Source organism: Saccopteryx bilineata, chromosome 12 (genome assembly GCF_036850765.1).
Source record: "Saccopteryx bilineata isolate mSacBil1 chromosome 12, mSacBil1_pri_phased_curated, whole genome shotgun sequence".
NCBI classification, from domain to species: Eukaryota; Metazoa; Chordata; class Mammalia; order Chiroptera; family Emballonuridae; genus Saccopteryx; species Saccopteryx bilineata.
The window spans coordinates 41,670,415-41,742,503 of NC_089501.1; the positions used below are offsets into that span (position 1 = coordinate 41,670,415).

Sequence of the window (72,089 nt, forward strand, 5' to 3'; positions counted from 1 at the left end):
TTCCTCCTAAAAATAAAAGGTTTCTATGAAAGAGCGATCGGGTATAAAGGCCAACGTGATGTAAGTATTCGTATTTATTCAATAAAAAGGTGTCTAGGGGGCGGGGGACTAATGTAATGCCTTGAACCTCGCTTCCCGTGGGCTGAAGAGTTTCGGGGTACCTGGACAACGCCTTTTCAAATTCCCCTCTACGATCGCGAGGGGGCGCTGTGAGTCTGCTTTGGCCAGAGAGAGGCTGCGAGCTGCGCTGAGCGGAGAGGACTGGGTGCCTCCAGCGACCTGGCCCCGGGAGAAACGCCTATAGGACCGGCGATCCCGCCTCCGGTTCCCCAAGGGGGTGTCCTGGGCGACTAGGGGAGGGGAGAGCAGGGAGGGTACACGTTGTCCTACAGCTCTTTGCCCTCGTCCCCCTCCCTCCCCGTCCAGGTTCCTTCGCCAGCTGTTCTTAATTTGGGACCCTCAGGTCCTGGGGCTTGGGAACCCAGGCAGCCCCGCCCCCCTCCTGGCCACCGGAACTGTAGGGGATATTTTTTGGCGCGCCTATATCTGGTGGTGTCCTGGGCAAAAGAACAAGAGCTGTTTTCTGTTCTTGAAGGGGTCTGAGTCCCCAAAGGGGTTAGGCTACTCTGATTTAAGGAAAGAGGGACTCCCACAGCCGAAGGCCAAATGCGCAGGTCTGGAAAAGACTGAAATCATCATCTGTCCACCTTCAAGCTCAGGGCTGGCTGGCTGCTGGCACGCCCCACGCGGGCCCCTTCAGGAAAAGTCCAGTTCAGGTTCTGAAATAGCTCAGTTGCGAATTTGAACTGCCCTTCCGCGAAAACTGAACCTGCCCAACCGAGTTACCTGCGCCGACATTCTCTCAGCCTCAAGAAGAAGCGGTCAGATACTTAGGGAAATTTAAGCGAGGTTCTTACTGAGTCTGTTCCACCTGCCGCTTCTGTCCCCACCCCCGGGCGCTTGCTCAGATACTGGACACGAGGGGAAAACTCGGTTGATTTTGTTATTCCCTGGAGAGAAAGTGCCGCGGGCGGAGATGTCCGCGCGCCCCCTGTAGCGCGAGCTGGGTGGTGAGGTAGCCACGTCCACGCGCCCTAGGGGCAGGAGGAGAGAGATCTGCTCCCCAGACTCCACGACTAAACGCTTCGAAGTGTCCCTGGGGACAGTCACCCGGAGCGCTCGGGCAGGATCCAGGGTGGGGGGACCGGAGAGACAGCACAGCGGAGACGAGGGTAAGAAGACCGGGCAGGAAGTATGGTGGGGAGCCGTGCGGAATGCCAACCGAGGGGAAAGTACAACCCATTCCAAACTTTCGCAGATCCCGGGGCCTAGGCGGGGAGAGCCAGGAAGACACATCAGTCACTCCCGCCGTCGTCCTGTGTGCCCAGCCGCAGCGAGGAGGGGCCGCACGCAGCGCCGGCTGGACGCGGGCGGTCTCCGCGTCGCGCCCACCCGCGGGGCAAAGCGCCGTGACTCCGGGCACTGAGCTGCGGTCCACGGAAGCAGGCAGACCTCGGGGCTCCGGCCTGCGGGCTCCGAGCAAGAGGGAACCACCGCGGACTGGGAAAGGAGAAGGGAACTTCACAGCGTCGTCCAGCCAGGTGAGGCAGGCAGGACTTGCCCTTGGGCAGCCCGCGGGCGCGCAGGCTGGAGTCAGAGAGGCTCGGGGAGAAGTGAGCGCAGAGATTTCCACGGGCTAGAGAATCGGATTAAAAAGAAACATGAAAAGCAATCCAAGCAGCCACTAGAGCCCGGGAGTTTAGAAGACCCCCGCTCCCCCCTGGGAGGACAACAGTGACACGTCCTCGGGAAGACAAGGCGCTCCGAGACCGCCGCGGGTCTGCGCGGAGGAGCCTCCTACCCAGCGCGGGTCGTGCGTTCAGACGCCCACGGCGGCGGCCAGAAACCCAGATGCGCTGCGCAGCCCCGGGGCGGCCCGGGCTGGGGAAAGTCCGGGGCTGCGCCGCGCGCCGCTGACCCCGCGCGGGTTGGAGGGGTGTGCCCGGGCCCCGCCCGCCTCCGCCCCCTCCCGCGTCCGTCGCGCGCCCCTCCCCGCGGCGGCGGTGGCGGCGGCGGCGCATCCAGGGGCGGCGCGGAGCGGCTCGCCCAGCCGCCAGTGCTGCGAGCTCCAGGCTGCTCGGGGAATCCACTTCGCCGCTTTGACGCTTCTCCGTCCTCAAGATTATTCTGACGGCTTTCCTGTTTCTGGCAAAATCCTTCTTTTTAAAAGGAAAACTTTACTGCCATTTCTCTTTCCCGTTGGAGGAGAGGATTAAAAGTTCCCAGAACTGGTGCCATCCGGGCCGCCCGGGCTCTGGGACGGTGTTCGCGGGAGGGTTCTCGTCCCACCATGTGCACCAACATAGTTTACGAGTGGCTGAAAGCGCTGCAGCTCCCGCAGTACGCGGAGTCCTTCGTGGATAACGGCTACGATGACCTGGAGGTGTGCAAGCAGATCGGGGACCCGGACCTGGACGCCATCGGGGTGCTGGCGCCCGCGCACCGCCGCCGCGTCCTGGAGGCCGTCCGCCGGCTGCGGGAGCAGGACGCCGCCGCCGCCGGCCTCTACTTCACGCTGGAGCCCCAGCCGCCGCCCGCGCCACCCGCGCGGCCCGCGCTCTCCCTCTGCACCGGCCGCGGGAGGGAGCCGTGCGGCGGCCCGGGCCAGAGCACCCGCGGGGACCCCCGCAGCCAGGCGACCGCCCCCCAGAGCAGGGAGCTGGTGAGCTACCCCAAGCTGAAGCTGAAGATCATGATCAGGGATAAGCTGGTCCGCGACAGCATCCACCTGAGCAAGCCCCCGTACTCCCGCAAGGTAAGGGGCCGCCGCCGGGGTGGCGCAGGGCGCGCGGTGGGAGGGGACTCGGCCCGGCCGCTCGGCCCGGGCTGGGCAGCCCGTCCCAGGTGACTGTGGGGAGCCGAGGAGGCGGTGGGTGTTTGGGCTTCTCTTCTATGTTCGTTCTTTATTCCTTCCTTCCTGGTGTCACTAGCGGTTGGTAAGACAAGAACTGGGTCCAGATGTGAATAGTAAACTGAGACCGAGTCTCTGTGTGGTCTGCGGGGCTCACCTGTCAGGGACTCGGCTGCGGGCGCTTCTCCGGCGGCAGCAAAGGGCAATTCCTGATGCCCTCTGTGGCGGAGCTCGGGTCTGACGGGACCAGGAGAAGGGGTAATATCCACGTTATCTCCACCCTCCCTTTTCTCGTTCTTTTCCTCACCTTTTCTGAGAAGCTCCCAAGGCAAACTGACGAATTCTTTCTCTTTAAAGAGTGGGAGATCACGCTCTGTTGTTCTCAGTTCTGTAAAGTCAAATCCCAGCCCTGCTGCACATGTGAAAAGTGAACCAGTGACTGCAATATTGTGACGGGAAAGTGAACGGAACACAGGGGCAGTCCATTTGAGATAAGTTCCTTCAACTTAAGCATAGGGGGTAGTAGGCGCTGAAGGCTCCAGACAGGATGGGCCCACTGAGCGTGTGCTGCCAGGGTCTTGGCTGAGTCCCCTGTTTGGTTTAGTATTGATCCTGAAGAGGTGAAGTAGGTACAGCTGTGACTTGTAGAAAGTGTGAGCGGTTTTGCATTTGCCAGAGCAGGACACAGCACCAGGAAGTGAGGGATTCCCTGGGCAGGGAGCCTCAGGGAAGGAGCCAGAAGTTACAGCAGCTGCTCCGTGAGAAAGGCTGAAAGATGGACGTGGGTGTTGAATAATGAAGTCACAGAAAGTCTTCTTTCACACAAGAGTTCTGCCTCCAGCGGAATGTGTTCCGTGTGGGTTTCTCCAGCCCTCTAGGCACAGGGGCCTGACTGGAGAGGGAGGGAGAGGAGGAAGCACAGGGGACCCTGCGGGAGTGACCCCGGAAGAGGGCAGCTCAGCTGGAAAATCAAGACCTAGAGAAGCCCTGGGGGAAATGATGGTAACCATGGAGATGATGCTACAGCTGGAGGGGATCTCCAACAGCCCCCTACAAGGGAAAGGCTGGTTATCCAAACATGGGCGTGTCTTGGCCTCACGCTGTATAGTAATGTCTGCGTTTAAGTAATTTCAAGCAAAAACTCTGTAAAAAGTAGATAATAGTATCTAGGGTGGATTGGAATAAAGGGTTTAATATTATCCATATGTTATTTTGCAAGACAGATAGGCAGTTCAGATAATCTGCTTGAGTGCATTAGTTTTTTTTTTTTTTTTTTAAACTGTACAAAGAGGACAGGTTTGGAGGACAGGTCGCCTCAGATTAAACACATGTTCCAGTAACTCTGTGTTACTGATGTCTGGCCAAAACGGGAATGGAGAGGAGAGCATAACTTTGCCAGACTGATCAAGTTAGAGTTCTAAGTGTGGATAGAGGGACTGGACCTTCAGTGTAACAGCTCATTTCTGGAGTCAGCAGGTCCAAGGAGTTTCAGGGCAGGATTTGTGACTTATGTCTCAGGATGTGAGGTAGGCTTAAATTAAGAGAATCTGTGTACCGGGCACATGGTAAGTTCAAGTGCTGGCCAGAAGGGGAGGCAGAGAGCAAGGGCTGCCATTAGGGCTTGCTTATCTTCCAGGCAGAAAGCTGTGTTATGGGGCGGAGAAGGCAGAGGACCTCCTGAGGGGTGAGGGCCTGGCTGGAGCTGAGAGCGGGGACTGGAGGTCACTCATTGAGGTTCTTTATTCATTTTTTTTTTCAGAGAGGAGAGAGAGAGAGAGAGAGAAGGGGGAGGAGCAGGAAGTATGTGCCTTGACCAGGCAAGCCCAGGGTTTTGAACCGGTGACCTCAGTCCACTTTATCCCACTGCACCACCACAGGTCAGGCTCACTGAGGTTCTGATACTTAACAAGACGAGCCTAGATATCAACCTTAGAAGCTGAGGAAGATTCCCTAGCAGGAGGTTGTCTTCAATGTCTGAGCATAGGCTTTGGACTGTGGACTCCTGCCTAGATCAGTGATACGTTAATGCATTTGAGCGAGTACAGTTTATAGGAGAAAATTTCACCTTGCATGTTGATACCATTTACTTTCCACGTAAGTAATTCTTTCAGTCAACTTCTATATAAGTCCCATAATAATAACACCTGATAATAAAGATAGGCCCCCATTCACTTTCTGTACAAATTTAATGGGGACCAAAAAAATGGTGCTGACAAATTTGATCATAAAAAAATTATTATGTCATGTTTACATATTCGTTCCATGGAAAACAAACACTGAAATTGTAACTAAAATATGCTTAGTGTATCCCATGCTGAGCATACACGTGTGTGGTAGCCAGATCATATTGGCCATTCCGAATGTGCTCTATGGGTGATTTTTCTTAATTTGTGCATTTTCAATTACTTCAGAAGTTGTTCTCTGATGCAGCTTACTTATTTGCACACAGCGCTAGGGTTCTTTAAAATGTGATCTGTGTTATAATTGGTCCAGATTCCTTGGCTCTGTCATTGTCAGAATGTGCAGTATTTATTCTATGCATTTGGAATTCTGCTCATTAGAGTGGCCTTAATTTTCCTGTATTCCCTTTATAGTCATGTGGATTGTCAATCCCTGTGATCTGTGTGTGTGTTGTGTGTGTGTGTGTGTGTGTACTCTGATGAGAATATTATATGGCTTGAATGTGGACTACGCGAAGGGTGAACAAGGCAGGGATAGTGAATCTTGCAGAGGGAAGAAAGTTGAGAGATTTTTCCCAAGAGTTCCTGGGAGGACTGGAGGATTTAGGGTTTGCTACAGTAACAATGTTCCTGGGTACTGTGCTATAGTGTTGTGTTATTAAATCTTATCTCAATTGCCATTCTTCCCTCTAAAGAGAGTTAAAAGGTAAATTAAAAATAAGTTTCTCGGGTGACCGGAGGTGGCGCAGTGGATAAAGCATCGACCTGGAACGCTGAGGTTGCCTGTTCAAAACCCTGCACTTTCTGGTCAAGGCACATGTGGGAGTTGAAGCTTCCTGCTCCTTCTCTCTCTCTCTCTCCTTTCTAAAATGAATAAATAAATAAATAAATAAATAAAAAGTAAGTTTCTCTTTGCTTTACAAAGAAGGGCTGTAGCTTGGAGTGAGCCCCTGGGCTCCAGTCCCTCTCCTGCCTTGCATTTAGCTTCTTTCACTGCTGTGACTTCTACCTTAGTGAGATGAGGATCAAGTGGTTTCACAAGGTAGGGCTTACATCAAGTGTTCATACATCATTGCATTACCAGGCTTCTCTCTGCCGAAACCTTCTGCCCCGCTCCAGGTTGCTGTGGCTGGCTGGTTGCAGAAGCGCTGCCTTCAAGAAACTTGGAGTCTGGCAGGGAAGACATAAAATGAATGAAGGATTATGATTCTGTGTTATGATTGCTTTGATGGAGAGCACATGCTGCCATGGACAGGTGCATCCAGCCTAGTTTGCAGGGAGGTGAGGTCAAGGCAGGCTTTCCAGAACTGGTATTTAATCTGAGAACAGAAGGTTGGGAGGGTTTAGCCTGAACGAGAGTAGGGTCCTAGGGGCTGTGTGTTCCAGGCAGAGGAGACAGTGTGTGCAAAAGCCAGAAAGGGAGGAAGTCTGGCGTACAACAGCAATTTAAGGGAACTTAGCCTGTCTGGAGCACAGAGTGCTGGGAGGAAGTGGCAGAAGACCATGAGACAGGCAGTGGCTGGTCCTGGGTGGCCTTGAAGTCATATTTAGGAGTTTGGAGTGTATCTCAAGTGGGAGCTATCGATGGATCCTGGCCAGAGGCAGGGTAAACAATTGGGAGGTTTCTGCAGTGTCAGACGGAGAAGTTTGCACAGTGACATTGGGGGAAGAACAGTGGAGGTAACTGAGTGGTGGAATTAATAGATCTTGATGACTAAAGTTTAGATGACAGGGTGAAGGGGAGGGATGACATGCAGATTTCTGGTTCCAGATTGGAGTGCCATTTCCTGAGACAGGGCACTCAGGAGAAGAGCGTGTTTGGGGAGAAAGATGTTGCTTTCAGGTTTAGACATGGACTATGTGCCAGTGGAATATATGGACATAGTGGTCTACTTGGCAGTTGAAAATTTGACAGTGGGGCAGAGGAGGGATTCTGGGACAAAAGATCTAGATTTGGGAGTCAGAGTCACACTGTAGCTATGAATGTGAAGGAGCTGTAGAGGGAGAAGAGGGAAGACCAGGACAGGACGCTGGGGAGCAGCAGGACTTAGGAGAGGAGCAGAGGAAGAACTGAGGGAGGGGAAGGGGAGCAGGGAGGTAGAGGTCGGCAGCACGTGGTGTTCTGCACGGGGGTGGGTGGGGGAGCAACGAGGTGCGAGGAGGAGGGTCGGTCAGGAGAGCCATTGTGGTCAAGTCGGACAAGAGCCCAAGTATAGCCCTGAGGAGTAGAAGCCCTGCTGCTGGGGACTCCGAATGGCGGAGTTCAGTGATGGAACCAATGGGAGGAAGGGGGAACAGGGAACAGACAGCCTTTTCTGGTGTGTGTAAGACTCTTTGTTTAGAGCAGTTTTAGGTTCACAGCGACTTGAGAGGAAGGCACAGAGATGCCCCATGTACCCTCTGCCCTACACGTGCACCGCCTCCACCATTCCCGTCAGAGTGGTGCATTTGTGACAATGGGTCAGCCTATACTGAAAAATTATACTCCCCTAGAAAGCCCAGAGTTTACATTAGGGGCCCTCGGGGGGTTGTGCATTCTGTGGATTTGGGAAAATGGATAATAACATGTACCTCCCGTTGTGGGATCCCACAGAGCATTCCCTCTGCCCTAAACTCCCTCTTTGCTCTGGCCACGCCTCCCTCCGTCGCCCCTCCCCCGCAGGATGAAGATGTTACCCTCTCTGTAGCGTTACCTTTTTCAGCAGGTCCTCTATCGGGGCTCGTACAGCATGTAGCCTTTTCAGACTGGCTTCTTTCACTCAGAACTATGCATTTAAGTTACTTCCATGTCTTTCCATGCTTGATAGCTCATTTCTTTTATTTTTTTTATTTTTAGTTTTCTTTTCATACACAATTGAATAGCTCATTTCTTTTTAGCACTGGCTAATATTTCTTTTCCTGGATGCACCAGACAACTTTTTCACAGAACTGGACCGAGAACATAGAACTGAGGCTACAGCTAGAGGAAGAAAGGAGGCTTTGGCTCGAGGAAAGAGGTTTATGGATTTATTTTTTTTTTTAAGGATAAGAGAAACTGGAGAATGTCTATGTGTTGGTGGTGGAAACCAGAGCCCGCGAGGAGATGAGAGAAAGGACACAGCCTGAAGGTCAGGGTCCTGGAGCAGTTGTGAGGGGACTGTGCCCAGAGCACTGAAGGGAAAGGTGGACTCACCTGCCGTGGGAGAGGAGTGGCCCGCCGTGGTGGAGGGGGGAAGAGGAAGAATGGGTGTGGAGCTTGGGAACTTTGAGTGGGAGACATCAAAGCGCCCATTTTACTGACCTCTGACAGCAGCGGTGGGGAAGATGGAGGGATTAGAGGTTTATGGGTTAGGAGGTTGTGCTAATATATACAAATACGTAATAAGTATAATGATCTGGCGTTAATAGCTATGCCTAAATACAAACAGGGTAGAATAGTGTTATAGGGTATGCATGGCTATACATAGATAAAGGTACCCTCATCATTCAAAACCTTGTGCTGCAGGACACAGGCCGTGAGTACCATGTCCTTGAGTCCCATGAGGTTTGGCCGTCATTGTGAGGAGGTGGGGATGGTACGGGGGAAGGCATTCTGTTTTCTAGCAGGAGTGGAAAATTAGAAGGCAGATACTGGGGTGAAGAATGGATAGAGGAGTAGAATTCTCTACTTCTTCACCTAAAAAATATCTCCTTTGCACACAGAACCAATTAAAACTGTTTGAGTTAGCCCTGACTGGTTGGCTCAGTGATAGAGCGTTGGCCCGGTGTATGGACGTCCTGGGTTTAGTTCCCGGCCAGGGCACACAGGAGAAGCACCCATCTGCTTCTCCACCCTTCCCCCTCTCCTTCCTCTCTCTCTCTCTCTCTCTCTCTCTCTCTCTCTCTCTCTTACCTTCTTGCAGCCAAGGCTCCATTGGAGCCAAGTTGGCCTGGGCGCTGAGGATGGCTCCATGGCCTCCTTCTCGGGCGCTAGAATTGCTCGGCTTGTGTTGCAAAGGAGCAGTGGCCCAGATGGGCAGAGCATCGCCCCCTGGTGGGCATGCCAGGTGGATCCCAGTCAGGTGCGTGCAGGAGTCTGTCTTTTTGCCTCCTCACTTCTTACTTCACAAAAATAAAGAAATAAAAAAACAAAAACAAAACAAAAAAACCCTGTTTGAGTTAGTACAACTTTATTTAATAATGTTGTAAATGTGTTAAACTCCATTCATATTTAATTAAGTGGTAAGATTCTCAGGGGAATATGGCTATTAATGGCTATTTGGAGGAGATGGCTCAGGGTGAAGGAATTTGGAGAGACGGAGGTGGCAGACAGCTCTGTGCCTGGGACCAGGGAGGAGGATACAGAGGAAGTGTGTAAAAGGGAAAGAGAGAGGTTGGCAAGGATTGGCGGTGTCCTTCGGAGTTTTGTCTCGAATCCTGGCAGAAGCCCAAATGATAATAAATACTTCTCCCTCCCAAGAGTTCCTCTGACTTCATGAAGTTGTCAGGGACAGACTGGAAGCTGACAAAGTCCAGTTTCCCCAGCTCAGAGCCACATCCTCAGTTGCCCTCAGCCTGGGCCAGTGAAGGTCCTGCCAGGCTTCTCTGGGTTCGGTCCCTGATGGGAACACGGTAGGAAGAAGGGCAGGGGTGGGTAGGGGCTGGGTGGCCATGGCCTTAGCACTTTCTTCGTGCCCCTTGTGGTCCGCTGTCTGCAGTGTTCCCATACATGTAGACCATCGGCCAGATAGCCGTTCATCCATCTACCCGTCTATCTGTCCGTCTGCTTAACAGAGACTGACAGTGTGCCACGTGTCTGTGTTGGGTCGCACCCTTGGCAGTTCCCTGAATGAAACTGGAAACTGGCCCCTGTAAGTGGTGGGCAAGGAAAGGGCAAAGAAAGAGGCAGACCACCCAGACTGGCAGGTGGCAGGTTTAATAAGCAAGGGAACTCACATTCCGAGCTTGTCTTGGGTGGACCCCGGCCCACCAGAATCTTAAAGTTTATACAGAAGCCTTTACAGGGCTCGGTCACACGCACAGTCCGGATGGGCTCTGTAGCACATCGCCCCCTCTAGCCTGCATCCCTGAAGTGGCCCCCAGTGAGGGAACCGTGGGTGAAGTGTACGTTCTAAGGACAAGGGACGGGGATGGGGAAAGGAGCCTTTTCTTGGGTCCAGCTCTTGGGTCAGCTGGCAGCCATGTCCTTTTGATGACCTCCAAAAGCCCAGCGCTAGGTTCACAGCAGTGAACCAGACAGACATGGTCCCTGCTCACAGGTTAATGGACATGTCCACGGAGGGTCTACCTAACCCAGCGTCCGACTCGTAGTCGTCGTACCACATACCAATCTAATATTATTTCTACAGATGCCAAGGATTGAGGAATTTTGCAATTATGTTTATTTCAAATGTTAAAAGATCAACTTCAGTCAAAACTTGAGTAAAGATTATCGGTGATGAGATTTAAGATAAAAATGTGTTCATTAAGAATTATCAGAGGAGAACTGGGAACACAAATCCTAACTGACTCAATGGCTCCTACAGGAGCTTTAGAAGGAGACCTCTGCCCTAGGGCTGGGCTACCCTGGGGCGGGTGGGGCGCCAGGTGCAGAATTCCAAAGGGTGCTCTTCTGAGGGGTGGCCCAGTCTGGGCCCTCCTAGGAGACTGGCCTCCTTTAACAAAGAAATCACTTTTCATGATATATCTGGTGTTGGTGGGCATTGTAGGCAGCGCTCAAACCCTGACCTGGGCGGTCACCTGCTCCTCGGACGTGTCATCCCTGCCCTCAGAGTGTGAGAGCTGAGATGACCAAGCTCTCCAGTTAAGCCACGCGGATTCCGTGAGCTGCGGCAGCCGCGCGTTCATCCAGGTGGGAGAGGACTGTGCGTTCCTACGAGGCCCCTTTGCGGGGACACTGGGCCGCAGGGGTTAAGAGCACAGGTCAAGCCAGGCGGCGGAGTTCAAGTCCCGGCTTTGCTCCGTGTATGGTCACCTTCGGCCCCTCTGTAGAAAGCAGGCCACACCAGCGACTCCTTCAGAAGGTTCTGATGTTGATTCGATGAGCTAGTTCTTTGTGAACTCGTGAGGCCAAAGAGTTTATCGGTTTCCTGGGGCCGCCATAACAGAGTACTCACCCTGGGTGTCTGAAAGGTGATGCTTCTTCTCTCTCCTATTCTGGAGGCTGCAAGTCCAAAGTTAAGGTGTTTGTGGGGGTCCTGTGCCAGCATGCTCAGGGGTGGCACTGGGATTTGCCTGGAGGGGCCACCAGAGGCTCCAAACAGCCTCTGTCTGCTGCTCTCAGTTTGAGGCAGGGATCCCAGGGCTCTGCCTGATCCTGCGGCCCGAGACAGAGCAGCCGGAATGTAGCCAGACCTGCAGCAGCGCCTTCCCTTGTCCTGGGCCCAGCTCAACAGCAGCAGCTTTGCAGGTCTCTCGCAACATGCACCGCAGTACACACCCAGCCAGCCGAGGGCGGTGCTGCCGACACCCGGAGAGGCCCATGCGGCCTTGTCCTCTTTTGTGGATGTAGGAAGGGCCAGATGCAACAACTTATCCTCATTTCAGAAAGAATAGCTCTGTGTGCTGCAGGACCCCTGGGTATTTCACCGAAGTGGAAAGCCCCCGAACTGTGATGAATTTCCCACCTTCCTACATGTAGATGTCTTACCAGGAAGTTTACAGAGGTTGCTACTTCTTGCTCAGCAGGTCCAAGCAGCATCATGTTGTCACTGTAATGGACCAGTGTGGTGTCTTGTAGAAGGCAGAGGTGACCAAGATCCCTGTGAGCTCAGTTATGACATCAGGCTGGAGGGTTGATAGGCCCTTGAGGTAGGACAGTGAAGGTGTACCGCCACCTCGCCAGCCGAAAGTGAATTGCTTCCTGTGGATATTGACAGGTGTCGGGGAAAAAGCCTTGGCCACCGATTTGCCTGGCCGCTGGTGAGCGCCCCCCTCTCTTGGCTCTTGTTTCCCTGTCCCTAGCTTTGCTCGAACACGTCAGCCTCTGGTCATGTATCCTCTGTATACAGAAAAGCCGGTTGTCCCAGGTCTCATTTCTGATAATAAGGGTGTTTGGCAATTAATCAGTGGTAGATTTTTAGTACAAATGGTTTGCTGTGTGCCTGAGGACACCCTAATAATGAAAATGATTTTTAAAATATATGAATGCTTCAGAACCGAAATATTCCAAGTTGGGTGGTAGTCTTAAGCACAGTCACTGGGCCGCTGGCAGTGTTGCAGTGACTCAAGCAGCTCTGAAACTCTGGCCCCTGCAAAACAGCCCGTAGAGCAGGGGTCGGGAACCTTTTTGGCTGAGAGAGCCATGAACGCCACATATTTTAAAATGTAATTCCATGAGAGCCATACAACGACCCGTGTACGTTAGGCATTATCCAATAAGAACTTGGTGGTGTCCCGGAGGACAGCTGTGATTGGCTCCAGCCACCTGCAACCTTGAACATGAGTGGTAGGAAATGAATGGATTGTAATACATGAGAATGTTTTATATTTTTAATGTTATTATTATTTTTTATTAAAGATGTGTCTGCGAGCCAGATGCAGCCATCAAAAGAGCCACATCTGGCTCGTGAGCTATAGGTTCCCGACCCCTGCCATAGAGCATCCTCAGGGGCGGCAAGCCCTTCCTTCCTCTATGGTGGACCTGGTTTGGTGACTAGCTAATGTAACTAGAAATTCAATCAGATAACTGACAGTAATGACATTGAATGACATGTGAAGCGGAAAATAGAATCTGACAACAAAATGAGTACTTTTTTTCTTGCTATGACTTGTAAACTGGTTTTAGATTTTATGATATTTGTAATCATTTTCCTACTTTCGAGCCCTTAAAAATATGCTCTCAGTGTGTATCCATGTCACAAATATGGACATTGCTCAACAAGGTTTTTCAAAACAATAGGCAGTGCGCTCTGTTTTTGCAAAGACCAAGGCGTTAGTCGTGGACTCTTCAAATAAACAGTGTAAAGGTGCCTGTGGCCCTGGAGACAATGGATGGGATAAATTGTGCCCAGATGTTGGTAAGCTGCAGCATTCGATGGGTTAATCTGGATGGGGGGTCTCCTGGTGTCCTTACAGCTTTTCAGCGAGGCCCCTTAGAGAGTGCTCTTCCGACCCTGCTCGCTCATGTCTTACCGAAGTCAGTCACGCTCATTCTTCCTTCCTCACTTTGAGTGCAAAAAAAAAAAAAAAAAAAAAAAAAAAGCTAAAAACAGAGGTAGCAGTATTAAGGATGTCCTTAGCTATTAGATAGTTGTGTAAGGTGCACCATAAAAAATAAGAAAGAAATAAGAGAGAAGTTTTGATTAAAAATGCCTTATTTTTTAGATGATATAAATGCCAGATCCTGGTTGACCAGAACTATGTTCCGAAATGAACTTTTTGGAAGTAAGGTAACTCAGATGACATGGACTCGGCCAGGCTGGTCCCTGAAATAAATAAGGGGTGCCTTAAGGTATTTGGAAGAGCAAAGAAAGCACACCAGGAACTGTGATAGTCAGAGCTTCTCAAGGTCACGGCCGGTGTAGGGCTAGAAACAGCATCAAGTCCTTGCCTATAACCAAGGCTTATTATTACTACTACTAGCACTTGAGTTGAAAGGCTTTTAACAGCTGTTTTCTCAGTTTTATGGGAAAAATGCTGTTTCAGCTCAACCACTGATTTGTACTTGGGGAGGCCTGGGAGGAGAAGGAAGGGAGTCTGTGTTTCCGGTCAATATAAAAGCGATTAAGGGTAACTGTGGATCATGCCAAAAGGCATGAAGCATACAATCTCTCTTATGTAGAGACTAAGTGACATCTCATAGTTTAAAGAGTTTTTATTACTGCTTCTAATTGAAATAAATAGTCTAATGAGCTCTAAAAACCTGACTATTATGTTTCCATAAAATTGTAAATTTATTTTAAAAAGACCAAGTTCATTTGGGACATGTCAGAAAAATACGGAAAATAATTTATATATTTACCAAAATCATGATGAGCAGACTTTTTCAAATTATAAGGTGTTTCCCCAGAACATACCATAACTTTATAATAAAATCAGAAGTGTGTCTACTATAATGGACCCCCAGAGTGCATCTTATTTTTAACAGCCCACCTGTATCTGTACTTGACAAAATTATTTCAATAGTCCAAGAATAATGCACAATACTTGTTTTCTTGATATCCTCTTTAATTTTCAAGCAATTAACAATTAAAATGAAGATACGTTTCAATTTTAAAGTATGTAAATTTAGTAAAAACAGCTCATCTATAAAATAGAATTTGCACTTAAACTGAAAGATTTCATCTTTCTCTTTGTACTTGTTTCACTGACTTGAATTTTCAACACAAATAAAAACTCCCACCAAGTGCTCACATGAGAATAGTAGAATTGAAGGAAGTCAAGGTTTACCTCTGTGTTTTGTGAAATCATGGTGCCCTCACTGCTCATTTCCATCGCTTGTTTAACGTTAGGATGTGGAGTTACCACGGGAGTCGCATGACCGCTTTTACAAACTTGATCTAGAAAAGGACTGTTATCACCAAAGCTGTGGGTTGGTTCCACAATATACATATTGAGGAGTTCTCTGACTTAATTTCCATGTAAAACTCTATGCTTATGAAAGGACCAGTAATAAAAAGATACTAATATGATGCAAACACATAAATCATCTACACTCAACAGCAGCTGTGGCCACTAGAATGTAGGGCAGCCGAAGACTGTTTCCAGGGAGGAGTATTTTGTTACTGACATTGTTAGGCCTTATCTGTCAGGCAGGCTCAGGATTTAAAGTTTTATTTTGGTCTTAAAGACCCCTGTGCTACCTATAACTGGGGTGAACTCTTCCCTTTGTCCTATCATTGGAAGACATAAAAAAAAAATACGATCATGTTAGTTTAAGAGAAGTTATTTCTTCTGCAAAACGGAGCCAGTATCTATCACACAATGTTGTAGTATGAATTAAATGGGATCATGTTTATAAAATTGGTTTGTAAATTCTGAAAGGACTTTGTAGATTCAAGGTCTTCTTATTGAGTTAATAAAGCATTATGGGCCTGACCTGTGGTGGCGTAGTGGATAAAGCGTCGGCCTGGAAATGCTGAGGTCGCTGGTTTGAAACCCTGGGCTTGCTTGGTCAAGGCACATATGGGAGTTGATGCTTCCAGCTCCTCCCCCCTTCTCTCTCTCTGTCTCTCTCTCCTCTCTAAAAATGAATTAAAAAAAAATAAAGCATTATGTGTCTAATAAAAATTTGAAAATAGGCCCTGGCCGGTTGGCTCAGCGGTAGAGCATCGGCCTGGTGTGTGGGGGACCTGGGTTCGATTCCCAGCCAGGGCACATAGGAGAAGCGCCCATTTGCTTCTCCACCCCCCCCCCCTTCCTCTCTGTCTCTCTCTTCCCCTCCTGCAGCCAAGGCTCCATTGGAGCAAAGATGGCCCGACCCGGGCGCTGGGGATGGCTTCTTGGCCTCTGCCCCAGGCGCTAGAGTGGCTCTGGTCGGGGGCAGAGCGACGCCCTGGGAGGGGCAGAGCGTCGCCCCTGGTGGGCGTGCCGGGTGGATCCCAGTCGGGCACATGCAGGAGTCTGACTGTTTCTCCCCGTTTCCAGCTTCAGAAAAAAAAAAAAAAAAAAAAAATTGAAAATATCTCTGATTGAAAAGTAAGCACGCTGAATTAAGAAAATTTGGAGAACAGAGAAGCTGATCAATCAGGAATTTAACAGGTCTGTATACAGTTCCCTTCGCTCCTGTCTTGTCCATATGCATAAACTGGCTCTTACACTGCATGTGGGTAAGGGAAGGCTATTCCTCTGTCAGCAGATATCATTTAAAAATGATCTTAATACAAAGGCGTATTGTTGACCTCTATTTTTGTGACTACTTTTATCCTTATCAATCCTTTCTCTAGTCCAAAGATCAGTTAATATTTACTTATCTATCTCCAATTCTTTTTTTGTTGTTGTTATTTCTACATTTAACTCTCTTGTCCATTTGAAATTGATTTTGGCACATGATGGAGGGCAAAGCTGTAATGACAGACATAATCATCCACATTACTTAATTTTATCACTTACTTTACAGGAATTTTAGCTTTTATTTTTGTGCGCTAGTCTTATTTGTCTGGAATTTTATAGAATGGTATTAAACAATAATGATAATTACGTCTTCTTGTCTTATTCCAGATATAAATGGAAACACTGCAAGTAGTTTGCTATTCTGCTATTGGCTGTCAGGTTCATATATTCATGATGTTCAAAAAGCATCTTTGTTTTTCTAACTTGTAGCCATTTTTATTGGGAATGCATTTTTGATGCTAGTAAATGTCTTTTTAGCAACTAAAAGTAACTAAGAGTCTTTTTCTTACTGAGCGTAATGTTATGTGTTACATTAAGAGGTTTCCTACTAGTAAACCATCCTTACGTAGTTGAGGTGAAGTAAGTAATGAAATGGGGGCTTTTGAAGTGCGAGGAGGAATTTTGACATCTTACCCCCAGATTGTGATGACATTCTCTTACATGCCATATCCTTTCTTTCATAAATAATGTTTGACATTTACCTTTTGTTTTGGAACGACTTTGACAATTATTGTCATGATATGATATGATATAGGGTTTGGCAAAAGTAGGTTTACAGTTGGGAGTATATGAAACAGGGTTTATTCTTGTACTGTTTATTCATTAATGATTATATTACTATTTGTATTATATGTCTTCTTCTTATTATTATTATTCTGTGTCCTTACTTATGATTTATCTCTTAAGTAATGATGGCTGGTAGTTTACGGACTTTGGTGCAGCCTGTGTATTACAGTGAATTCCTGCGGATGGCTTTTTGGAAGGTGCACTCTCGTCACCACAAACACAAGAGGCAGGGCAGCCCTGAGATGTGGGACTGGCACTGCGCCCTTGCTGCTGAAATGGCAATAGCCACAACAGGTTTTGGTTAAGAGTTTGTTTTCTGGTTGGTGCAGACCTTTTGTTCCTGCACCAGAGGACAGAGACTTGGAAGGGGACGAGGAGTACTCTTGAGTCCTTATTGATCTTACTGTGGTGACAGCACCCTCCCCTTCCTCTACTCACTGCCCCTACCACCCATGCCCCATCAACTTGTCCGCTCCCTTCCTACCCTGACCCCATCCCAGGCCTTTTAGTGGAAAATACAGATGGGGGCTTCTTGCCAGGTACCAGGTTAAATTCTAAACCAGGGGTCCCCAAACTTTTTACACAGGGGGCCAGTTCACTGTCCCTCAGACCGTTGGAGGGCCGGACTATAAAAAAAACTATGAACAAATCCCTACGTACACTGCACATATCTTATTTTAAAGTAAAAAAACAAAACGGGAACAAATACAATATTTAAAATAAAGAACAAGTAAATTTAAATCAACAAACTGACCAGTATTTCAATGGGAACTATGTTCCTCTCACTGACCACCAATGGAAGAGGTGCCCCTTCCAGAAGTGCGGTGGGGGCCAGATAAATGGCCTCGGGGGGCCGCATGTGGCCGCGGGCCGTAGTTTGGGGACCCCTGTTCTAAACCCTTATGAAAGAAATTGAAATGACGTTCATCTTAATGTGAATGTTTGGCTTTGCATAGAAACAACAGCCTGATGTGTAACAAAGGCGAAACGGGGAAATCTCTGTTGAAATATAATTATAACAAATCTTTAAATTACTCTTAAACATTTGTGAACAGCTCAAATAGAATGATTTTTTTAAAAGGTCATTGAAGCAAGGATTAAAGATGGGGTGAAGTAAGGGTACGTTTCTAGAGAAAATCCCACAGCTGGTGCTGAATTCAGCTGAGTTTGCAGAAATGGAGTTACCCAGAGCTCTCCCCAAGCTAACCATCAATCATGCAGTAAAGATATAGCCACTTTAAAGTAACCATGTATCAACAAGAATGGAACATTGCGGGATTATGAAGCACTCCTCTGGGAAGCTCTTGATTGACAAAAGTCAGAATGCTCTAAGTAGCAGCAATATTTTCATAGCCGGGAAGTAATAAAGCCATAGGTAATCTTTATGGAGAGAAAATAGTTTACGTTAGGAAAAAAAAAAAAAAAAGAAAACACTGAACAATTTGGGGACCTACTTCCTTCAGGATCTGGCTAAGGTGAAAAGTAATTCTACCTAAATGTGAGAGAGAAAAAAATGTTAATTTGGTAAGTTGTCAATTGCATCCAAGGTCTTACGTTCTAGTCGCTGTCCTTTATGAGGCATCTAAAGAAAGGATGGAATCAGTTGCTCTCTGGGGAGCACACCAACCCGTGTTACCTCTGGCTTGCATAGGCTTGTACAGTAGGAAAAAATTCAGGATGTCATATTGTATCCATTATGGATTAGAGTTGAGCCAGAGGGTATACAAAGTAATTACTCTTTTGAGAGCTACTTCATTATAGAGAGGTGATGGAGAGTAGGAGTTGGGTTGGTGACATTGACTTTGAGTTTTATTGCTGTCATTTTAAATCAGAGATTTTATTGTCGTTTTCTTGGCACAGCCATTTTGGCCAGCGTAATCTGTTAAAATGATCCTTTACATTGATTTAGTTTCCTTGAAAATGGGTGTGGATTGAATCTTCTGATCTTTTCCTGATTGTTTATTAAAACACAGTGACAGTAAGGTGCTTGAACTGCTGAGTCGTATTAGTTCTGTTCTATGGCAGGAAGTGTGGTATTTTTTTATCACCCTCAGCATTGCTGTTTGCAGAGTCACATGCTAAATAATATGTATCTTTAATTTGCAGGGAGAGGGCCAGAGTGATAGTGTTCTTTCGAAAGCAGGCAAATTGAAAAAGTTGGACCTTCGAACAGTAAGGTCAAGCTGTGCTCTGAAACCCTTTCCTTGTGCTTTAATTGCATCAGTTAGGAAAAGAAGACTTAGTCTCAATTCAACCAAGTACTGATTACTGACAACCGCTTGGTTTTCCTCCACAGCTGGAGGGGACTTCTCTTCACTCTTGAGCTGCCTCCCTCACTTTCCTGATAGAGTTTCGAAAGCTAAAATATTATTTTTCATTGCTACTGCGACTTACTCTTTTTAAGTCAGACGTGCACAAGTCAGAATAAGCTCCCTGCTGATGGAGGCCTCTTCAGATAGTGCATAAGAAAACAGCTTTAGAATGTGCTGAATAGTAATAGTGGTAACCGAATATATTAATTGCTGAGTGCTTTACCACATTATTTCATTCAATCCTCAGAACAGCCCTCTGGATGAGATGTTATTTTTGCCATTCTTGTTCGATAGATGAGGGGAATGGAGCTTAAGGAACTTGAGTAACTTGTACAAAGTCACACAGTTAGCAGATCTCACTTGGAAACCAGGTGTGCTGACCCAGAGTCCATGGTCCTGATCACTACACAATTCTGCCTAAAAACATTGCTGAAAGGGATTTGTCTGTCCTACTGTTGGTGACATAGTTGCGGGGTACAGAGTGGATAAGTCCTAAAGATTTTTATTGTTTTCTTTTAAATGAATAACATACTAATTAGGATAAATTTCAAAGATATTATGGTAGAATGAATCCATATTTTATATTTTATTTAAGACAAGAAGAATTTCTTCATTCTTTTGGCACATATTAATTACAAATACTGATTGACAAAAAGAGACTAAAAAGTTATATATAAATGAAATCACACTAGGTTGGTGAGAAATGATCCTGTTAACCTTGAGCATCTAGGGATGAAGTGATTAGCAATCATTAAATATATATGATCGCTACTGTGTTACATAGGGTGCAAAAGAAATATTGGTTTTCCTTGGCTTCCCTTTTCAGGAGTTTTTGCCATATTAAATGTCCTTGCTAAGTTCATACCTTGGTACTTTAGTTTCTAAGTTCTTAAGATCCAAGTCTTTCCTTCTTTTAGACAATGCGGAGAATAATATGGGAACCAAGCACTTAATCGAATAATTCTTTTCTTATTTGAAGTAGTTCTTGAAGTTAATTTGAGTTGCTTTTGTAGCTTCCAGCACAGCTTTTGAATATACATAATGGCATATGGTGTTTAAGGTAGGATTTGGAAACAGTTGAAAGTCATTTTGGGTCTGACCAGGTGGTGGCACAATGAATGGAGCATCGGGCTGGAATGTGGAGGACCCAGGGTCGAAGCCCCGGGGTCACCGGGTTGAGCGTGAGTTCATCTGCTTTGAGCAAGTTTCACCAGTTTGAGTCCAGGGTCGCTGGCTTGATAAGGGGGTCACTTGGTCTGCTGTGGCCCCTCGGTCAAGGTACATATGAGAAAGCAATCAATGAGAAACTAAGGTGCCTTACTGAAGAACTGATGCTTCTCATCTCTCTCCCTTCCAGTCTGTCTGTCCCTATCTGTCCCTCTCTCTGTCGCTGTCACAAAAAAAAAAAAAAAAAAAAAGAAAGAAAGAAAGAAAAAGAAAACAAGAAAGTCATTTTGGTAGACAAGATAGCTAGCTAGTGGATAGTCCTGTTTTTAGACCCAAATCCCAAACAATCAAATGGAAAACAAACAAAAATGTGATTACCAAGGGGTAAGGCTGGTTTTCTTAGAAATGTGCATTACTATGGAGAAATGAGTCATTAAATAGCTTGATCATGCCTGACCTGTGGTGGTGCAGTGGATAAAGTGTCGACTTGGGATGCTGAGGTTGCCAATTTGAAATCCTGGGCTTGCCTGGCCGGTCTAGGCACATAGGAGAAGCAACTGCTATGAGTTGGATGCTTCCTGCTCCTCCCTACCCTTCTATTCTCTCTCTCTCTTTTCTCTCTCTGAAATCAATAATAAAATCTTAAAAAAAATACAACAATAAAAGCACTTGATCATGTATGTATCTCCACTATTGTGATAAGTATAGTTTCCCAATAAATCACTTTTAAAGTTTTTTTTTGCATATATGTCTTTGCTTAAAAAAATCTATTTAATCATTTATAATAATTATCCCCATTACTTAGATTCATGCATTTGAATGGCCTTTTTTGATATTAAAATTAAGAGTAAATATTTGAAATTCAGCAAGTAGTGATGATAAAATTAGAGAAATAGGCTGTCTTCTAGACCTTAATTGTGAAGGGCAATTAGCCTGTTCTGAAGAATTAGGTGACATATTGGATAGTTCCAGTAAGGCTGAGCCCATGTGACATCTGAATGTCAATATCATGTGTGTTTGAGTTGGACTATGTCTAGGATACCTTCAGATCATCTGAGTGTCAAATACACTCACTTACTGAATATGAGGCTTAATCTTGATGGAAGAAAAGGGAGTTTCAAAATAATGAGAAAGCCTGGTTATGCTGTAATGTCCTATAGGGTCAACAGCTTGTTTTAAATAATATTAAACTCTAAAATTTTTATTTCACTTAGGGTGTAGAAAGCCATGAAAAAATATTGGTTCTCCTTTAACCACGAGGAAAAAGATGGATAACCTATAATGTCCTACCTCTCATTCATTCCGTCAGAGACTTGAGGTCTAGAGACAGGTAATCTAAATGCCAAGGAGAGAAGGCATTTAGGACACGTCGTTGTTTTGTCTTTGGCAGAGCCCAAGCAGAACGGTTCGTAGCCATCAAAGAAGATATAAGGAAAACAACTAAAATTTTTGTGAATTCTTTAAAAGCTAATATGGGCTAGCATAAGTTCAAATTCCCTGGAACCCTAGACATAAAGAACATCTGTATCTACTTGCTATTCTTCACCACAGTCCTCTACCAGATTACTCACGGGGAAAATTGGGAATGGGATAGGAAACCAGAGCGCCCCTCAGTGGTGCAGGCGTGATCAGTACCCCTGGGAGACAGGCACAGAATCCACCAGTGTCCCAGCACTTCTGGCATAGGGCACAAAAGCTGTCAAAAAGGCAGGGGATGGGCAGGACACCTGGCCAAACACTTACATCCAGGCAAAGATTGGCAGTTATTGGGATAAGGAGAGAAAATGTAATCTCCTCTAAAACTTAGGGTAGCTAATTGCTCAGAAGCTGATAAAACTAGGCTGTTGCCTAGTGAAAGTGACCCTTTCTGAAGATCTCAGTCCTCGAGCAAATCCAGGAGCAGTCCGTACTACAGTCGTTGTCAGTTTGGAAACTGTGACCATAAATCCATAGCATCGTTTGACATTTACTAGGGAACAACGCACTACACAAGTGCCAAGCAGTACAGTTAATGGGATCCCAGGCTCTCAAGTCAGATGCAGCGGGCTCCATCACTTTTGATCTGTGGGACATCGAGCAGGTGGCTTAACCTTTCTCTGCCACGCTTTCCTTATCTATAAGTGGAAGATGATAATGTTTCCTAGCTCATAAGATTGTCCTAGGATTAAATGAGAAAAAGACGCATCAGGCATAGTCCTTGATATATAGTAAGCACACAATAAGTGAACAAATCTAATATGTATGCAATGTTAGCTATTATTAAAGATGAAGATGATGGATCTATTCACAGGCATGTTAGCAATAGAACTGTTAGCAAAATACTAGTTTTTGCAATTGTGTAACCTTATCAAATAAAGTGGACTTATTATTCCTGTGTGATAGTATTATTGAACAGTAACTTTTCTTGGCCTTATTCCAATAATTTGACGAGCACCCATTTATTATAAATATAATTTAGGTGGATTTATGCTGTGGGAACTGAAGGTTTGATGCTGTTTGGACTAGAAGCTTTAAGCGTCTTACTTATGAAGTATGCACACAAATAAGTTATTTCTTTGTGTTGTTAAGAGACACAGAAACATCAGTCGTCATTATTGCTTCATTGTAGGTCACGTCATAGGAAGCTGTCCAGGAGTTTTGCATACAGGAAGGATGGTACTCAGGAACTGATGAATACACACACCAGTGATCTTACTGAACCTTTTGTACCTGCTGCCTCCTTCATCTCGCCCTTGGCGTGAACGCAGTCAGTGCCGATGAATACTCTTCCTATCATTTATTTTGCTAGCACTAGACTCATCTCGAACGGTTTGAAATATCCAACAAAAATAGATTGGGGACTTATACTTTGTAATGTAACACTGTTTTGAGTCTTCTCATGAAGTCATTCCTCCAGGGCTTGCCCTGTTTGTACAGTGCAAATGGGTATCTGAGATATATACTTACGATTCATATTGCGTGTTAAAAGGAGTAAAGTTAATAAAAAAAAGGTTTATTAGTTTTAGAGATGGGTTGAGAGGACATTTAGAAATGTCATATACCGTTGGGATTCTTCAGCATTATTTTTTGGGGTGGTGGTCTTTTCTTTAAGGTGGACTAGTCTTTAGCATACACGGGAAGATATTTTTCTGACATTTAGATTCTGCTTCAAAAGAAAGACAGACAACCATCAAACAAACATATTAGGAGTTTTTGCCACAGGAAAGGAAATAGTTGTTGTCTACGATTGAGACCTCTCTTTAGCAATAATTAACCTTTAGATTTTTGAACTACGCACAGAGGCGACCTGGACAGGAACCGCATGGGGATGCGCGCGCACAGGGATGCGCGCACACATGGACGTTGTACTTGTTGGCGTTTACCTTGGAGCAGGGCCCGGGTGCCTGTGCAGGAGGCAGGCGCAGGCAGCTTCTCCTAAGTGATGGGCATGTCAATTCGCATTTCCTCTCTGTGGAGGAGGACGAAGGGAAGCAGCCCGCAGTGCCCTCTGAGCCATCCGCCCCTTCCTGTAGCGGGCATCTTGGAGACCTGCCATCCAGCCTCAGCCCTGCCTCCGCAGCAGCCACTGGCTTGTGGCTTTGTTATTGTTTCGTTTTGCTGTTAAAATCTTTGTGGTTATTGTTGAGGATTATGTCATTGATTTATGAAGCAGAACAACCAGTGAGGTGCAAACCTGGCAGACAAAGGATTTGTGGTAAACGCTAAGAATCACCACCTGGAAGGCAGGGAGTGGGGCGGGGAGTGCCTCGGGCTGGAGCTGAAGAGTGAGTGAGACTTGGGGCCAGGCCAGTGTTCCCAGCATTGGGGGAGAGGCTCATTCTGGGTTCTGAGCTCTGGGCCTTTCGCATAACCAGCTTCCTCTGCGATTTCTGCTGTTTAATGTCTTACTCTGTTATTCTAAGAACTACAAAATCGTGGTACACATATCCAACTTAACCCTGTCTGAACTTGACTGACGTTTCTCTACAATTAGCCTTATTTAAAATTGTAAACTGTCTTTGACTCTAGCACTGTTCAAGAGTGTCCTGTTTATAAAACACATGCTTTTTTCCCCTCCTGTAGATTGCTCCTGGCTTGAGAAATCTATATATCAAAGCCAGAATATATATATATATATATATATATATATATATATATATATATATATATATTTCAGCTATCCCAGAACATTTAAACTTACTAGGATTTAAAAATCATAGTTTCTCTGTTTTAAAATTTTTTAGGGAATAAAGAGGTTCTTTAAGCTCTAAAATGCTCAACTAATTTTTGCCCTGACGTATTAGAAAGCCACTTTAATCTTGTTTACGTGAGTCAAGTGCGGCCCATGCAGGAGATCAGCACTAAATCGTAATAGTGATGATTATGTGACTTGTAGGAGTGAATCTGGCAAAGCAGTTTCTGCCTGAGATTGCAGTATTTAATTATAACCTCGTATTATTAGCAAGGTAGTTGCTGTTTTAAGTCTGCTCAGTTCCACAGGATGTGATGGCAGCAGGCCCATGTGCTATTCAGCTGTTTGGTCCAAGGCCACAGCACCCGGCAAACACCTCACAGAATGGAATGCTCACTAAAAGGACACCTGCCCACGTTTGCGTCTTATTCATTAATGTATGTAAACACATCAATCAGCATTCATGTCGGAACTATACTCATTATTATAGGTCATATAGGTTGGCTTCTAATATTAGAATTTAGCCCATGCTAACAGGAGCATTCTGTGAGAGTCAATTGGATAAGTGGAATTTACAGTATGGGATGTTATTATCCCTTTGTAAATGGTGTGCTACACATCCTTTAGGGCAGTAAAATTTATAATAAGTTTATGTATGTGTGTGTGCATACATTTTTCCCCAGGAGAGCCGGTTATTAAGTGTTTAGCAGGGCCCCACTGAGATCTTACTATTATAGTAATGTCTATGGCTTTTGGTAGTAAATGTTAACTCGGGTTCTTCTGGGCTGAGATTTGAAGAACAGATGTATTGTACATCCCATGGTACATGTATGCGCAATGCAACGAGGCCCCAGGAGTGGTCAGGCATTGGGTGGGGGAGGAGTCTGACAGCATCGCTATTGGCAAGATCATACTCCAAGGGAGGGGCTTAGACTAATTCATTGAGCCCGAGGGTGGAGCCAGGTTTTATGAGGCATGAAGCTTTTAAAATGAGGAGATCCTTCCTAAGGACTAGAATACACAATTAGGTAAAAGGCTTGAGAAAACTGAGTAAGACACTGTGAGGTTTCCACTTCAAGGCAGACCTGCCTTTGATCCAGCAACTAGAGCATTTGAGAGATCAGGCAAGCTCTCAGGCGGAGACTGGCAAGGCAGACTGCGGATTGACTAGGACATCAGGGGTGGCAGGAGATAGTCACGTTAAGTCTACCAGAATGAAGAGCCCTATATTAGAGAAATAGAACCAAAGGGCATGTGAGCGTGTGCGTGGGGAGAGAGATTGAGAGAGGAAAAGTAGAGTGAGTGAGAGAGTGAGGAAGAGGGAGACATTGATTAACTGATTGATTGGCTGATTTTAAGAAATTGGTTGACACAGTTGTGAGGGTTGTCAAGTTGTATATCTGCAGGGAGGCTGGCCAGCTAGAAACCCAGGAAAGAGGTGATGTTGCAGTCTTATGTTTAAAGCTGTGACTTCCTGATCCCTTGGGCGGGGGGGGGGGGGGGGGGGGGAGCTTCAGTCTTTTTCTCTTAAGGCCTTCAACTGATTGGGTGAGGCCCACCCCCATTGTGCATGGTAATCTACTTTACCCAAAGTCTACTTTCACTGTTTTAAAAATTTTCATTGTTTAAAAATCACTGAGTCTTTGTGTTGGTGCTTGATTTGCTTGGAGCCAAATTGGATATGGTGATCAAAATATACAATATTTAGGTCCGAATAACGTGAGAAAAAGATACCTAGTTCTAAAATTATGCCAGTGTTAAGTAGTTAGAATGAGGTCAATTCTTTTTAATGCTTCCAACACTAAGATATGGTATCTCTTGAAGAACTTGGAGTAGATAACAAAGAAAGGACAAGTTGTTGAACTGTTAAAGGCGTAAGTTAAATGATTGCTTAAGGCAGCCAAGTTGGAAAATAGGGATGGATTTTCCAGTGAACTAAGAGTTTAAAATAAGGAGAATGAATTCTTCAGGGTGGGGTGATTGGGAATTTGTCACCTAAAGAATGGCATTTGAGTCATGTCCAGAGGCAAGTTGGGAGGAGGAGAAGGGGAGGCCTTCCAGGAGAAAATAAAATGCAAGGGGATGTGTAGAGTGAGCAAGACTATTCAGAGGTGAGCAAGACCTTCTCTTTCTAAAGATAATAAAAAAGGAATGTTTACAATCATGAAGATACTCAAGGGACTGACACCGTTAAGGTGCCAGTATATGTTGAATAGAAATTCATAATGTATGGAATTTATAAAAGACTCCTTATGGTGACACAACCTTATAACCAGAAAATGGTTGGTTTTGCTGTGCTGTAACCTGTATGTGGACATCAGGCAGATTAGCCAGAGTCAGTACATAGAAACTGGTTTTGATAGGATGACTGTAAACTGTGAATACTGTATCTACATACATACACTCATGTGAGCTCCAGAAATTACGGGGATTTTTTAAGAGGCAGCTAGGAAGTCATCCACCATTAAATGTACACAGAAAGTTAGGGTCATAGTATCGCCATTCCTTAGAATGGCTTGGGGGCTCGTCCATCCTGTGTTCATTTCTCATAAGCTAAGCTCACAAGTAAGAAAGTTGTCATTGTCCCCCTTTTGTAAGTTTAATGGCATACCTTTGTCATTTTTGGTAAGGAGATTTAATGCTGATCTTGCAGGATCTGTAGTCGTCTGGGTGAGGCTGGGTGTGACCAAAATTGGAAAAGAGACAAACTATTTCATAGCCTTTGTGGATGACATATTCAATTTGATTTTTCCATTCCATTTTTTTTTTTTGCATAGTATGGTTTACTTTAGAAATATTAACATCCTGAATGAATAAGAAACCATCCACATAATTTCGCTCCAGCATCCACTCCCCAAAGTTGGCAGTGTAAAACATTCTTACTTCATGGCTCTAGACAAAACAAATGCTTTCAAAGGTAATTCTGAATAGCTGAAATTCTTTGGCAACAAAATAATTCTGAATAGTGGTAGGAAATTTATAGATTTCAATTAGACTTTGTAGGGTACCATAATTCCAGTTTTATATTCCATGCAGTACAGTGTTTTGTATTTTTTTAATGGGGCCAATGCAGTAATAATAAAAGTGATTCAAAATACACCCAGTAATTACAGAGATTTGCTTTAGCCTTTGCGTTAGAAGCGATGATGATTTACACTTAGTGAAATTGCGTTCTGTGGCTCTGTTTAGGATATTCTTGCTATGAAGCTGCTTATTGGTTATGGTCAGTGATTGAAGGCGTAAGAGCTACATTAGAGGGCTGTAAAATAATTTATTCTTTAATAGATAATAGTAAATTTGAAACAGACGTTAGGTTAATTATAATCTTGTCCATTAAAGGATACATATTAGCCTTTGTCTCTTCTTAGGTCTTTGGAAATTCATTTCAGACAAATAGAAAAATGGTGCTTGGATTAGACAGCCGGGTGTATAAATAGTTAATGTCACTTCTGAATATTCAGAAAAATGATTTTACTTCTCATGGTGACTCCTTCTAGCTGTTAAACAAATGCTAGTTTTCATTTTACATTTGTCCTTGTTCTAGGTTGACATTGCTTAAATTAAGCTGAAGGGATCAGGGTGGTAGACCCTTCTCCTGATCTGGGAATGGGGGGGGTCTTAGCGTGAGGAATGGAGTTAATGATAGGCACAGTTTAAATTGACATTGCAGGAAGGAGTTTGACATTATTCCAATTATTAATAATTATGCATGTATGTGTAAATTTACATGTATATATGTGTGTTTGTATGTGTATGTATATGCATATGTATATATGATATATGTGTGTATATATTTTAGGATTTATATGCTTCTCATTATAGTTTTATGTAAGGCAGAAATCCAATGTAAATATCAGACATGTAAGAATGTGAATTTCTTGTAACAGTAATTAAATTTGATATTCAAATTCCTGTGTTAATGTCCTTGTGTAATGCTTGGATGATATACTAAATCAAGAAGAGTCACAGATGAAGAAATTCTGCCTAAACCTGTTAAATCAAATCAAATGAGAAAATATATGTATATTATTCAGGATAAGATAATATTATTAAACTACGCTATAATAAAAAAAAAAAAGTCATTCCCTCTACACCACAATCTCAACCCCTCAATGTAGAAATAATGTATTTATTTCTGGTTCCTGCAAAGTCCAGTGCATGTCGGTGGAGGCTTTCTGCCATCCAATGAGAGACCCAGGCTTCCCGCATCCTGGGGTCTTTCACCTCAACACATGGCCCTTCAGGGACAAGAGAACTGAAGACAGGCTCAGTATATTTTTTAAGAGTGTGGCCTGGAAGTGACTTCTGTTATTTCTCCTTATATTCCATTGACCAGAACTTGATAAAATCACCCCATTCTATTTGTAGGGGAGCCTGAGAAGGAAGTGGGTGCCCGGGCAGAGGGAATGGGAGGCTGGTAGGTGGGCACGCCGTGCTTCCTCCGCTGCACTACACAGGTGCGTTGGGACTGGTGGCGTACAGTCATGGGAATTCACAACGGGGAAAACGCCATGGAGGCAGGACATCTTTTAAACAGTTTTATGATCTCTCGTCTCCATGGCCCCCATACTAAAAATTGGGAAGAAAATCAGTTGGTTGGACCCCAATGCCACTCACTTGTGACTTAGCACCTCTTAGTTTATCTTAGTCCCTCTGCCTCTTTCCTTTGTTGAGAGTGGTTGGCGGCCCAGCGCAGGCGCAACACCACTGCTGGGCGGAGTAAGTGCTGCATGTTTCCTGTTACTCTGTGCCTCTGTGGGCCCTGCCTTTCTGACACTGACCCTCCTCCTCTGTCCCTCCCTGGGAAGTCCTTCCCTTTCATTAGAATTAATGTCACCTGTTCTGAAAGTTGGAAAGAGTCATTATTTTAGCTGTTTAACAGTAGAATACTTCAACTGATAAATCTGGTTACATGTTGTATTTGTATTCTGTTGCTGCATGACAAATGACTGTGAACGTAATGGCGAAAAATCACACCCGTTTATTACCTCCTAGTTCAGTAGTCACTGTTCCGGGAATGCTGGACTGGAATTTCTGCTCCGGGTCTTATAGGGCCAAAGTCAGGATATCAGTCAGCTTGGTCTTGGATCTGGAGAATCTGAGGGTAGACTCTGCTTCCAAGTTCATTTAGGTTTGGGGAGAATCCAGTTCCTGAGAGCTGTAAGTCTGAGGTCCCTGTTTCTTTGTTGGCTGTTAGCCGTGGGCCACTGCCTACACCTGGAAGCTGATCGAATTCCTTCTCAAGTAGCCCCTCCGTCTTCCAACCGGCAGCGGTGGGTCAAGTCCCTCTCACGCTCCCAGTCTCTCCGAATTTCTGTCTTCTAGCCTGAGACACACTGTACTTTTAAAGGACTAGGATTAGACTAGGCCAACCCCCAAAATCTGCTTTTTGTCATGTGATCATGAACATGACATCTATCTTATGTTATTAGTATTTTATTTATTTTTATTATATCAGGATGATACTGATTAGTAAAATTACATAGGTTTCAGGGGTACAATTCTATAATCCATCATCTGTACACTGTATTGTGTGTTCACCTCCCCAAGTCGAGTCTCCTTCCGTCACCCTTTGTCCTCTCTGTACCCCCTGCTCCCTCCACGCACCCCCTTTTCCCTCCGGTAATTACCATACTGTTGTCTATTTCTATGAATTTTCTTTCTTCTTCTTTTTTTTTTTCTTTCCTTTGGTTGATCCACAAGTTCTACTTATATTCAAAAGAAAGGGATTGGGTCATTCTTAGATTTCTGTCTCCTCTATGTATTTCTGTCCAGCATAGATTAGAAAGGAAGTTTTTGTTTAGTGGGGCCTGTATTTTGGCCAGATACATATTTATAAGGAAAGATTTTTTTTTAACAACAAGAATCAGATGCAGATAGGTGAAGAGAGTGGTGGCTGAGGTTGGTGAGGAGAGAGAATGAATTTTCTTTCAAAGGCTTCATTATATACAGAAAATACTTAAAAATCAGCTCTTGGTTTTTCTCCCATGAAAATGAAGGCATAGTGTGATAGATTGTATCAATGGACTCTAAGTCACCCTTCCTTATCGCCCCTCCCTACAGGATTCTACACCTGTACTTTTTTTTTTTTTTTTCCAGAGACAGAGAGAGAATCAGAGAGAGGGATAGACAGGGACAGACAGACAGGAACGGAGAGATGAGAAGCATCAATCATTAGTTTTTCGTTGCGTGTTGCGAGACCTTAGTTGTTCATTGATTGCTTTCTCATATGTGCCTTGACCGTGGGCCTTCAGCAGACCAAGTAACCCCTTGCTCGAGCCAGCGACCTTGGGCTCAAGCTGGTGAGCTTTTGCCCAAACCAGATGAGCTGGGCTCAAGCTGGCGACCTCAGGGTCTCAAACCTGGGTCTTCCGCATCCCAGTTCGACGCTCTATCCACTACACCACCACCCGGTCAGGCTACATCCGTACCTTTTGAACTAAAATAGGCATATGGCATGCTTTGGCCAATGAAAGGTGAATATAGTGATGTGAATCTCTTCCTGGAAGAATCTCTACAAAACTGTGCATGGTTCACAAAAGTAATCATTTCCCTGAGGTCACAATGACTGGCAATGTTCCTGACAGACATTGTTTCATTACTGTTGGGCCTGGAGTGAAGAAAATGGCTCAGAACCATAGTAGACCCATTTTGGATTTGTAGCACAAAAGAAAAATAAAACGTTTGTTATTGCTGTAAGGCATTGAAATTGTGGGGTCATTTGTTACTACTGCATAAGTGGCCCATCCTGACTGATACACATGCCTGAGATCTGTATGCACCAGTTTAAATCATCTAAGTGCTAAGCAAGCAATTTCATAGAAGCTTCAACTAGCTGCATCATTAGCTTAGCCCCGCCTCTTGCTTTCTGTCCCTGTGCTCCTCTGATTTCGTCATGTACTCCTATGAGAGCTGACAAGGCACTCACACATGTGTAAACAGATAGTGTGGGGAGCCTGTCACCCATGAGGTAAATCCTGAGAAATGAGCGATAGATGCTGAAGCCCAAATGTTCCCCTCTTTCTTTTATATGCGGAGGGCTGACATGCCTTTCTTAAGGCTCCTTGTAAAGTCCTGAAGATTTGAACAACACATCACCAAGAGGCCAACTCCATAAACATCTTCATGTTGGGTTTTCCCTCCTTTATTTTACGCTGCCCGGCCCTTACTTCTACCCTCTGGCATCACATTACCAAATAGACTGCCTGCACATAAATCTTTGTCTCAGGCTCTGGTGGAGGAACGTGACTCGTCACCAGACACACCCTCATTTAATTGATCCAGGCAGAGTGTCATCCACCATCAGAGAGAATTATTTATGTAATTCAGCAGCATAAGGAATTACATGGTACATTTATAGAAACTTGCAAGCATAAACACTCTGCCTCTCAGCCTGGAGGTTATTGTTAGATTAGCTGGTCCAAAAATAAGACCTTCCCCCTCCCACACACACAGATTACTCTGTCATGATTTTCAGTCCGTCTTGAAGCCGTAACACACACACTGTTGTTGGTTGGGAGGAGTTCATGTTTTTAAGATTTTGTGATTTGTTGAATAGCTTGTTGTTAAGCAAATGTTTGTATGTTTCAACGCTGCTGAGGTTTGGTAGACCTGTAGTCCTATGGTTTCTTGCCTTTCAGCTCTGAGCTGCCAGTCCACTGCCTGTGCCGTGTGAGGCATCTGTCTAGCATCATGGGAAATGCCTTGTTTAGGAGCTGAATTGTTTAACTTATCACGGCATCTTGGCTCTATTTCTTCTTTGCCTCCTCATCAGTTCATTCCATGGAAATCTTAAAATCACACCATGACAGAACTGGAGGGTATCTTAAACCATCTAACCAAACCCCTTATTTCATAGGTCAGAAAACAAGTCCATAGATGTGAAGGAAAATGATCCACTTTGGGAGGGGAAGAGGGGGGACACACAAGGAAAGGAATCTAAAGGAATGTACGGTAATCTTGTCTGTTAAGAAGATATCGTTCTTTTCTGACATAATTAAATTCTTGATTTGATGCTCTTAAATGAACTATGAAATTCTAAGCACTTACAATGCAAGTGTGATTTTTAACTAAGACTTCTCCCCCCCTCACCTCCCCCAATCTGAATGTTAACATGGCAGATGCATAACTAATCTTAGCTGAATCTATATTAAGAAATCAGCAAGCTGTCTTTATTTAACTTGCATAATCTGTGAATATAATGTAGTGTTAAATAGCGTGACTTTACACATTATGTCCTAAAATAAAAACAACTCCTCTAAAGTGATAGTAAAATGCAGCAATGTGAAAGGTTATTCTACATTTGTTCTCAAAGGAAATGAGAAGAACTGAAGGCAAGAATTGAATAACTTGTTTCTAAATGTGATTTCAGCCGATGCATATATCTATTTTAAATTCTATTTTATCTAAGGGGACAAAGTCAGCTCTTGAAATTGCATTCTGTGCACTAGAGGGGACACTCCCATCAACAGAAGGGGCGACGGTTATTTCTGGTTTTGAATTTTTTTGAAAAAGACCCAATCCACTGAGCTTCTGTGTTTTTGCTGGGGGATGTTTCCATGGATCTGAGTTTGTTCCAGGAAATTTGGGTCCTTCCCATTATCTCTGGAACCAGGCGTGGTTCCTGCAGAAAATACATGGATTATCTGCATCCCTCTTTGACATCTTTGCTGCAGTGGGTCAATTCCCGAAGGAGAAAACAATGAAAAGTTGTAAGGCTCGACTGTGGGAGATGGTGTGGAGAGGAAAGCCCGCTCTTCTGATTTAAGACAAAAAAAAAATGTTGGCCTTTCGCTTCCTGAAATACTGCTGTAAAGTCTTCTGGCCTGGTGCACACTAACCAGTGCGAGAATGTGGCCACCGCCACTCAGTGCTCTCTTGAAGTTGGGATTCTGGGACCTCACTTCCACTGGGTGAACCAATTTTTGTCTTAAGGTATTTGAATCGCTTCAAGAATGCGATTTTAGCTTCTAACGATTCTCTTCCTCCGGGAAAGTGTCTCCTAATCCCAGAAACACAGACCCTTGAGGAATTAATACAAGAGACCTGGGAATTATTTGGGTAACAACCATTGTGAGTGGATTTCTACATAAATAATATGTTGTGGATAAATTCACTTGGAGACGTTCTTAAATTCTTGATCACATTTAAAGCAATAATTTCTCTCAATCCAAGGGCAGTAAGAAAGCAAGAAAATTAGACTAGTGAAGTGCCTCTTTAAAATGTGTGTCTATGCGCGCACACATGCTCATGCCCTGTGTGTGTGTGTGTGGGGGGTCTGTGTCCTTAAACCATTAAGGACGTCATTGTGCTTGAACAGGCAGAGGATGACTACTGTGGAAGTTATGTTCAGAGGATAGACTTCACAAAGCGAAGTGAAGTTTTTAGAAGTTGATGGCTAGACAGTGCTTAAAGCATACACATTATTCATGATTTATTCTAATAACATTTGTGGATGACTAACTTCATAATGCTGCTGCACATTTGTTATGTTTCATTCTGAAAATGTGACTAAGTATCTGTGCCTCTTTAGGGGTCGCTTTATATCATTCTGTGATTGCACCGTGAAGTAGAACTCCATGCCTTTCAGAAGGAAAGTGTTAGAGAAAATAATCCAGACACACACACATATGTGTGCATAGACATACACCGTGTCAGGTGCTGTTCTAGACAGTTTTACAAATTTTAGCTGGTTTAATCCTTATAGCAGCCCTGTGAGGTGGAGGTACATTGTTGTTCCCATTTTGTAGATGGGAAACTGAAGCACAGAGTGGTTCTGTGATGTGCCCACAGCTACCCATCCAGGAAGTAGGAAACTGGACTTTCATTCCAGCCTGAGCAGGCATCTCTGCTCTGCTCACACCAAGGGACTTCTTTCCTGGCAGGAAGGGATTGGTTCAGTGACTGCTGAGGACTCCCTGGGGGATAGGCTGGTTTGGATTAAGGTAGTGTATATACCCCATGTGTCCTCTACCCCAATTATTAACATCACACACACACACACACCCCTTTACCCTGGGCTTACTCTGGGCACAATGACATTAAGCTACCTTGATTGTAACTGCAATGCCCCTTGATCTGGGCTTTAGCTCCCAAACCTTCTAGAACTGTCACTGCATAACAGCAAGTAGGTGGGCAAAGACCTCCAGTGTATGCTGGAACTTAGTTCTATTTACCTGTTTTACTGCTTCAGGTAACCCATTTACATGTCCTCAGAGTTTGTTTGGACAAGACCAGCATTTTGAGGATTATTCCGATGACTTTATAGGTTCTGTGACTTTAAAGAAATTAGCTGATGGTCCTTGAGATGCAGAATGATGGTATCAGAGCACGTCACTTTCATGAGACTTTTGAAAGGGTCTCTCCTTCTCCTACTAAAACCAGAGAATAGGCGGAATGATAGGAACCAGCACAGGCACCTGGCTGGTCCTATGCTCTGGCTGCCAGGAAACATGCAAATGTGCTTTCCAAGGATTGGCTGAAAAAGATTATGGCAGGTGAGGGCAAGGCCCAGTGGAGGTCATGGTTCAGTGTTTGGAGAGTTCGGACCAGATACCAGGAAACCCAGGGTTATGTTGATGCTGTAGGCTACATTTCCTGGCCAGCTCAGCTGTCTTTATAAATCCTCTCACCAGACAGGTAAGGAAAAGAAACTCACCTCCTGGCAGGAAGCCTCCAGACTAGGGGTCAGGAACCTTTTTGGCTGAGAGAGCCATGAATGGCACATATTTTAAAATGTAATTCCGGGAGAGCCATATAACGACCTGTGTACATTACGCATTATCCAATAAAAATTTGGCGTTGTCCTGGAGGACAGCTGTGATTGGCTCCAGTCACCCACAACCATGAACAGGAGCAGTAGGAAATGAATGGATTGTAATACACGAGAATGTTTTATATTTTTAACATTATTATTATTTTTTATTAAAGATTTGTCTGCGAGCCAGATGCAGCCATCAAAAGAGCCACATCTGGCTTGTGAGCCCTAGGTTCCTGACCCCTGCTCCAGACTTTCTAGTTCCATGGGGCAGAGCCAGATGGGGGGCCAGGAGGGTAAATGCAGAGTGATTGTCAGGAAGGAGCTCCCATTTCAGAAGGTGAACTTATATTGCAGACTAATGAGTTGGTTTGCTCATGCTGATTTTGTGACACCTACCTTGACCATCCATCCAGAAGTGATGTGGAGCAGGGCTTCTCAGAGTGTGGTCCTCAGACCGTTGGGGGTCTCTGAGATCCTTTTAGGGTATCTGAGGTAATAATTTTTTTATAGCAATACTATGGCATTATTTGCCCTTTTCACCATGTGGACATTTGTACTGGGTATACAAAAGCAACAGTGGGTAAAAGTGCTGGCACATTAGTGCCAATCAGGGCATTGGTACCAAACTGTATTAGTGCCTATTGTATTCTTCATCTGTACACATGCCAAAAAAAGAGCCATTATCCTTAAAATATCTTTGAAGAAGCAGAAGAAATTAGTAAGTTTACTAAAGTTCAACTTCGGATACATGGTTTTTTTTAAAAAAATATATACTGTGTAATAAAAAGGAACTACTGTACTCATAAAGACTTTTGTGACAAACGGCAGTGTGTGTGAACCTTGTCTCCTTGCAAACCACTTAGGCTGTTGTTCGAGTTGAGTTGCTAGCTAAACTAGCAGCTTTATTCGTGGAACGTCATTTTCATTTGAAGGAAAAACTGAAGAACAGGCCATGGTTAGTTAGACTTGGGTATTTGGCAGATAATTTCTCAGAGATGAATAAAGTGGACCTAATATATCAAGAAAAAGAGTTGACTCTATTTAAGAATGAAATTAGAATATTCAAGTAAAACTTACATATTTCAAAAATTTGTATCTGCCACAGTGAGTTCAACAGTTACTAAGTGATATTCGAAGACTTTGGATTAGATGGGCGGTGATGTTAACAAACAGTACTTTTTTGATGTTGAATGATATGTGTTAATATCGGGAAGTTCTGCATAACTCGGGAACCCAATATTTCCCAAATGACCAATGCATGATATTACCAAACCCCATATGGGAAGAGATCCACTAAGAGTAGAAGATGGACTATCTTCAGGGGTCTCCAAACTTTTTACACAGGGGGCCAGTTCACTGTCCCTCAGACCATTGGAGGGCTGCCAAATACAGTGGTCCTCTCACTGACCACCAATGAAAGAGGTGCCCCTTCCAGAAGTGCAGTGGGGGCTGGATAAATGGCCTCAGGGGGCTGCATTGTGGCACACGGTCCGTAGTTTGGGGATGCCTGTTTTATGTAGTAGATAGAGTATAAAAAGTTCAGTGGTATGTTTTCATGCTTCACATTGCAACTGGCTTTTAAGAAACTAACTACCAAACTTGTAGTCTGGTACATTTACACAAAAGACTACTACTCAGCCACAAAAAAATGAAGCATAAATGGACATGGAGATTATTATGCTAAGTGAAAGAAGCCAATCAGAGAAATACATGTACCATATGATTCACTTATATGTGGAATCTAATGAGCAAAATAAACTAATGAACAAAATAGAAATGGAGAACAAACTGACAGCTCTCAGAGGGGGTAGGGGTTGGGGGCTGAGTGAAAAGGGTGAAGGGATTAAGCAAAGAAAAAACTAATAGACACAGACAACAGTGTGGGATGGCGGGAGGGAAAGAAGGATGTGGGGAGAGATGGAGGGGGTAGAGGGGGACAGATGGTGATGGAGGGAGACTTGACTTGGGGTGGTAAACACAGTGCAATGTACCGATGCTATTTGATAGAATTGTATACCTGAAACCTGTATAATTTTATTAACCAATGACATACCTGTAAATTCAATAAAATATTTAAAAAAAACAAACTATATGTTGTCAATTTTGGGTATAGTTTCAAAAATAATATCTACTATCGCATCTCTTAAAAAGCGATTTAAACGCTTTTCCTTTTTTAAATGATACATCTATATGAGGCCATATTTTTTTCCATGTAATTCAACTAAAAATCATATTGCCGCAGATCAAATGAGGAAGATGGAGAGTCCAACTGTCTGCCTGTAAAGAGATATACAAAATTGCAAAAGCAAAGCCATGCTTCTTAATTTTTTGGGAAGGGAATATATTTATTTTTTATAAAAATATGTTATTTATGTTAACATGTAGGCATTTATTATTTTTATATTTTTATTTTATTATTTTTTTTACTATTTTATATTTTTAAATGAATTAAATATTTTAAACATTTCTTAGTTGCAGTTAAAAATATAGTAACTATCAGTAGTTGTAACCCACATAAACAAAAACTCTTTGGAATCCTCAAAGTTTTTTAAAAATACTAATGGCTCTGGAACCAAAAGTCTGAGAACTGCTAATGTAGAATAGTTGAATGTTATCCAGCTGGAGGTGTCAAAACTGTCAGAAGAATCAAAAGAGTTGTCCAGGTTTGGGAATTGTGACTGTTTAAATATATCTCTTTAGGCCTGACCTGTGGTGGCGCAGTGGATAAAGCATCGACCTGGAAATGCTGAGGTCGCTGGTTCGAAACCCTGGGCTTGCCTGGTCAAGGCACATATGGGAGTTGATGCTTCCAGCTCCTCTCCCCCTTCTCTCTGTCTCTCCTCTCTCTCTCTCTCTGTCTCTCCCTCTCCACTCTAAAATGAATAAATAAAAAATAAATAAAAATTAAAAAAAATAAAATAAATATATCTCTTTAAATAGCTCAATAAAAATTATTTAAATATTTTCCTCTTTAAAATAAAACCCTCATAGAGCTCAAAAATGTTTACATTGCCTATTAAACTTTTTCTCATTCTTCAGTAAATGATATCAAAATAGGAAAATACTGGCAATTATAATATATTCAATTCTAACATTGCAAATAAAAATATATCCACACATATAGTATGTTATTTGTAAATAGCACTGAAACCTTCTCTCTTGTCTTACAATGTAAAACAAATAATAAATATTCAAGTAAGTAATGAATAAACCAGTAGATATTAAGCAAAAGGAAAATAATCATTCCAAATGCTGATTTTCTATTTTTGATGATGTAAGTAAATATCAGTCTGCATTTTAATATACATGGAGTCCATGTATAAGCTTAGTGGACAGTTTTTAATGTATTTTTATGAACCATATTTTCTTACATAATTAAACAGTTTGCATCATTTATTTAATAGATAGTAGTCAAATTTTCCTCACATAGTATGAATTACATTAAATATAGCACTATAAGTAAGTGTTATGCATAACATTTAATATTCTGAATGAAAACAAAATACCTTTTACTCAAAATCGCAAGTGCATGTGCTGCCAAAACCAGCAAAGTGATGAAAAATATTTCTAAGAGCATTTGAGAAATGACACATTTATGTAAAAGGGTTCTGTCGTAGTTTCGTAGTTTCGAGGGCTGCTGTAACAAGGTATCACAAAATGAGTGGCTTAAAACAACAGAAATGTATTCTCTCGCGGTCTGGGAGTTCAGAAGTCTGAAATCAGGGTTTGGGAGGGGCCATGCCCCTCTGGAGTCTCTAGGGGAGAAGGCTTCCTGGCCTGTTCTAACTTCTGGTGGCTCCTGGCATTACTTGGCTGTGGCTGCATCACTGTTCTTTGATCACCTTTCCAATGAGTGTCTCTCTGGGTCCTCTCCTCTTCTTAGAAGGATACCAGTGATAGGAGTTCAGTAGGGCCTGCCCTAAATCCAGGATGATTTCATCCACAGAACTCAAACCATCACAAAAACCATATTTCCAAGATCACTTTTTTTTTTTTTTTTTGTGAGTGGGGATAAAGCGGACAGGAAGGTAGAGAGATAAGAGGCATCAACTCATAGTTGCAGCTCCTTAGTTGTTCATTGATTTCTTTCTCATATGTGCCTTGTCTGGGGGGCTCCAGCTGAGCCAGTGACCCCTTGCTCAAGCCAGTGACCTTGGATTCAAGCCACTGAACTTTGGGCTCAAGTCAGAGACCATGGAGTCATGTCTATGATCCCATGCTCAAGCCAGCGACCTCAGGATTTCGAACCGGAGTCCTCAGTATCCCAGGCTGACACTCTATTCACTGTGTCACCACCTGGTCAGGTTCCAAGGTCACATTTGGGAAACACTATTCAACTACTATATGTTCCCAATCAAAAATGATTGAGAGTACAGACACTCTTTTACAAGGTTGGACTTTGATGTTGGACAGAACCACTCGACCAGATATAGATAGCTCTCTGGCCTTTCCAGGTTATCCACACTTGAAAGTCTCAGATTTCCCACCTATAAAACTGGGTCCCCTGTAGCCATCATGTAGGTTTATGAGAAGTGAAGGGATTATTATAAATATACAGGTCTCTTGCCAGGTCAGGCAGATAATGACAGTCACAATATGTGCTATAAATGTACTGTTAATGACAAGTTTATTGGTGGTAATTGTGGTAAGAGTCAGTAGTTACGGTGATTTCAGAGACAATTAGTACCTAATAATGGATGATTTTACTGAGAGTAGGTAGCTGAGAGAGAGACTAGGAGGACAGAGAGAAGAGAACCCATGAAAGAGCAGCCAATGAGCCTGTTTAGAGACAGACATTGCTATAGACTAAATGTTGGTGTCCTCCCTAACTTCCTATGTAAAAACTTGATCCTCAATGTGATGGTATTTGGAGGTGGTGCCTTTGGGAGGTGATTAGGTCTTGAGGGTGGAGCCCTCATGAATGCTATTAGTGCCCTCAGCAAAGTGACCCCAAAGAGCTTCCTTCTGCCCTGTGAAGACACATCGAGAAGATGGTACCGTGAACCAGGAAGAGGGCCCTCTCCAGGCACTGAGTTTGTGGATGCCTTGATCTTGGACCTCCCAGCCTCCAGAACCATGAGGAATAAATTTCTGTTGTTTATAATCCACCCAGTCTGTGGGATTCTGTTATAGCAGCCTGAACAGACACAGTCAATATAGGACAGTGGTCGGCAAACTCATTAGTCAACAGAGCCAAATATCAACAGGACAACAATTGAAATTTCTTTTGAGAGCCAAATTTTTTAAACTTAAACTATACAGGTAGGTACATTGTAATTAACTTAATTAGGGTACTCCTTAGCTGGCCTTTGCACCCACATGTGGTATTTTGTGGAAGAACCACACTCAAGGGGCCAAAGAGCCGCATGTGGCTCGTGAGCCACGGTTCGCTGACCACTGAGATAGGACATTTTTGTCTAGTATATTTTAGAGAGCTGCACTGGAAGACAGTGTTCAGCATGCTTCAGCATTTATCTTTATCTGGGTTCCAGCTTTGTGTTGTGCATTTCTAGGCCCGTGTGTTGATCACTATCTGCGGTGGTGTTTGAAGACTCTGAGGAAACTCTAAAAACCTGTATCACTGTGGTTGCATGCAGTCCATTCCAGCCGAACCAGCCCTTTCTGCAGCTGTCAGGCTGACTTCATGTCGCTTCCCTTGGGGGTTATTTCAGTCTCCTTCCACCAGCCCCAGCCCATGCCTCTTGCCACCCCTTCTTTAAATAGCCGTGGCTCAGTCCTTACTGAGCCAGACCCTCCCTCACTCTCTCCTTCACCTTAAGATGAAGCCTGTCTGCTCTTCTCTGCCTCTATTTCAGATGATAAATTACCCCTCTTCCCTTTCCCCCCACCCCCTCGTGGTGACTGCTTTTGGCCCAAGTAATAATTATGGTCCATTATTACCCCTTTATTTTCTTGTGTGTAGTCTCCATCGAATCCTTCCATTCCATCTATAAATATGCCCAATCTCCCTCTTTGTTCGAAGGCACTGGCTCCTCCAGGTACCACTGTATCTCCTTACCTGGACTTGAATGCATCTAGAAAGAGCAGTGACCTAGCCCCCGCTTCATGTTATGACAAGCTGTTAATTATTATAAAATTATTGAAAGAACAATCAGTTCAGTCCTGATGATCTCTTCCCAGTAGAGATAAGACATGGCTGCAACTGCAGGCGGTGAGCATGTCCTGGGCCTCTGAGAAAACCCTGGGCTCCACGACCTGGCCACCAGTGCGGGGATTTAGTGTATTCAGAGTATCCAGTGATGAGTATAACAAAATGCTTTTAAGAAATTGGGATTTCCATAGCTATTCAGTTGGAAGGAATTATAAAAATCAGTTAATGCCCTGAGGATAGCATAAACAAAGGCACTTTTATCTTGAAACCCCTGAATTTGTTTCTGAGGGTTTTCTGAATAATAAGCAGGTAGGAAAATGTCCGGCCTCTCTGGTATGCTTTGCATTTGCTGAAAACCTGCAGATAAGTCTCAAGTGAAGATGAGAACCATGTGGGGTGTGAGGAGCTAGTGAGAAGATGCCATATTACGACCCTCTTTGTTTATTTCAAGATCTTGTTAGTAAATTAGTATTTACCGAGGACATACCATGAATGAAAACAGGATGGCAGTCCACGGTATGTATATAGCATTTGGTTATTTGTGTTTAAGGTAAAAAAAATATGTTGATTATTCTGGAGGAGGTGAGACATTTTTCTAGTCTATAGAGTTCCTAAAGAGTCTACCCTGTAGGAGGCATTTGGCAGAGAAAGGGACCCATGAGCCGCCAGCTGTCTAACCTGTAGCATCCTGCAGCCTGCTGGGGCCTGGGAAGCCACCTCCCAGTGTAGCAGCCAGGGAAAGCCCCTCAGTGGCCTTTTGAGGAACTTCATTAAAGGTGACCATTAAGACACATATGGGTATAGTGATAATTTTTTTCTCCATTGTATAGGCAAAGGGATTTTATAGTCCTATCTGACTTGCTAGAATAAAATGTCCCAACAGGAACTTAGTTTACTAAGAAATTATATGTAAAAATTAAGGTATGGACAATTTAATCAGCCAGCATTGGTAGTGGGTGACATTATATATAATGTTTCCACAGGAGATGTAAAGAAGTATAAAATGTGGTTTCTGCCCTGGGAGAAGTTTACAGTTAAAATGAGGCTGTGTAGAAACCCCCCCCCCTCTCTCTAAGCAGATTCTCTGCCTTCCTTGGTCCCATAATGACAGGCACTGTGACATGGCCAAATGTTGGTAAGCTTAGCTTGAGAAAGCTATGAGGTGGAAACATCTGTGTCCTGTCACCAAACGCCCAAAAGTTCAGCTTTGTGCCCCTCTGCCATCCAAGAGGAAAAGAGGCAACATTTCTATTGTCATTCCTAATTAATTTTTCCCAATGAGACAGGTGTCCCCCAATTATGAAGATATTACATAGAGTGTTAATAAATAGTCACGAGTTTTATTTAATTTTTTATCTCAGCAACCAAATGTGAAGAATAACTTTCCATTGGTTCCACATCTGCAACTGAGTACATTCTTAGAATAATATCACAATAAAGAAATAACTTCTAAATGGGTCAGGATGCATAAAATCCTTATTGCTTTTGATTAGGGGGAAATCAAAGCTAAAAAGAAGAACAGACTTGAAGTCAGTTAAAAATCAACATAATACATGGGGGGCATGTAATCTCATAAATCTTAATGTTTAGCCATAAGATGATAGTTTATTAATTAAATATACTGCTCACAAGAGTTAGGGGATATTTCAGAACAAAAATGAAGCAATAAAATATCCCCTAATTTTTGTGCCCCTCCCTGTTTCTCAGATTAGAATTCTAACATAGGCTACGAGAATCGCTAGACATCTATGATATGAGAAGCTTTCCCCCACCCTTCCGCTCTAATAGTCGAGAAAGGCACACAGCTCAGGCCCTCACACAGGAACTCTGTGATTGAGCACGGCCTCAAAGGTGGGTAAGGAAGTGAGCTCAACCAGAACCTTTCAGTAGTGTTTCTGAGAAATAGGAAGGTCCCATTACAAAGTGCTGGCATTCGTTTCTTAGAAGCTTTGTCTATTAAAAGAAAGCCAAACTTCAGGAGCATTAACAGAACCAAAAAATATACCACATGGTGCTTATTGTGCCAGAGGTTGGCGGTCATGAAATCTGAGACAGGACCAGATTCGAGGCTGTTCCTTTGTATGATTTTTAAGTCAGCCGCGTACTACATCCAAAAACTATATGCGCATAAAAACAGGTGATTCTTTTTCTTGATGGCATGAAGAAAAAGCCTTTTTAATATGCCAGATCGTTTAGGCGGGAAGAAATATGAGGACCGGGTGCTGGGGGCGCGGCTTGTAAAATGAGACTGGCCTGGCCCTGCCTATTTGCCCAGGAGACTTGTTTTCAGCAGTTCTCTCCTTCAATTTGGTCAGAATTTTAAAAAATCTGTTCATTTCTATCCCACTCGAATAGAAACGGGACCCAGCAGGAGCAGGGACAGGAGCAGGGACGTCACATTGCATGTCAGCCGCCAGAGCGTGTGTGTGTGTGTGTGGGGTGGGGGGAGCTTCCGTAACAGGGAAATTACCGGTGTTTCCTATGATCATGAAGCAACATGTGCTTGGCTAATTACTGTTCTCTGCCACTGCTCTCACATCTTGAAACTCTCCATGACCCAGCTGCGGAAATCCTGTTTGTCTGCCTCCCACCCTCTCCCCCAAAGAATGAAAAACAGTGACGTGCAAGGCTGGGCTTGTTTAATGAATGCGATTCGGTTTTCGTTGAACCAGAGATGCCAGAGGTTTCGGAGGCTGTGAGCTGGAGGCGGGATCTGTGAATGACTCCATGGGGCTAGTCTTAGGATAAGATGAGTGTGGAGGGTGTCTGCACTTGCTGCATGATAACCTTGTCCAAGCACCTTTTCTTTATTTTCATAGGTTCCTGGAGTGAAATGACCTTGAACGGTAGGCGAGGCCGTCAGCCTGGCTTCAGGCAGAGCTATATCTAGTATGGTGACATCTGAGTCTTTGGGTTTAATAAGAATGTCCTCAAGATGCTGCCTCCTCCTTCTTTGACCCTGTCCTGCCCCTTAGTAATCACAAATGCTGTAACTAAGGCTTTCTGGTTTCTCTGATAGAAATAGCGAGTTATCTTGTACTATATAGCAATTATAGATTTTGGTGTAATATCATTTTATTTATTCTCTTGTTAAAGTGCTAAAAACCAAAGTTTTGCCTACTTTATATTAAGGTGAACTTCCTCTCACTCCCCACCAAAAAACTGAATTTTGTCAAGAAAGATTGAACGTCGCTTTTTCAATGTTCATAACAGGAGGTGATTTTCATAGAGATATTGGCTTGGATACGATTCCTTTGAGTGACTATTTGAATATATTTATTAATAATGAGTTATTATGTAGTATTACAGGAAAACAATGGCCTGAAAGTAGCTGGATTCTCTGGAGAAAGAAACTTTCTCAGTGTGGATAGTGATACTTTCTTTCCACATAGATGCAATTGCTGGATGACATTACCCAACTAATTAATAATGACATATTTGTTAACATATTGCTGTCAGCAGGTGGCTATCTGAGCAGGGGTGAAAGTGGCATGTGCTCAAACAAATTGTTGTACTCTAGAGAAATGTGTACAATTGTTTTTAGAAGAGTCTTTTTAATGATGCCTGTGAGATGAATTATTTTTGTAAGGCATAAAACCGGGAGGCAGGTAGGAGAGATACAAACTAGAGGAACAAAACTAAAGAAAGCAAAATTGATTTCATCTTTTCCAAAAGCTTTTCCAATTGGAAACATAAACCTAGCAAATAAGACAGTTGAATCCTACCGGCACAATTTGCCTGTCCTATCGCAAAGCCAGGGAAAGACTCGGGCGTCCTCTCTTCCTCGCCCTCTTCTTCCTTCCTCTCCTTTGTCCATTTTCAATCTGTCCAGAAAGTCTTGGCACAGGATTTAGCCATGACAGATGGGCAGGAAACGGTCATCTGTTGCTGTCTTTCAATTTCAGAGGAATCATTGTGTCAATGAAGGGGTTAAAACTGTCAACACCTATTAGAGGTTGGAGATCATTAGTTTAATATCAATCCCAGAACACTGACGCGGATTGACCACACAACAACAAATGAATTCCACTAGGTTACTGCTTTGTAAGAAATTCTTATTAATCTCTTTCCAGCTCTTGTACAACCACGCTTTCTAAATGTGTACGTGAAAAAGTTAATGATCCTGCATACCCAAGATGATGATGGGTTTTATTTTGGAAAGTGCGTTTTGAATTAGTACTTGCAGATACAAGTTGAGTACATATGCGTGCTCTGAACATGAGCTCTGTAGCCTTTAGAATGTTCCACGGTGTGTTGACTGTTACTCTATCAATAGGGATGCTCAAATATAGTATTGAGGGATATGGTTTAGGCAGGCGAACTGTTACAAAATACACATGTGTTTAATTTTGTGTCACTATCTTGTCTTACAAGAAACATGAAAGGAAAAAGAAACAGAGCTCTTTAGAACAAAAGAAGTAGCAGACCTCTTTAAAACGAAACTTGAAAATAGGCTTGAGAAGAATAAAATATTTTTTTGTTTATTAGCTTCAAAGGGAAAATTGGTAGATAAAAAGCAGAGCGTAAAGCTGGTTTTCAGAAGCCCAGGTGGGGCAACTATGACTTAAAAATAGAAGCAGGAATCCATGCTGAACTAGGGGAAGAATGGGTAAAGGAGAACTTCAGTAACCCCCGTATGTTCAAATCCACAGGTCCCAATGGCTGGCATCCTAGAGTACTTAATGAATTGGCCGAAGTCATCACAGAACCGCTAGATATCATTTTTGAGAACTCGTGGAGGACTGATGAGGTGCCTGAAGACTGGAAAAGGGCATATTTAGAACCTTCTTTCAAAAAGGGAAATGGATGGTGACCCTGGAAATACTCATCAGCTTAACTTTTTGCTTGGAAAAATTCTGGAATAATCAGTACACTGGGTAACTAACTTATAATAGCTAGAAATGAGGCAGTGAAATATCACACATTAAGAAAAATTGAGTTCGTTTTTAAAGGACACATCATTGCGAGAGACAGTCTTATGCATATTTGGGTTTTTTTTCCCCTCTATTCTGAGTTCTTGATAAAAATAAATGAGGTTGGCTAAGGTTTTGGGGGTTTAACTAATTTTAAATGTAATACCAGACAAAAATGTAGGTTTCTTGTATTAGCTAGTAATTACATCACTTTTACTTAATCTTTAACTTGAGAATAGTAGCTTTAATTTTGTAACACTTTATATAGGACCATGTTTTCATAGATTGGGATATTTTATATAATTCTAATGTAGAATAGTTTGGTGAAGGAATTCTTGTGTTCAGAAGGTGCTTTATATAGTCATGTTATATATAGGTACATTTATAAAGCTGGCTGACAAGTTAAGGAATATTACCAAAGGAAGGCAAGTTTTTCTAACTTTTCTCTGGCTGAATTTAATCTGGCTGAAGTTCACTAGACTGTCCCTCTCTGACACACACGGAGCAAGGGCCAGCTACAGACCTTCATGACGAATTTCTTCACTCCGTGGACCCTGCCCTGGCCAGCATGATGCCCACCCCCCCTCGTTCCCCAGGTGTCTGACTTTAGGTCTGTGGGGGCAGTGAGCTCTAAGAATCCTGTTGAACCACAGCCAAAACTGGAGAGAAGAATGAGGTGTTAGTAGGTAATTAAGATAACTCTGGAGTCTCCCCTCCCCATTCCTATTTTTCTTGCCTTTGGATATCGGCAGTCTTATTTCCTGCTGAGAAAATGCAACCATGTTGATAGGACCAAAACTTGAGTTAAAAGGAGATCAACAAAAAAGATACAGATAAGCATCAAGCTCTTTTGAGTCAGGCAGCTTCTGAGAGTAGCTGAGTGGAACTGAATTGCAGAGTCTCCCCTGTGCTGAGAGGTACATAGAGATGTAAGGTTTCAGCAGCCGTTGTGATGCTCAATAGCTGGAAACCCTCAAAGGGAAAGAAATCTACATCCTTCCTTCCTGGTGCATACCGGTCCCTGGGAAGGGATAGACAGGTACCGTCTCGCAGGGCAATTTTATCACAATACCCTTTAAAACCCTAAGGTTTACAAGGGTTAGCGACTTCTAGAGATTCATTTAGATACTGCATAAACTCAGTCTTGTTCTTACATACAAGTTCAAGGAAATTAAGCTCTAAAAGCATGTACAAGCTGTCCTTTAAACTAGACATAGCTTGCAGTTTCGTAAGGATTATACTCCAATCAACCTTTAATCATTTTTTTCAAGTGAACTGGAGTCTTTAAAATTAACAAGCTATATGTATTTTTTAAGGAGTATGTGGGGGAGGGTCTGTGTAGATTACAGATATAATTTATTATAATAAATGATTTCCTGTTAGAGACCTCATTTCCAGGTGCGGCATCTGTGGCAGATTTATTTCACAGATGTACATTTACATGCACTTGTTGAACTGTTGCTAGAAGCGAACCCAGTGTCTGAAAAACCTATTTTTTCACTGTGGGCATTATAATGCAATGTAATGCTACCAAGTTTTATTTTCTATTTGTGTAATGTCTAACCTCAATTATCGTGCCCAATTTAAGTCTTCTCTGTGTGTCTGCTATTGGAATTTGAAAATAACGATCTTCTACCTAAATTAAGAGTCACAATTTAGAACGGTGAAATAGCCAATGGATTTTAAAGACCTCTTACCTAAAGCTTGAGGATGAAAACTTTAAAATAAGCAGAGTGTATTTCATTCATTCATCCATTTGCATTAAATCAAGGTGAGGGAAGAGTCAAAGTTTTGGAGAAAGGAGCAGTCTTGGCCTGCATTGTGTCTGGTGATAATTACTCCTAAAAGGAGTCTTTTTTTTCACAATGTTGTTTCTTTTTCCTTTTCTCGAACAATCATGACATTCTCAAGTTTTTAATGTCAAGAAAGTAGATGAGGGGCAAATACATTATCATAACCAGAGGTTGTCTTGAGTTGTTTTTTTTTCCATAGAACAACAACAGAGATTAAACGCTGATTTTACTTCATACTATTGAGGAATTTGGAGGATTCCAGCAAAATTTTAAAGTTTGTGGGGGTGAGGAAATAAAGATTTTATTTACAAAAAAAATACTATTTCTTGGCAAGGGGAATGCATAATCGCCAGAGGACCTCACAGCCGCATGGAGGGCTGTGCCCAAGTGGCTCGGCCGGAGGAGGGCGCGGCGTCGTGGTGCTGTGACCAACAAGAACAGCCATAGGATTGAGTTTGCACCTTGGAGTTCCTCAGATCTTGTTGATACCCTTTTTTTTTTTTTTTTTTTTTTCTGAAGCTGGAAACGGGGAGAGACAGTCAGACTCCCGCATGCGCCCGACCGGGATCCACCCGGCACGCCCACCAGGGGCGACGCTCTGCCCACCAGGGGGCGATGCTCTGCCCCTCTGGAGCATCGCCATGTTGCGACCAGAGCCACTCTAGCGCCTGGGGCAGAGGCCAAGGAGCCATCCCCAGTGCCCGGGCCATCTTTGCTCCAATGGAGCCTTGGCTGCGGGAGGGGAAGAGAGAGACAGAGAGGAAGGGGGGGGGGGTGTGTGGAGAAGCAAATGGGCGCTTCTCCTATGTGCCCGGGCCGGAATCGAACCTGGGTCCCCCGCACGCCAGGCTGACGCTCTACCGCTGAGCCAACCGGCCAGCGCCTTGATACCTTTTTTTTAAATCTGTGGTGAATGTAAGAATATAAGCTGTAGCGTAGCATAAGCAATGATCTTGAACAACCGTTAAACATGTCACAGCTTCTTATGTTTGTGTAGCAAATGGGAAAAATAAATGCCTCCTCTAGATCTTAAAGGGATTGAGAGTCCCGCTCCTTACACCCACAGAGGTCTTGGTCCAGTGCCTGGCATGTAGTAGGTGCTGAGCGCCTCTCTCCTTTTCCCTCTTTGCTGTCAGTTACCTTCTTTATTTGTTCTTCTATGCAAGAGATTACCTTAAAACTGACAAGAAAACTCACGCATAAATTGACATGTTCTTATTGCTGCCTTACATCTGCTGAATCAGGCCCCTTTGCTTTGCTTTAGGGAGGATAAAAGGGGAAGTTGCAGAGGCCGCTCACTGTAGGAGTTGGGTAAATGTTTACTGATTGAAAGAACGAGCAGATTCCTAAGGCCAGCACTTGTCAAGTCTGGGAAAGAGTCTCATAGGCACATAGGGAAGTATTTCTCTAATTTTCCTCTTTTTATAACAGCTTTAGATTTATAAGTTTGGTGTGCAAATTGGTGAGTGGCATATGCACATTTTCCTGTGATTTAATGCCTTGATTGACAACTCAGGAGTGAGTGCAAACCAGCATTCCCCCATAACTGCTTTTTGGGTAAATTCAGCCATGATGTGAAGCAGATGATTGTGCACCAGCAAACTCTTCTGTGTGAAGAGAGGCCAGATGTGCTGGTGACTGAGAAGCACCTGCCAGAAAACTGAGATTGTCCTCTGCGAAGAGTCTGAGTGCAGGGAACAGGTCCCTTGCCTGGGTGTTGAGGAATAACAAGAAGGGAGGTTAAAGAAAATGAAAGTTTTGGACAGAATATTTGATTTATAGAACTTTGTACATGTAATACATAATTGGGTGTCAAAACAGCAGGTTTAGGCAGGTGGAAGAGTTCTGAATTTCAAAGTACATAAGGAATAAAGAGTAGAATGTAATATCTAGAGATATATGCAAGAAATGCTCTTTGGCCTGACCTTAAAGTGCCAGTTCTCCATTCAGACCAAGGGCCAGGTGACAGGGAGTTCTTAGAAAAGTCTAGCTGACAACCTGTGCTTGGAATAAAGCTATAATAGATGCTGCATTAAATGATACACAATAGATTGTGCAGAGGAGAGCAAATCAGCTAGGATTTATTTTTCTTTTAGAATTTCTAATTTTGGCTCTAGCTGGTTGACTCAGTGGTAGAGCATTGGCCCAGCATGTGGAAGATCCAGGTTCAATACCCAGCCAGGGCACACAGGAGAAGCGACTGTCTTCTCCACTCCTCCCCCTCCCCCCTTCTGTCTCTCTCTCACTTGGCTTCCCACAGCCATAGCTCTGTTTGAGTAAATTGGCCACAGGCGCTGAAGAATGCTCCATGGCTCGCCTCAGGAGTTAAAATAGCTCAGTTGCTGAGCAATGGAGCAGCAGCCCCAGATGGGCTAAGTGTCGCCCAGTAGGGGGTTTGTCGGGTGGATTACGGCCGGTAGGAGTGCATGTGGGAATCCGTCTCTGCTTCCTGGCCTCTCATTTAATTAAAACAAACAAACAAACAAACAAACAAAAAAGAATTTTTAATTTTACTCTCATAGCAGCCTCAGCGATCATCAGTTAGATATTCCCACATCAGAGGTTTATCACTATTCAGATTCTTTGATTAAAAAATCCCATTCAGCTTTATAAATCTCTAAGGAGAAAGAATCAAGTAACTTTCTACCTAACGATGATCATTTTAGGTATTTTCTTAAAAAGGCAAAAGAAAAAAAAAAGAATAGTAATTATAGAAAAATGAACAACATAACTTTTTTTAACTAATCAAAATAGATGTTTTCTTTTAAATTGTTTAAATTCCTGAAAATGAAATTTTATTTCTTATTGTTGTTAAAAGATAACTTTTAGAGGAAAATGGGGGGTTAAATTGCAGTTAGAGCTGGGTGGTTATTTATTTATTTATTTATTTTTGACAATTTGACCAACATGTCTTCCATTGGAACAGAAGGAAATAGACTTTTAAATATTATTTAAGATGACAAGTGTCTTTTCCAGACGTATTGTGTACCACAAACAAACCTTTGTTTGACACACTTTCCTTATTCTAAAAATGAAATGCGGGATTCTACATGTTGAGGGCAGGGTGGGATGCTGATTGGTGTAAATATCAGAAATTCTGTTGTTCATTGTAGCGGTCACCCTATTGCCTGGGCCTGACAATGTTCCGAGATACTATTTGGGTTAGTAAAGCCGTTCCTCATCGAACCTTCCCGCTCATGCAGAGATCTGCGCATGGCCCTGAATAATCAGCACGTGGACATCTAAGTAGCCAAGCACAGACTCATCCTCAGTTAAAGCTGCAGGTTTGGTTTTGAAAATATAATTGCAATGGACACTCCCCCCCCCTTCAGATACTGTTTTAAAAAGGGATCTTATGAGAGACACAATGAAACATCTCATTGCGACAGCATTATGTACCACGGAGTGTACGCCCCCACAGCCCTGTGATTTGCAAACATGTGTTCGTTCTTCAATAAATGCTATGGCTTTCACAGTGGTTCCGCCTTGGCCTCTTGTAATCATTTACGTTTCAACGAATGGCATAGAGTATGTGCGTTGCTTAAATTGACTGTATATAAATGTTTCCAGTACCGCAGCGTTATTGCTCACATGGGAAATCAGACTTCTGACTTGAAAGAAAGGAAGAAACAAGGTTTCCCACCCTCCAGGCACAATTCAAATAAATCATGACATGCATGCTCTTAGATGCTTTTATGTGATTGTTACATATGTATATGTTGTGGCTTTTTCCCTGATCCTTCCAGCCCACTTTCACCTAAAAAACTACTCCTGAGGTGACAGCATGCGATTCTGTGCCAGTAATCGTGGCTCACCACAGTGGGAGGTGGGGAGGTGGGAAGTGTCAGGCTGGGTCGTACGTGGAGTTTCTCCACATGTGGTCCTGCTGTGGTTTCCACAGCCACTGACTCCACTTGAGGATTGTTGTGATTCAGCTACAGATAAGTAGTATCACAGGCATCATTAGATCTAGTCTAGAGTCTACTGCATTCAGTTCCAGTCTTCCCACTTTCCGGCATCAGGGCCTTCAGCAAATGGAATAACTGTCGTAAATGCTTAGCAAAAGAACTAGCATGTGATGAGCAGACCCAAAACATTAATTTAGAGAAGTTTTTTAGTAGTCTTTTCAGTTATGTACAAATGGCATTGTGGTCTGCTGTAGTGATTGTGAATGGCTGTTTTTATTCACATTGAATACAAAAGGAGAGGAAAGTCCATCAAAAGCAAAGAGAAATGGGGTAAATATTCGAAGGAAATCTGTAAAAATTTGAATTTTGGAAATGAAAAGGGACCTTCGGATAAGCTAATCTGATTCAGAAATTGTGTAGTTAGGACACCAAGGAGTCAAGAGTTTGTAACATTCTCATGATGACATGAGGTTGGTGGCAGACAACTGAGACTTTCCCAGATCCTTTAATCTTTATGTCTGTTATCAGATCCTAGAAAGTATACCTAAAGGCATCTGTGGCATCTTCAAAAAGCATCCTTCGTTCTAGACTGACCTTAATTTCAGCTTAGATCCGTGGTTTTCAAGATGTACTGTTAGAACACTTTCGTTCATTAGCTAAATCTCCAAGCATCCCCAGGGTTCTGGAGGAGCTGAAAACCTAATCTTTCAGCTTGAAAATCGTAGGCTTCAGATCTTGGGCAGAGGACAAGAAGTGATACTTCTCTAAAGAAATCATGGTCAATAGACATATGCAAAGATGCTCAACATTATTCATCATCAGGGAAATGCAAATCAAAACCACAATGAGCTACCACCTCACACCAGTCAGAATGCCTGTTATAGAAGGAAGTGTTGAGGAGGATGTGAAGGAAACCTTCGTGCACTGCTGGTAGAGCTGCAAAGTGGTACAGATACTATAGAAAAACATTATGGAGATGTCTCAAAAAACTAAAAATAGAACTACCACAATACCCATCAATTCCACTTCTGGACATTTATCCAAAGAAAATGAAAACACTAATTTGAAAAGTTATATGCATTCCTATGCTCATTACAGCACTATTTATCATAGCCAAGATATGGAAGCAACTCAGTGTCCACTGATAGATGGATGAAGAAGATGTAGTACATATACACAATGGAATATTACTCAACATTCAAAAAGTGAAATCTTGCTATTTACAGCAACGTGGATGGGCCTAGAGGGTATTATGCCAAATAAAATAAGACCGAGAAAGACAAATACCAAATTGGCTTAATTTATATGTAGAATCGAAGAGAAAAAAATAATGAACAAACAAAACAAAAAAAGACTCCAAGAAACAGATTAAACTCATGGTTTCCAGAGTGGGGAGGGGAGTGAGGCAGTGGGTGGTAAAGGTGAATATAGTCAATAACATTGTTACAACTTTGCACAGTTGACAGGTGATTATTAGACTTAATGTGTTAATCAAATTGTATGCTATATAGATATCAAATTGTTATATTGTACACCTAAAATTGATACAGTATATTGTATACCAACTATACTTGAACAAAAACAATCTTTTAAGCCTTCCTTGATCTATCAAGCATATTGGGAGATGTCAATGAGATTGATGGGCAGCACTAAAATATATTTTTTCAAAATGATGAAATACCTGGATGCAGTAGAGATCCCAACTAAGAAGGACTGTTGGTTAGATAAAGAATAGGAGGCTAAAATAGCATTGCTACGGAGGCCTCTTTTCAAGTCTTCCCTCTGAACCTGGAAAACGAATACCGTTTAGACTCCTTCCAGGCCATATGCTTCCCTACTGAGGATTTTTTTTTTTTTTAATTTAAAAGAGGAATCCTGAACAAATTTAAATGAAGAAAATTACTCTTTTCCATCTCCTAGAGTTACCCTGAGGACAGAGTGCATTAGTGTAATTATGGACACCTTTTTGGCCAGCTTCCTCTACTGTAAAATAGATCCGTGTATCTTTAACAGGATGTCTGTGCAATCTCATCTGTTACTTGGTTGAATAAGGAGCACCAATTGTGAATTGTATACATTCAGTGTGTATTCTTTTATATCCATTGTACTCAGTCAACTTAATTTTAACTGTATTTTAGAAATTAATTTACAAGACAGCATTTGCAAAAATAGCCATTTTGAGGGAAGAATATGCATTTGATTTTTTCTAAATCCTGACTTCTTATTCAGAAGCCCCGAATCCAGGCTTGATTATCCTGATTAGCCTTCACTCTGTCATCTATAACAGTGTCCTGTGAAGGTTTTGGGAAACAGATAGGATCTGACTAATGTCACATTGTTTAAAAGAAAGTCAGTGACATGGTCTGGCTTTTTCCTGTGCCCTGCCAGAAGCTGTGAGTCCACCTGGTTGGCCTCCACCACTGTTGCCCCCCACTGTCTTCCAGGGTTCCTGGTGTATTTGCGCTTTGTAAGTGAAAGTAATACAGGGCAGCAACAGGTTTACAGTTGTGAGTCCATGAAACACAGCATTTATGCTTACATGATTATTTATACTTTATTGCACTGTTTTCCATACAAACAACGTAAACCTACTTTTGCCGCACCTCATCTTGTTGCATAAGTGAAGGGCTGAATGGATTGCCTTACACACCTGAGGAAACGAAGCGCTGAGGTTGCATGAGTTCTTTCTACTGGGTTATTTCCTGGTTTCAGGGAACTTGCAGGAACGCTGTGACCTTTATGTTTGAAGGAGCGGCCATGCCTTTCGCCTCAAGACCAGGAAACCAAGTGTTTCTTTATCAGAAGTTTACCTTGGGGTGTGCTTTTCTTGTTATTTAGGTCCTCTTACTTATCTGTTGTTTTTTTTTTAATAGAACCATAGATGTAAATAATTTCTAAGATAAATTAACATCCTCATTTAGGTTTTCTTTTGCAGAAATGCATTAAGCATTGAAATTTGTGAAGGCACATGAAAATATTCAAAAGACACCATTTGAATTTCAATTTTATTTTGGTTATATTTTCCTACTCTGATTTGTAAAACGGATATCATCTATTCCTGTGATAAAGCTAAGAAAACATCGATCTATTTCTGCAATTGTAACTAATCAAACCATGTTAGTGTACTTACCACATACATGCTAGCACATGGGGTGCTGCTAGACAAATACAAAGATGTGTGTGTGTGTGTGTGTGTGTTTGTGTCAGAGACAGAGAGAAACAGAGAGAGGAACAGATTGGGACAGACAGACTGGATGGGAGAGAGATGAGAAGCATCAATTCTTCCTTGTGGCACTTTAGTTATTCATAGATTTCTTTCTCATATGTCCCTTGACCGGGGGGCTACAGCAGATGGAGTGACCCCTTGCTCAAGCCAGCGATCTTGGGCTAAAGCTGGTGAGCTTTGCTCAAACCAGATGAGTCTGTACTCAAGCTGGCAACCTCAGGGTTTCAAACTTGGGTCCTCTGAATCCCTGACGCTCTATTCACTGCGCCACCGCCTGGAAAGGTGCAAAGATATTTTGATAACCTGCCCTATGGAAACATTAACTTCCCTCTTACATTGCATTTAAGACACCCTTGCTTTTAGATACATTTAATATAAATGTGTGACCCATGGAAGTAATTGCTTCTACTCTAAAATTTACTTCTATATTCTACTCCCCCCCCCCAAAAAAAATAGTCCAGGGTTGTTCAGACCTGGGTTTGAATCCCACAGAGCTGCTGCAAATTGTAATTGTTTGACCTATGAAAAAACTTTCAAACTTGCTGCTATGCAGTGATGACGTGACTTGTCTTTCTTTCATTCCCTGGTATGCGTGAATTATGTGGGAGGGAGGGAAGAATGTGTAGGTTTTGGAGTAACAAACACCTGGATGAAAACCAGCTCCCCACACCTGGCTGAGGAACTTTAGGCAGGTTACTAAATTCCTGCAGTCTGTTTTGCCACCTAGAAAGTGGCGTTAATAACACCCCTTGAAGCAGTCCCGTGGGAATTGAACAAAATAACACGTAAGATTACAGTAGAGGAAGTCTCGTGCCAGAAGAACGGTTCTTACTACCTATCAGCTGGGCAGGGTTGGCAGGTAGGGCTTGGACCTGAAGTGACTCTTGAACTAAAATTATTTTCAATGTATGTTAAGGAAAAAGCTGACACTTTAGAATTGATTATAGAACAACATTAAAAAGGATAGCAACACGTATCCAGGACCATCCAAAGTGCTTTATGTGTGTGTCCTCATTTCATCTTTATAACAGCCCTGTGAGGTAGAGGTGATCCTTATTCCCATGCAACAGGTGAGGACACCGAGGTAAAGACAGGATTCTGGTCATTTACCCCAGGCCACACTGCTAGCAACCAGGCAAGCTGGAAGTTGAGTCTCAACCATGTGTCTTTTAAATCTGTCTTCTTAAACTTTATATTTTCTGGGGGGCAAATTTAACACAGGACCAAATAACAGGACCATAACCTTAGAAGCTGGAGAAACTGACTGACAAGAGTAGGGTGTATCATAAAAGAGGGCTGCTCGAGAGGCCAGGAGACTGGGCAGGAAAGGAGTCGCACCGTGGCGTTCCTTCAAGTCTCAGCTGCCCTCCAGGGCAGAACTCCAGATGTGACCGTCCGACTATTGCACAACACTGCTTTTTGTTTGTTTGTTTGTTTTGTTTTTTTTTCTGAAGCTGGAAACAGGGAGGCAGTCAGACAGACTCCCGCATGCGCCCGACCGGGATCCACCCCGCATGCCCACCAGAGGGCAATGCTCTGCCCATCTGGGGCATCGCTCTGTTGCAACCAGAGCCATTCTAGCGCCTGAGGCAGAAGCCATGGAGACATCCTCAGCGCCCAGGCCAACTTTGCTTCAATGGAGCCTCAGCTGCGGGAGGGGAAGAGAGAGATAGAGAGGAAGGAGAGGGGGAGGGGTGGAGAAGCAGATGTGCGCCTCTCCTGTGTGCCTTGGCCAGGAATCGAACCCGGGACTCCTGCATGCCAGGCCGACGCTCTACCACTGAGCCAACTGGCCAGGGCCACAACACTGCTTTTTAATTACGGTTTTTATTTTCCACTTATTGACAGAGGTATCTTAAGTTTCTTTATACATAGATGTTCACGGTTTATATACATAGATGCTCATAGACCTGCATAAACATGAAAAGGAAACGAAGAAACACAAGGCAACCCTCTAACTTTTTTGCGACAGACATTTTCTGAATCATTTCTTGACGCGCGTCCTTCGGGGCCAGCACCATCCTGGCTGGGCGTCTGCTACCAGCAGCGTTGCTAACTAACATCATGTGTCTGACAGCCCCTCCATCGGCTCCCGGTTTCACCCACACTGTTCTGCTCCCGTCGATGCCGGCGTTCTCTTGATCTTACCTGACGTTGTTCGCAAAAGGGTTTCAGACAGTGGCGCGTTTTCTCTTCGAGTGACCCTTCCGTGGTCTGTTCGCGGAACTGTCGTGGGCTGAGACCGCTGGGGGTGTGCCACCAGGAACGGCTGCCACATCAGCACATGTCAGACGCTGGCAGTGCTCCACTAGCTGCCAATTGGAATTGACTCTGGTTCTCCATGTGTTGTGCTCCATCCTGACCTCATGAGCTTGACGTTGAAAACACGTGCGACGCAGTTTTGAGAAACATTAAAATCTTTGCCCTACATTATCGAGCCTTTCTCCCTCCGATCCTTCCTCCTACCTTTCTCTTCTTCTCTCCCTTCCTCCCTCCTTCATTCCTTCCTTTCTTTTTCTCTCTCCCTTTCTTGGAACTGACAACAAAATGAATCGAATATATCTCTTTTATCCCAAAAGTCTTGTTCATCTGCTTTTATTTTTTTATGCTTTAATCTTCTTCCAAGTACATTTGAAGAATGAGTAAACATGTATTCTGAAAATCCTGGCACATTTCCTGGATTTTTTGAGGTGTGAGAACAAAACTGACAAAAGAGTGATTTTCGAATGAAAAATTAAGTCTATACCTAGATTTAAAACCCCCAGGGACACAATTAATATAAAAATAGCCAGTAAGGAAAACAGCCGGGCTGTATTTAATTTTGATGAATAAGTATTTTGTTTTGTTTTTAAAAAGCATGTAGCAACTGAATATATATGTAAATCTATATCTAGTACTTAATGTCTTTATAACACAAACCATAGTGTAATCTTAACCAATAATTGGAAAGAGTAACCCGATGAGGGTTATATTCTGGCATCGCGCACAACCGTGGCAGAAGTTCAGTCTATTAAAATAACAGCTTCGTTAGATGCGGTGTGAGGGAACAGGCAAAGCCCCTGACTGTGTCACGCAATGGAGCGGAGTTGAAACATTTACAAAGCATGCCTCGTGGAGTGACGTAGCTCAGAGAATAAAAAAGGGCAAAGAAGCTCCGTGAACTTAGTTTATTGCATATTGGAAGACGTTCATTGTCCCTTGGCTTTGTACAATTTTTTTTTTTTAAATATTCCCTTTGGATCTTTCAACTCGAATTAATAGTTGCCTAAGGTTTCATTTGTTACTCTGCTGCTTAGCTGTGGTGTTAGTAGAATGTGTTGGGTCTATTTATATATAATTTACTTGGCTTCATAAGTAGTAAATAATATTGAGCAGCTAAACTACGATGCCCCCTTCCCTGCCCACCTCCCCTAAGAAGAGTACCTTAAGCAGGAGGGCCAGCTGCCCTGTGCGATGCTCCCCACTGCTTGCCTTGGAGATGCTAAGGGACCTCTTAGTTCACATCAGTTGTAAAACACTATGTGAGGATAGTATGTCCTTACAGTAAAAGATGAGTTCATTCTTGACACAACTCAAAAGTAATTCTGATACATTATCTTGTTATAGAAACAACCTAAGCCTAATTTTTCCCTTGTTGGTAAAACTGGTTATAGTAGACATAGAGAATGATAAGTTACAGGTTGGGGCAAAAGTAGATTTACAGTTGTTTGTGTGGAAAATAATAATACAATAATAAATAATCATACAAGAAAAAGACATACTCACATAAGTAAACCTACTTCTGCCCCACCCTGTATAATAGGGTTTGGTCCCCATTTTGTAGTTTAAATGCTTTCAGAAAATTTGGAGCTAAAATCCAAAGGAAAATAAGGCAGAGGTTGAAAATTACTTGTAGTTATTAATTATTCATATTTTATATATAACCTCAAGAGTAGTATCTGTGAAGTGAAAAAAAATAAACCAATGCATGCTTATTACAGATTATAGAACACAGTGCAAAGAAAAGGAAACACACACATCAATGGAAAGAAAAGTTCGACATGGGTTTGAATTCCTTTCTGCCACTTATATCCATCTGGCCTTGGGCAGGTGACCTATGTCAGGACTATATGAACTATTTGTGCATTGCCATGCATGTAAGTAACTGCCCAATAAATGTTAGCAGTTATCATAATTCACCTTCCTGTTTGACAACTACGCTACTAAGAGTGTGTGATGAATCAAGGTCCAATGAATTTCTAAGTGATCCAGTTTAAGAAAAATTTATTGAGCAGTGTCCCCTGCAGGGTGTGTACACAGGAGGGATGAACAAAGGATTTACCATGTGTAGGAGGTGGTGGATGTGCAAAGGATGCAAACTCTTATCAAAACAAAATGGCACTAATGCCAAATGACTTTCCTAGTACATGGTGGGGAACTAAAGAAAAAATGCGTCTGATTCAGATGAACAGTCTTAAAAGATGGGTAGGGTTTTGGTTATTGGCGGGAGGTTGGGAACGGAGGGAAGGAGGGAGGGGTTCCAGATGAGCAAAGGTCTAACAGGTCGAAAGTGAGTGGTATTTTGTAGAAGAAAGGGTGTTGTCCGTGGGCTCTGGAGTCTGGAGTAAGTAAGTGACTGAGAGGAAAGATACGTAGGTCATACCTTGGAAGCAGGCTTGCGATCCTTAAATGTCATACCAATTAATTTAAACTCAAGTAGTCTTGTGTGGCATATTTTATTTTATAAGCTGGCTATTTCAAATGTTTATTTCTCAAGATATTTGCGTGCCTGACACATTTTCATGTGACCAGTCTGTATTGAATTGTTACTCACACCACTGTTTGAGGCACTAAGGAAAAACTAGACATAAATCCTCCCACCATGGAGGTTGTGTTTCAAAGGAAATGTGAGTGTGAGTCACTTAGTGCTGACTTCTACTGTCTCTTTCACTCAAAAACCACGTCAGAATGCAAAGCTACGATAATCTGGTTATGACAGGAAAAGCTGAGTGCCTAAAAGTACAAATCACGCACAAACTGCCACTTTAAATTCATTTTTTTTATTAGAGAGAGGAGAGAGAGAGAGAGAGAGAGAGAGAGAGAGAGAGAGAGGAAAGAGACAGAGAACAGGGGGAGGAGCAGGCAGCGTCAACTCCCATCTGTGCCTTGACAAGGCAAGCCTGGGGTTTTGTACCTTTAAACCAGCAACCTCAGCATTCCAGGTCGATGCTTTATCCACTGTGCCACCACAGGTCAGGCCAAACTGCCACTTTAACTCAACTTGTCAGCAGGTTATTGGGACACTGAAGGCCAACGCCAGCTCTTCTGCGTGTCTGGATCCCAGCACAGACCATCCTGCTCAGGTCTTTGCAGAGAGAAGTGATGTCATCTGAGAAAAAACCAGGCACTATTAATACTAAGGCTAGTGTCATTCAAGGTCCTCTGCCTGTCATCATCCCATGAATTCACGGGCGGCCCTTCCCCGAGTGTCCCCTGAGTCCTCTGCCAGCCCCCCGCCCGCCTGTTTGTACCTCAAAGACTGAAGGGGCAGCTCTCTTCACTGCAGATCCACCGCTGGCCTTTTCCTCTCGTGATCTCCGACCTCCCTTTGTTTTAGTCACCGCCCTCACTTCTTTAATTACACTCGTCTAGACCGGCCCGTCAAGCGGCACGTTCTGTGACGACGGCGATGATCTACCTTGCGGTACAGTAGCTGCTGGCTGGCTGTGACTGCTGGGTGTCCCGGATAAGGCTACTGCTGTTGAGGAATGCAGCTTTACTTTTATTTAATTTAAACTTTAGTAGTCCTGTGTAGCTATATCAGGCAATAAGGTCTAGATGTTCATGAAAAATGTCCAATCTTTTATTCTCTTTCCTGGACAATTACATCTCTGGCCAAATTCTTACATTCAATTTTTCTAGGCTTTTTTCTTTTTTTTTTTTTTTGCAGCCAGTTTGTTAAAATTCTCATCTAAATCCAGGATGCAGAAGTGACAGGGCCGTCGCACTGTCCTCACGTGGCCTTCCAGCCACAGCAGCAGGCGGGGACAGACGCCGCCTCGGAGCCAAGCGCCGCTGTGGCTTTTTATTTTCACCTACCCCTTGCCATTCTCTCGCCAAGGCAAAGAACGGATACTTTCTTTTGCTTCTGTCCAAACAGGCAGCTCCGGGGTAAAAACTGCAAAAGGGAAGCAGTAGCTCTGTTCAGACGAAAGTGTACCCTGAAAAGTGGCAGGATTCCCCTTCACCGGCCCTGCTTGTTAACGGATAAGGGGTGGAGGGGAGGGAGGGGACACGTATGACAGACGACTCCACGTCTGGTGGCACGCGCTCAGAAATGGTGCCCAAGGGAAGGACTCCGTTAGCAGCAGGGCAAGAGAGGCGAGGAGCACCGTCTTGGACACGCTGAGTTTGAGGTCTCTGCAGTGAGATGTGCAATCAGAAATTAGATCTGCATGTGCGTCGCTGCAGAATCGTGTGTTCGAGAGAGAAATGTTTGGGACTCGTTGGCATGCGCTAAGTAACGTCACAGGAATGGAAAAGACAGCCCAGACACAGTCCGTAGAATGGAAAGAGGAAAAGACAAGAGACAGAACATAGCCGTGCCTCAGTATTTATTTATGTGATGGATGAGGGATAGGAGCTTTGAACAGACAGGAGGAAAAACAACAACAAGAAGATATTTACTGAAAACAAAAGGAGAGACAGTTCCAAGAAACAGAGCATTTAACCAGAGTCATGTGCTCAGGGAAGGTCAAGGGCAGGTAAGGACTGAAATATTTCATTTGATCAACTATGGCATGGGAAGCAGAGACCGCCGCACGGACAGAGCCCACGGCTTTGAAGGCAGGGCGGGGAGGACCCGGGACAGCAAGTGTGGTCCACTTCCTGGAAGACGTTTGGCTGCCAGGGGCGGGGGAGCAGGATCTGCTATCACTTGAGCAGGTGAGAGATGGGTGGAGAAGTTTTGGGGGTCTTTCTTTGTTTTCTTTTCAAGGTAGGTTAGAGTTGGATCAAGTTGAAGGGCCATAGAGAATGGTTGAAGATATGATGTGGGAAAAGGAATGAGCAGATAGATAGACCATCCAGACGGGGAGCTCCTGAGAAGGGGGATCCAAGAACAGGTGGAGGGAGAGACATCAACCTAAGGCAGAAGGAGGGATGACTTTTCCTTTAAGGAAAGGAAGGGCGTGGCCTCAGGTAAGTTAATAGGCTCAGTAGATGACAGTTGAGAGAGACCCTGTCTGAGTGCTGGGTTGGCCAAAATTAGTTTATGTTTGAGATTCTAAACTGACCTTTACATATGCACTAAGCTAATATAAATATGCCCATAAAAGAGTCGCCAGCCAACCCAGCAGTGCTTTGAGGTCGGTGCAGGGCTTTGGGAGAGTGACCGGTCCCCTGTGCAGTGCAGGACTTGTCGGCAGCAAGCCGCTGTGAAGCTGCGGAAGGAAGAGGAGCTTCAGGTATTTATTCCCTCTTGGCTGAACCAGAAACTGCAAGTGAGCGCAGTAACTGGCCTGGCTTTTCCTCTCTGCAGTTGGTATTGCAAGTGTATGATTTTAATTTTAAAAGCTCAATGAAAATGCATCTCGAACGTCTAGGGTGCAGAGCCCTAAGCTGGGAGCAAGGCTGCGGATTGGATCGGTGCTGTGTCCAGAGGCCCGGTGCTAGCAGCACCTGTGTGTGAGAAACGGGGTCCGTCGCTGCCTGCCTGCTGCGGCCGTGCAGCTGAACCACGGACTTGGCAGGTGCCTGGATACACAGTCGCTTCAGGCGTATGGGGTGCATGGGAATCTGGGTGGCATCAGCCTCTGAGAAAATCTTGTTATGTGAAATGAAAATATGACTACACATTAAAATACTTAATGGTTTCTTAAAGTCACATACCCATTCATTAAATAAAAACAGGATGTATAAAACCGTTATCTAGTTTAAAACATAAACATTTCATTACGTGAATATTTCTCCAATATGAATCTGAGCAGCTGTTTCTCCAGATGCCTCAACAGGGCTGTGCAGGGAATAGTTGCTAAATCCAATACCATAGTTAGCTAGATATTAAAGGAAATACTACTTGATGTCTCTGGTCTAATCAGTAAGGCTCAATGAACTGAAATTTAAGCACGCAAGCATGGAATTAATGTGAGGATTCGAATTACACCCTAAACAAGGGAAATGTAATTGCTATGGGTTTGTGCTTCTAATTTTTATTATTTAAAACCTATTAAGGATCCATCACAAGAAACCCTCTTTGTTTTTCCTACAATCAGTTGTCATTGTGGCAGCCAACTGTTTTGAAAGAGAAAGTACAACACTATTATTTATGAGAACGAGCTGACACACACAACCTGTATATTTAGCCGACTCTAATACGCCAGGGCCATCACATTAAATCATATGCATAATGACTTGAAAGATAGATCCGGAAGGTTACGGGTAATTTTGATGCAGGACCCATCAGCCCTATACCGAAATGAAAAACTGCTCATAAACTAGTTCATAACCTATTGCCATCCGCACCATCAAGTGGTAGAAAGAGGAGTGGGAGGAATTTATGGAAGGATTCCTTTGCTCTAGAATGAACTACTGATGATTATGTAAAAAGAGTGGAATTAAGAAAAATGCACAAAATTTTGTCAATTTACCTGAAAGAAATTTATTAGAAAATAAACTAGTTGATTTCTTTTTACAAATGAAAGATAAATAAGTCTCTTGTATCTTATTTCATTATATATGTTCAATTATTCTTCCAAGTTGAAAAAAGCCGCTAAAATGCTCTAAAATATTTCAAGGAATAAATAAATGTAGTAAAAATGTATATAGTCTATATAGTCTTATACATATAGGTGGGAAATCAAGTGGCCATGTATTAATAATTGTCTTCTGATTGTTGCGATTATAGGCATGTTTGTTATTTTTCTTTCATTAATGAATATTAGTACTGAGAATGTCTTTCTTCCTTGACTACTAAAACACAACCCACCAAAACCTCCCTTAAGTATTTCAACCCACTTTTATGGAGGCTTCACAGACATTATTCAGACATTCTTTTTTTTTTTTTAAGTGAGAGAGACAGAGAGAGGGACAGATAGGGACAGAGAGGGAGGGAGAGAGATGAGACGCATCAATTCTTTGTTGCGGCACCTTTGTTTTTCATTGATTGCTTTCTCATATGTGCCTTGATGGGGAGTAGGGGGGTTCTCCAGCTGAGCCAGTGACCCCTTGCTCAAGCCAGTGACCTTTAGGTTCAAGCCAGCAACCACGGGGTTATGTCTATGATCCCACACTCAAGCCAGTGACTCCCCCCCCCCCCCCCCCCCCCCCCCCCCCCCCCCGCTTAAGCTGTTAAGCCTGCGCTCAAGCTGGTGACCTTATTGATTTGAACTTGGGTCCTCAGCATCCCAGGCTGACGTTCTATCCGCTGCGCCACCATCTGGTCAGGTTCGTGCAGACATTCTTAACTGAGGACTTCCTTTTGTTTCTCTAAGAACTGTCATTTGCCTTTAGATTATATAATATTGATACAGAATTCTTTAAACTATGTAATTTGACCCACTGGATCTTTAACTGTTGACTGCTCATGTTTCTAGTCCTAAGCTGCCAAGACCGTGGCACTAGTCCTGGACAGTGGTCCCTTAAACTGAAGCTGCCCGAGCCCTTCTCCGCCACCTGCTTTTCCAGAGGCCTGACCCAGGAGAGGCTGCTCTGGCCCCACAGGCACTGCCCTGGCCAGTTCCTGGCCCACACTCCTTCTCCTTGCTTCTGGCGAATGAGGCTGATTGCTGGCTAAGGAGGACCGTGCCCAGCAATCTGGAAGCATGTGTTTGGCTGGCATTTGTTGCCTTGATTCTACACAGAGTCTTAGCACTGATGAATTACCATGTGCATTACAATTATCTACACAATTTGTTAGTGTAATATATCTTCTTGGAATAAATAAGTGAAGACACACATTTTCCTTTGGAGTGTTTCAGATCACTAATGAGATTAGCTGTGTGAGTGCCTAGCGGAACGAAACTTCTGTGCTGTCTCTGGCAGATAGGTTATCAGCTATAAAACCTTTATTAGAAAATGTGACAGAAAAGGAAAGAAGGAGCAGGAGAGGAAATCGCTGTTGACTTCACAAAAGTAGCTGATGGTAACAATAGATATAACAAATCAATGGCTCTTAATATATCAAGGCTGTATAAGTGCATGGTTGTGTTTAAAGGATTTGCAATACTTGTGGGATTTCTAAAAATTTCATTCATCTGCATTTGCTTGGTATGTGCCCTCAACCTCCAATGCCCCAGCCACTTGAGTTAGCCACTGTTATTTACAGAGGGGTATTGGTGTAGACCAGCGGTTCTCAACCTGTGGGTCGCGACCCCGGCGGGGGTCGAATGACCAAAACACAGGGGTTGCCTAAAGCCATCAGAAATACATATTTTATTTAAAAATGTATTGTATAATAAATATGTATTTTCCGATGGCTTTAGGCAACCCCTGTGTTTTGGTCATTCGACCCCCGCCGGGGTCGCGACCCACAGGTTGAGAACCACTGGTGTAGACAAATGGTTAAGAACCATGGATCGTGACATAAGAATCTGGAGAATGTTGTGTCATGATAACTAGATGGAGGACCAGTGAAGAATGTTTAAATACTGACAGGTTCAAAATGAAAAGCTACCAAGATAGCTCCAAATGCTGCTGTAAATATTATCACAGGGGTTAGAGACTGATGGAGTTATAGCATGAACCCTTTTCCAGTGGGTGCTGAGTCATACCCTCAAAATCAGTAACCAATCTCACCAAAGAGAAATAGATTTTGCTCTTAAGAGCTGTGATGGGTTCACTACTGCCTTGTATGAATTTTATGTAATGGGCGAGAACTATTAATGAGAAGGCAATAATGGGCTCCTGCTTAGTAGGTGCATTAAGTCCCGCAGACCACTAGGAATCCCTTTAATAAATTACTACATAGCGTAAGAAAGTGCTTCTTAATGGCCTGACAAAGTGTTCCAAAAGAGTAGCAATTTTCTCCCTTTTTGCAGGAGGAACAAGCCCCTAATAGAGTATGAAGAACATGCCATTTCTTTGTCATTGAAAAAATTCTTCTTTTTGGTCTTTATGAATTTCTACAGAACTTTTTCGTTTTAAAAAAAAATTTTGTCGAATTTATTGGGGTGACATTGATTCATAAAATTATATAGGTTTCCAAAAAAAATTATATAGGTTTCCAGTGCAAAACTCTATAAGACATTATCTGTATATTGCATAGCGTGTTCACCACCCGAAGTCAAGTTTCCTTCCATCCTGATTTATTCTCCCGTTCCCTTCTTCTACCTCCTCCACCCTCTTTCCCTCTGGTCATCATGCACTGTCTGTCATCTGTGTCTGTTTCTTTTTTTTTTTATTTGCTTAATCCTTTTCCACCTAGCCCCCAACACCCCTCCTCTGAGAGATGTCAGTCTGTTCTCTGAATCTGTAAGTCTGTTTCTAAACTTTTGTTGGTTAGTTTGTTTTGTTAATTCAAGTCCACATGTGAGTAAAATAATATGGTATGTGTCTGTCTCTGACTGGTTTGTTTCATTTAGCATAATACTCACTAAGTCCATTCATGCTATCATGAAAGGTAAGATTTCCTTCTTTTTTATGACTGAATAGTATTCCATTATTTAAATGTGCCACAGCTCTTTTATCCACTCATCTACTGGTGGGCATTTGGGTTACTTCCAAATCTTGGGTATTATAAATAATGCTACAGTGAACATAGAAGTGCATAGATTCTTTCACATTAGTGTTTGGGGTTTCTTTGGATAGAATCCCAGAAGTGGAACCACTGAATCATAAGGCAGTTCCATTTTTAGTTTACAAGGAAACGCCGGTCTGCTTTCCACAGTGACTGCACCAGTCTGCATTCCCACCAACAGTGTGCGAGCGTTTCCTTCCTCTCCTTCCTTTCCAATACCAGCTGTTTGTTGATTTATTGGTGATAGCCATTCTGGCAGGTGTGAGGTGATATCTCATTTTTTATTTTTTTGCATTTCTCTGATGATTAGTGACATTAAGCATCTTTTCATATGTCTTTTGGCCACCTGTATGTCCTCATTGGAGCAGTGTCAGTTCAGGTCTTCTGTCCATTTTTTAATTGGACTGTTCATTTTCTTGGTATTGAGTTGTATGAGTTCTTTATAAAGTTTGGATATTAACCCCTTACAGATGTGTCATTGGTGAATATGTTTTCCCATTCAGTGGGCTGTCTTTTCATTTTGTTAATGGTTTCCTTTGTTGTGCAAAAACTTCAGTTTGATGTTTTCCTATTTGTTTATTTTTTTCTTTTGTTTCCCTTGAGAACTTTCATAGTCTTAAACCCTAATGCTGCCTTTGTTTGAACACGCATGCACGCACACACATACACACACACACATATAATCACACCATGAATGCTGAAAAGAGCTAGTGAAAAAGGAAAAATTCAGTGTTGACACAAATCCTGTTGAAAGACTGCAAAAAAAAGATAAGGGTAATTTAAATAAAATGTTCTTGATGTCTCAATTCTGAACAATGTGATCATGACAAAATTAAGTGGGTCACATGGAAGAATGGGGTGGGAAGTGAGTATTAGCTTGGAGCTCGGATGACAGTCATCCTTAAGGATGGCCATCACACGGCGCCATTATTAATTAAGGTAGCTGCCAGTCATCTGGGCTTGAATTCTCACCTTGGAAAGGGCAGAGAGCCTCACTATTTGCATAAGGCTTGCACGCATGTATTCTGAGCACCTTCGCCGCTCCTTTTGGCAGCCTCTGACTTGTTGGCAAAATGTCTTCAATTACGGGCAGACTGCCTAGTCTCGTCTCATCACAAACCAATTTGTCAGGACGCGTGTACTCAGAGAGCTTTGGACACAGAAATATTTTGTCTACTTTACAAGGGTGAGGGAAAACTCTTTTGTGCATACATTCAAAATTGTCAGCTCTTATGAAATTTCACTCTTAGATAAATATTTAATAAAAATGCTCATGTCATTCACAAGGGAAACCAAGAAGAGGAGAAATACCTTTGTCAATATTGATGTTAAATAGCTCTATGACTGTAAAGATGGTTGAGGGATGGAGAGGCTAATCTATTTCTGCCTGAGCTCCACATCTACGCTAATCAATGTTACCATAGTCTTTCTTTACGTAAGTTCACATTGCCTAGATTTTTTAAAAATGCTCTGATAATAATGGGGGTAAAGGTATTTGCTATTATAAATTTATATTATCATAAAATAAATAGGTAAATGATATAAAGATAGAGAAACAAACCTATAGCAGCAAAAAATAAAATAAAGGCCAATTAATGAAATAAAAGCCAAAATTAAGAAGTATGTTTTAGCATTCTTCCAATTTTCTTGTTCCTTGTCTTTCTCCTTCCCTTATAGGTTGTAAGAAAAAATTGCAAAATGGTGGGAACTACTAAACAATTAATAGTACATGAATCATGTTAACACAAATACTATGGCTCTTCATCTGTAGGTTTATATGTTATTTTAAACTTCGAAGAATAACTGCTTTCCTGCAAAGTTGACTGGAACTGTTAAGCTAATAAAATGAATGTTATTCTCGTAGTAGAGTTGGTTGTGGAGTTTTAGAGGATGTAGCTATTTGTGCATTTTCTTGTTTAATGCTCATCTTCCCTGCTAGACTGTGAGCTTCAGGAAGGTAAGGTCCATGTCTCTTCCACCGCTGTGTTCTCAGCTCCTGCAACAACTCTAATCCTTGCTAAAAATATTTTGTAATGACTTTTGAAGACATGTTGTTCTGAGAAAATATCATGCAGTATAATGCATCTAAACTTTTATAGAATAAATTCACGTAGGAGGTGGTCGACACTCATGTGGTAATGAATATATGAACAGACCAGCAGGGATACTCCTGAAGGTCACTGAATTTACCATACAGAATCTGCTATTTCTACTGTAACATTCAAAACTTAGGAGGATGTTTCCTCTTCTGGGTTCTTCCTTCCACTGTCAGACATAGATTGCCTTCCCCATCTGCCAGCGTAATTACTTATTTCCTAGAACTCAGCCCTCCTCCTCTGTTTGACCTCTAACTTTATAGTAACATATAGGGCTGAACTCTGAGGATTGATTTCCCTGACGGATGTTCTGTAACCTGGAAACTTTCAACGTTTGAAGCTTTGCATTTTTTAAAATGAACTAACTGTGCATCTGGTGTTTCCATGCTTTAAGTTTAAACCTATTTCTATAGACTTCTTACAATGGGAGATGCTTGCCCATTTAGGGTTTATACACAGAAGCAAAGAAGTTAGGCTGAAACAAGCAGTAATATGAGGAAATGGAAGATGAGGAGCAAAGACCAGAATCAAGTTGCTTTAACTCTCCCTCATCTATTATGAGAAATCATATACTAATTAATAATTCTTGGTAGGAGCTTGAAAAATAGATATGTATCTAATTTGTTTTCAAATATTTTAGGTGAATATACAATATTGATAACATTGACTGGTTTCAGGCAATCATTTCAGTTCCCTGAATAAAGTGTTGTGTTGTCTTATTCTGTGATATGATTTTGAAATAAAATTTGGAAGGTCTCTAGTTTGCTTATCAAGATAATATATTCCTGTTACTTGAATTGGTCAATCACAATTTACAGATTGTGGCATGTGGGATTTTCCCCCTTATATAGTGGTTGGTACCTTGACACATAAGCACTTTAAATCACGAGCAATTTGAGAGACGAGCAGTCACTCGCAGGATTGTTTGCTTTAAGTCATGAGCGGATATCTGAATCATGAGCTTCCACCACCCTCCACTAGAGAGCCACCCAGAAAAAGTTGCAACAGGTCGTGCATTGGAGCTGTGTAATGACACTCGCTTTATACATTATCGAAATGTTCTGAAAGGAAGGAAGAAACAAGCTTCCATGAAAAGGTTTTTGTTGAAACGGCCTCTTAGTGAAAGCGTGGAGAGTGTGGCGAAAAAGCCAGAAGTCAGTGAAGAAAATGATGATGATTAAGCAAAGTAAAAAAATAGCAATTGGCCCTGGCCGGTTGGCTCAGTGGTAGAGCGTCGGCCTGGCGTGCAGAAGTCCTGGGTTCGATTCCCGGCCAGGGCACACAAGAGAAGCGCCCATCTGCTTCTCCACCCCTCCCCCTCTCCTTCCTCTCTGTCTCTCTCTTCCCCTCCCACAGCGAGGCTCCATTGGAGCAAAGATGGCCCGGGCGCTGGGGATGGCTCCTTGGCCTCTGCCCCAGGCGCTAGAGTGTCTCTGGTCGCAACAGAGCGACGCCCCCTGGTAGGCAGAGCGTCGCCCCTGTTGGGCGTGCCAGATGGATCCCGGTCGGGCACATGCGGGAGTCTGTCTGACTGTCTCTCCCCATTTCCAGCTTCAGAAAAATAAAAAAAAAAAAAAAAAAAAAAAGCAATTAAGTTTAGCGATAAAGTTACATATCATATGTAGTGTGTAAGTTAAATTTTGTAATAAATGTAGTGTTGTGTGTAGGGAGTAAATTGATAAAATGTACATACAGTATCATACGTAGGTCAATTTTGCAATTACATGTAGCGTTAAGTGTGTAGAGAGTAAGTTATGTTAAGCGATAGCGCAGGAAATGAAGACACCTCCACAGTCTCCTCCCCCTCTGCCAGCATCTTCCCTGACTTTGAAGGTAAATAACACTTCATAAACCAGTTTATTTTTCTACATTCTCTATTATGTATATATATAATATTTATATATATACATATTTGTTGTTTATAAAGTACATTTTCTTATTTAAAAGCATATAAAACAAAAAACTCGTGTGGTTTTTGGGGACCGGAACAGATTAATTGCATTCTCATTAATTTAAGTGGGGAAATTCAATTTGACACACGAGCAAATTGAGTCACAAGCTCGGCCATGAAACGAATTAAACTCGGGTGCCAAGGTACCACTGTATATCTTTTTACTCATTTTAACAAGTAAGTCAATTTGTGGAATCCAGGCATGATTCTGTCGGAGCCCTAGTGGGTGATCAGACCTCCTGTTTTGTTCCTGTTGTCCTGGCATTAGTATGAACAGTGCCCGTTTCACTTATATGGTCAATCTATAAGGACTTTGATAATATGATTCTTATACTTTGAACATTTCCCACTTTTCTCCACCTCTGCTTCTCAAAGACCAAGCTTTTCTTTCTCCTATATGCCATGGAGACAAATCTGGTGTGGCCATTCTACCATGAGACACAAAAGACTGGGAGCTGGTGCCAGGTGACCTGGGTGTGAGCCCGGCTTGGCCAGTTGAGGACTGTGTGTCCTTGGGCCAGCTAGCCGTCTCTTCAAGCCCCAGGGTCCTCATCTGTGCCTGTGGTAGCAACAGCACTTCTTAGAAAGGCAGTGTAGTGCAGCAGTTACAAGCCCAGACTTTGGTGCCCAGCTTCCTGGGTATGAATTCCTGTCTGTCACAACCTAAGGCTATATAAGCATTAAACAAATTGACATATAGTATAAAAACTCTTAAAATAATGTGAGGCTCAACGGATGTTAGCAATTATCAGTGCCCTGAGAATTAAATGTGATATACATGCAGTGCCTAAAACGTAGCACTCAGTCAATGAGAGAGCGAGTAATGCTCCTGGATACTGACGGGGCATGTCTCTGACTCCATCCCTGCCTAGAATATATTTATCACAGATATTTTTAATGTGTGCATACATATGTATGTGCGTATGGGCCCAGAATTAGAGACTCAGCGCAGAGCTTGCTCCATATCTGCGAACAGAGAGTTCAGGGGTTGCCAAACAGCAGTTAAAAAATCAAGGAAAATGCCAGCACATTTCAAATAAGATGCAAATGTGAGATTCACTCGCTCTTAGAGGGTGTATGGAAAGGCTTCGCTAAATTAAAAATGCAGAGAAGGGAGGGTTTATTTATCCTGTCTATTTGAAGTCAGAGCCAGAATCGTGATGGTTTAATGGCCCTAAATATTCTGTTAGGTTTTTCCAGGAGAGAGAGAGATTGCATTTATCTCTTAAATGGCCCATAGCTATTTCCACATATGAACTGGGGACATTTTATTTCTTTA

General features: G+C 43.1%; 1 protein-coding gene across 1 annotated transcript; it reads left to right on the forward strand.

Moving 5' to 3' along the window:
- Positions 1–1,109: 1,109 nt before the first annotated feature.
- SAMD5 (sterile alpha motif domain containing 5) lies at positions 1,110–48,598 on the forward strand. The gene is made up of 2 exons (XM_066248443.1): positions 1,110–2,815; positions 45,863–48,598. Exons 1-2 carry the CDS (start codon positions 2,351–2,353, stop codon positions 45,923–45,925), a joined length of 528 nt encoding a protein of 175 aa, XP_066104540.1. The 5' UTR covers positions 1,110–2,350; the 3' UTR covers positions 45,926–48,598.
- Positions 48,599–72,089: the final 23,491 nt, after the last annotated feature.

What these genes read in the sequence shown, in the direction of transcription:
- SAMD5 (XM_066248443.1), top strand. Translation starts at nt 2,351, where the DNA reads ATGTGCACCAACATAGTTTACGAGTGGCTGAAAGCGCTGCAGCTCCCG. An exon ending in AGCCCCCGTACTCCCGCAAG is followed by an intron (nt 2,816 to 45,862) that starts GTAAGGGGCCGC and finishes TCAAATCCACAG; the next exon opens with GTCCCAATGGCTGGCATCCT.